The 53,863-nt window shown below is 37.8% G+C and overlaps 1 protein-coding gene and 1 long non-coding RNA gene across 2 annotated transcripts; one reads left to right on the plus strand and one right to left on the minus strand.

Moving 5' to 3' along the window:
• The first annotated feature begins 17,159 nt into the window (after positions 1–17,159).
• On the plus strand, positions 17,160–24,240 carry LOC121733598. Its single transcript, XR_006036584.1, has 3 exons — positions 17,160–17,276; positions 19,939–19,949; positions 24,230–24,240. It is a non-coding gene; the product is annotated as an uncharacterized LOC121733598 (long non-coding RNA).
• A 2,402-nt stretch (positions 24,241–26,642) lies between these two features.
• On the minus strand, positions 26,643–41,463 carry LOC121733631 (gustatory and odorant receptor 22). The gene is made up of 8 exons (XM_042123946.1): positions 41,317–41,463; positions 39,252–39,350; positions 38,608–38,780; positions 34,762–34,961; positions 32,190–32,335; positions 30,918–31,114; positions 29,148–29,309; positions 26,643–26,809 (listed from the first exon to the last, which is right to left on the minus strand). The coding sequence occupies exons 1-8, from the start codon at positions 41,348–41,350 to the stop codon at positions 26,651–26,653; spliced, it is 1,170 nt and encodes a 389-aa protein (XP_041979880.1). The 5' UTR covers positions 41,351–41,463; the 3' UTR covers positions 26,643–26,650.
• Positions 41,464–53,863: the final 12,400 nt, after the last annotated feature.

Here is a 53,863-nt window from a genome sequence, read left to right on the forward strand (position 1 = left end):
GTGGTTATTGAGATACAGCCTGGAGAGAGACAGACAGACGGACAGACATCGAAGTTTCATGAATAGGGTCCCGTTTTCACCCTTTGGGTATGGAACCCTAAAAATATATTATCAGGAGTTATTGATTGCGACAACCTGCTTCGTTATAAAAAAAATATGTCCGGATATCACTATCCTCGTTATCCAATTACCAAAATAATCTACACTCCTAAAAGTAAAACAAACATCCTAAAATACACTCCCTTGTCTAATATCTGTAATGATTACAACCTAGCTTGCATATCTGTAAACCTAGATATTTTCAATGATTCCTGTAAGAGTATAAAAATCAAATTAACAAAATAATTATATTAATATTAAAACTTGAGTTTCGGAAATTAAAACTACATTGTAGTTATTATTAGTTATAATTACAATGTAGAAATATTTAATTCATTTATTTGGTATTATATGTAGGTAAGGAATAATATCTACCTACTGTTCTTAATGAATGCTGTACAAGTGTACACGCCTTTAATTGGCTTACACATAAGTGCATGTTCTAGTTTAAGTATTTTTTTAAATGTTTTTCGGTGTTTTGCTGTTGGCGAGTCTAATAAAGAAATAAAAAAAATTGTATTAATATATAAATAACACTTTTACAATACTATAGGGATTAGAAAAGCTGTTTTACTTATTCGATCAATAAAAAGAAATAGCTTATTGGTATAGCGACAATCGCAATGTTGCGACTTGTGAGACCACGCCGTTACTACTATACTATTTTTATGTTTTTTTTACTACGATGCCAATCTAATTACTAAATATTCTATATAGTATATTGCAAATAAAGAAATTCTGTTATTTACTTTTATAATGTCTGACAGAAAGACGATTTTAAACGTAGCCAATTCAATACTCCCATAGAATGATACCACTTTAGAAGCCTGTTCCCTGTCCAAGATTTCATTGAGATCGGTCTAGTACAGAGCCTACCAACATTTTTCAGCCACGCGGGACCCCTAGGAAGTCAAGCACAGTTTTTACAGACGCCTTATTAAAATAAACAGTAAAAAGGATTATATGTATGGTCCAGAGATGACATATCGCGGACCCCCATTCATATTATGTAATACTCGCGGACCACAGGTTGGGAAACATTAGTCTAGTAGTTTCAAAATCGATTTAATGTTAGCAATAATTGATAAATTCATAATGCGATTTATTATCCAGAAAATAGTATTGGTAGAATAAATTGAGCTACATAATAATAATTAATATTACAGTAAACAAATTTAAGCAGTAAGTATAATATTTTGGTTAAGTACCTGAACTTGGTATTTAACATTTATGTTTATTTATACGAGTAAGTCAATAGTATTTCGCAACTAATGTACCATTTGCTGATTTTGTACAAAGTTTCTGCTAGAATGTCATGAAATTTCCACATTTTCCTGTCCTTCAAGGTACGGGCTTGGAATCTTTGGCACTATAAATAGCATCAACTATCTTTTGGAATGTATATGTTTACTTTGACTATAGTAAATGGCCATCTTACTAGTATATTTTCAGATTTAACGGCCACATAGGAAAATATATTTTACATAGCATAATTGATGCTGTCAATACTACAAATTATATTTGTGTGTTGGCATCGACTACATCAAATGAAGTAATTAGATCTATCTTTAAATGTTAAAATATAAAAGTATTTAATAAAATGAACTATAGGTATATGAAAAGTATTAAATAAAATGAAAATAGTTTTTTAACTCAAAGTTAACAAAGCTTCTTGAGCATTTTGATATACTTAGGTATATGCACTAATTATGACATTACTAGATGACCCGCTACCTTATCACGTAAAAATAGCGATCAACAATGCACAAGCAATAATCGCGCGAGCGATTGCTGGGTGTCATGAATGTCACAAACAATGGTGTCATGTAAAAATAGCGATCGATTGCAATCGTATTGTTTTCTCTGATACGTGATACGAAATTGCGATTTTGGAGCAATTATCGCGCAATAATTGCTATCGCATTGCTCTCGCAAGATGCGTGATACGGGGGCCGGTCAACTTAGTATGTCTTTTCTTGTACTTATAATTTTATAAACCTTCCCTGGACCTCCATGAGAATTTCAGGATTAAACAAAAAAATTGCCAAATGGGTTCAGCTGATTTTGAGTTAGCGAGAGTAATGGAATTCTCACAAAATTTTATTTTTTTGTAGTTACTTTGTAACTATTTCACGACTTTGTAACTATCAATAAACATGTTGCTATTCACAATAATTATTATAATTGTATTGTAAACTTGATGAGAATAGATCCCATTTGTAGGACAAGATGTTTGTTATCGAACAGATAAATCTGGCTTAATCTATGGTTTAACTTAAACTATTCAGCAACAACTAATCAAATACCCAAATTGTATTGCCTATCTGTAATTTAATCAATACGTGTTATGGCCGCCCAACAAAACCCTTTTGGACAAATTTAGCCCATTAAATATTCAATTTCTCAAGAAATAGTTCCCTCTATTGTTATTTAATATTATTTGAAGGACTCGCCATTATCGTTAGGAGTAAGTACAGGGATTTATGACGGAATAGTATAATTTGCTCTATAAATAAGTACATTTATAGAAGTATTGACGGTCTGGTTGTGGCCTTAACTTTTGTTTTAGCTATATATTTAATTACTGGCGTTTTTAATGGACCAAAATATACATGTTCATGCTCTGATACATATTTTAATCAAATATGGGTTTTGTTAAGATATTGTTCCACTTCATATTATTTTATCAAAAAAAATCTTTATTGATTTCTCCCACAATACAAAACAATTATTTTGATGTACCAAGTTACAAAATATTATAGCAGGAGATTGGTGCCCTTACTATGTTGCCCTGTGTTAAGAGGTCACCAGGCCTCTAACTGAATGTATTATTACCTCAGCAGGTAATAATACATTCAGTTAAAATCGTGATTAACATCATTAAGTCACAGGTTGTGAGAGCATTATTTATAAGACGTGTGTGAGTGTGTGTGGTGTGTGTGTTTGTGTGTGCAATATAATATATTCAGTGTGTGAATTAAGTTATTTATAATATCAATCTAACTTGTGTGATTTTTTTTTATGATATAAGGGGGCAAACGAGCAAACGGGTCTGATGGAAATTAACTTCCGTCGCCCATGGACACTCGCAGCATAAGAAGAGCTGCAGGTGCGTTGCCGGACTTTTAAGAGGGAATAGGGTAATAGTGGAGGGTAGGAAAGGGAAGGGAAGGGAATAATGGAGGGTATGGAAGGGAATAGGGTAGGGGATTGGGCCTCCGGTAAACTCACTCACTCGGCGAAACACAGCGCAAGCGCTGTTTCATGCCGGTTTTCTGTGAGAACGTGGTATTTCTCCGGTCAAGCCGGCCCATTTGTGCCGAAGCATGGCTCTCCCACGTATTAGTAGAATTTTTCATCCCTCAAAAACTACTGAATAGTTTGAACTTTTGTGATAGTTTGTGATCTTTTTTTTCTTGCACCGGGTAGATGTAACTTTTGGAAAAATAACATTTTCCAAAAGTACTGTATTTTAGAGTATTTACTAGATTTTTTCTCGTATCAAAGATGTAGAAAAAAGTAAGCACAATATGAAATTATTTAATATATACAGATGCAGTTAAATATTTATAAACCCATATAAATTAGGTTACTTTGTGTTTGAGTGAAGTATTTCAAATATCATGTAAACTCTCCACGGACGTCGCGTGTAAACATAAATTCGGAACGTAAATATGTCAACTATTCCGAATTCAAAAATAAAATTTCAAATATAGAATGGAAATTTACAACACTACGAATTTTAAATGCATTTTATGGTGATGTTTCCATTTCATACATCGCTCAGTTAACAAAGCTCCTAGAATTCCAGACAGAAAACAAAACTATTTAGAAGTAGGACAACTTGGATAAACAGCGTCGACGAGTTCTAACCTATTGTACGAATTTCAACCGCATTCAACTACCTCTGAATTGTGTTCTTATATTTTTGACTTCCAAATTTTTGTGTATTTATATTTTTAGTAAAGTCAAGATCCACTCTATGCATATTGTATACAGACGTTAAAGCTTTAAAATTTGCCCTTATCTGATAATATTATATTGTGACGAAAGTGTATCTATAGATAAGTATAATATTATTTCATCAATTTTATTGTACTGTAAGGGTCTATACAGACGGACCGCATTTCAACTTCAATCCAACCTCAAATTGCGGTTCAAGTGCAGTTTGAATGCAGTTGACACGACTGCAATACGACTGCAATAGAACTGCAAACCAAACGCGCAGTCGGATTGCAGTTCAGTTGCAGTCGGCTTGCGGCGTGCAGTCGTGTGAACTGTTTGGTTTGCAGTTTTTTCAATTCAATTAAATTTATTTATTCCCAAGAAATTGGTACAAAGGTCTTACAATTTATATTTGATCACAATTTCTGCCTTATGGGCGTGGAAATATTGTCATGTGGTTATCAGTTATGTCACACTAAATTTCTTCTATTGCAGTCGTGTCAACTGCATTCAAACTGCACTTGAACTGCAATTTGCGGTTGGATTGCAGTTGAAATGCGGTCCGTCTGTATAGACCCCATCTAAGATTGATCTATTTGTTTCTAAGACGCCACTACATTACATGTAGTTCTTTTCTTGGCCAAGCTGCAGCTGATCTTAGCATTGATGCTTCCACAGTTTCAAATTAGCGTTATTTATTATTGACATCATTTTACAATATTATATTATTTTCACCTCATCCATGTGTTATTAATTAAAATATTATTATCTTGTGGTTAACGGTTAACCCTAGGGAAGATTAAATTACTGGTCTGATCTAGTTGCGGGTTTGATTGATGGGCAGTCGGCTCAATATTTGCTTGGGGCTTCAGTTACCCCATCGCTAACGACAGAAGCTGTTTGAACGGGTTCAACTCAAACGATGTGTGATTCTGTGAGGACGAAAGTCTGTATACAAATATAAATTTAAATAATACTAGATGAAATCCGCAACTTCCTTTCACTAAAATTTGTTCATCGTGCGGTAACCGTACATTTTTCGGGATAAAAAGTATGTCCTTACCCGGGACGCAAAGTACCTCCATACCAAAAAAAATATCGGTTTAACGGTTTGGGCGTGAGGACGTAACAGACACACAGAGCAACAGACATACACACTTTCGCATTTTTAATAATATAAGCATGGGAACCCGACAGGCGTTATTTGAGCGCTATTTCAGTATCATACCCATGTACGCATTATAAATGTGAAAAAATTCACGGGAGTAGGAAATATGCTGAATTTAAAAGGAAAACTATCACGGCTAAGAAGAGTTCATAAGCTATTGAGTAATAGTCGATCAACTAAAAAAAAAAGTATTCGGCGAAGTAAAAAGGAACTTTTCGTTCAAATTCCTTTGAAAGTAACTGAGTCGATGTTGTTAGTAGTGTAAAAGACGTTATAAATGTACATTCATTGAACATACAAAAATTAAAAAAAAAAGTACTAGCTACTACGGAATCCTATATTGCGCGTGGCCCGACACGCACTTGGCCGGTTTTAAATCCCTGGTCGGTTCCAGTGGATTGTAAGTTAGTAACTGACCGTAGTCCCCGTCCCGCTATCCCCGCGTACCCATTGTTATCTCAAATGTTTTACATTTCCGATTACTATTTAGGAAATGTGTCTATTTCCTAGGAAATGTGTCTATTTCCTAGGAAATGTCTCTAATATAATTAATTTTACACATTTCCGTGCGATTTTAGGAATTACATAAATTTCCTAGGAATTGTATACAATGACGGATTACATACATTTCCGGTAACATATATAAATTATAACAAAAAATCCTTGCGGATAGTCGCCCCTATCATATTTGCACTACCTAATTCCGCATATATTTTGATTGTGATAACTTATGCTAAAACTTCTGGACCGATACAATATGTTTATCACAGAAATTTCGAGGAAAGAGATAATATCATGCAAGTTCATCTAGTCAGCCTCAACGATATCAAAATACTTAGATACGACGTATGCCGTCAAAACTGTGGCAATGTTTTTGCATGCAAAATGTGTATTGAGAAAATATTGTCGTCCTTTTTTGTCTTACAGTAGTTGCTTAAACTACTTTCTCTTTCGCTCATTTTACGCTTTAATCGAATCGAGAAAATATTGTCGTCCTTTTTTGTTTTACAGTAATAGCATATTCTACTTTCTCTTTCGCTCATTTTACGTTTCGCTTTGATTTTTCTCTTAAAATGGAAGACAATAATTTAAATATTAATAAAATCTTAGTAATTACGTGTGAAATATTACACCTTTGGCTTTATTTGTATTCCTCGTGTTGTTACTGCACTGTCGGAAGGCAAAACGGTAATCAATGAATTAAACACGTCCGGCGTCCTAAGGCACACTGCTCTCAGATGAGTGAGCTCACTCATTTCGAGGGTGACACATTTTCGCGCTGACGATTGTATGGAATGCCTTTTCTAACGTTCTAATTCTATGGTCAGCCTGTATAACATAACAAAATGAAAAAGGAAAGATGTGCAGTATAGTCCGTCACATGTTACTACCAAGTACCAAGTATTTTTAACGTCATTAGCAATTTGAGAGAATCAGAGAACTATCCAGTGTAATTTCAACTCTACTCTTCAGGTGATATGGCTTAAAATTATTGTATCGATATGTTTGGTGGCAAGGTGCAACAGAGTTTACCTCATGCACTAATTGTGTTTCGACGACAGGCCTCGGGCTGTTGGCGTTTGGGCAATTACACCAACACCAACTGACACTTAATTACTATACGACTAATCCGAAACTATGTTGGTACAGGTAAATTAATTCAAGTTGGCGTTATAGGTACATGGTGTCGTGTGATGTCTGTAACAACTAACAGCCATGTTACACGACGCGGTGCAGTGCCGCATCGGAGGTCATCTCGCCGGACTACCGGATTCGCAGCGACAGACTCGAGCTCCACCAATACATACACCCCTCCCCGCCTCGTCTCGATTCCGGTGCGCGTGCGGTGTAGCGCCGGAGCGCATCGGACGGCGCCGTGTGCCATACCCACGGAGCTAATTGTATTAGTTCCGTGGTCATACCATACATTTTTATAATATAGGAAACTGGAGCGGCACCGATCAGGCGCCGCACCGCCGCCGCACCGGATCGTGTGGCATGGACATTGGACATGGTACTTAAGTACCACATATCATGTTTTTTTTCTTATGAAATAAGGGGGCAAACGAACAAATGGGTCACCTGATGGACAGCAACTTCCCTCGCCCATGGACACTCGCAACATCAGAAGAGCTGCAGGTGCGTTGCCGGCCTTTTAAGAGGGAATAGGGTAATAGGGGAGGGTAGGAAAGGGAATAGGGGAGGGTAGGGAAGGAAATAGGAGAGGGTAGGGAAGGGAAAAGGGTAGGGGATTGGGCCTCACTCACTCGGCGAAACACAGCGCAAGCGCTGTTTCACGCCGGTTTTCTGTGAGTCCATGGTATTTCTCCGGTCAAGCCGGCCCATTCGTGCCGAAGCATGGCTCTCCCACGTCAACGTCACATGATATGAGCAAAGATACGTTGCTCTATTACGTCGTCGCAACGGGATGCGTTGATGCGACGGAGGCACCGTGCAGGAGGGAGTGGCATGTTATGTCAAGTCAATTTCAAGTTTCGACGTTGTGTTGCCAGTCAGCAATATTTTTGTTGTGTATGAAAACGTACAGAAACTATAAAGTTGATCGCACGCACGTGTCGAACGCGCCGCATTTTAGAATTCGTTGTATGAAATTATATTATGGAACCTCACACATTCGTCCGCACCGTACTGTGCCGCATTTCGTGTAGGTATGTGTTGCGTTTGACGCGTACCGCGGTGCTGACAAAATATGTGCGATCAGCTTTAGTGGACATTTTAAGTAAATAATATTTTTTCCTATAGAGAACACACTAGGTTGCTGTAGTGCCGTTATACAAATAATTTTTATACTTTATAGTTTCTAGCCACAATGGCTATCTACGCCTGGCCCATCAGCGTTGACGAATAACCATGTTTGCGCAGCTATGTACAATGTTGCTCGTATGATGTTAGCTGCGTCAGTCATAGCCATGAATAAACCATCAAGAGGAGGTTATCATAGTAAGCTCCTCTTCATGTTTATAACATTGGTCAAGATAGACAAATACAGGCTTATTGTCCATCTTGGCCAATGTAGAAAGGTAGCAAAAATTGTGCAAACACAAAGAAAATATATCACACATGTTTTTCTTCGCCGCGTATAATATGACAATGGCTAACGTAAATTCCGATTCTATCAAAGCAAACATTGTTGGGGATAAATAAAATAGCTCTTAAGCCGAGGCAACAAGGTCTAGTGAAGAGTAAATATAATTTTGTGTAATTGTAACCATAGCAACAGGTGGCTCCCCCTTCATTCCGTCCGCTTCAGCCCACTTCAGCCTGAATTATTGCCTAGATTATTTTGTGTGAGAGTAAAGTTGATCGTATGATTTCATTTTATACTCTCGTAAACCGAACGATGGAATGCGCTGATATGTGGGGAGAAATTTTATTTATAAAACGCTTTATAGACTTTATATACGTGCTGTTGTGAATTTTCCGGTAATCTAGATGAAATTTTACAGCGTATTACCCTCAGAACAGGAAAATAAGGTACGAATAATAAAAACAAAGGAAAGGTAACTGTGTCAAAAAAATTGTTCCGATTCTACAATTAATATCAAAATGTGACCCGAATACATGCATACTTTATGCAAAAAAGGCCCAAATACATGCAAACATTTTGTGTAATTATAGAAGTGACAATTATTGTCAACGGCCTTAATTTGTCAATTTGAATGTTGTGTTTCGCAGAACAGTTATATTGCCTTATTTTAGTGTGCGAAAAGGAACCAAATTCAAAACGATTGAAGTATGGGAGTTACGTTTCCTTAGTTTTTATTATTCGTAGGTATTACTTGCTACAATGAATATAAATATTATAGACGTAAATAGCAGCACAAAAGTTTTTGGGGCATGACTCTGCGTTGCATTGTTACCTACTAGAAATCACGTTTATGTGTGAGTGAGCCGGATTTGGATTGCATGAAGATGATTTACTTTTTTTAACTAGATTTCTCGGCGAACTTCATTTCTTTAACTATTTCCTCGTAATATTATAAACCTTCCCTGGACTTTTCCACGTACAATTGAAGATCGAGATTAGCCAAATCGGTTCAGCCGTTTTCGAGTCTTATCTTGACTAATAAAATTTTAAATTAATTTTTATTTATATAGACATTGTGGAAATAAGAAGAACTTAAGAATAATTTATGGATTAGAAGTGTTGTAAGTGCGTTACTGTTCCTGTGTTTCTACGAGTATTGTTCCCATTCATTCGTTTATAATGTGTTAATAATGACAACTTTGAAGAAGTTTCAAGGCTTGTATTAAAAAGTTGCAGTAGATGCATCCCAGATGAAAGTGCTTTCATAAATCACGCCTTCCAACTTTTCCCGTTATCACCTAGACGTACGGTCAGCGACGTATATGGCGTATCGTAAATCAACCTTATTGCTATGTTAATAAGGCTTAAATCGGTAGCTCGCAATTTTACTTTCCAACACCTTATTTAGACGTAAAATCTTGGACCTTATCAATCTCTGTCACTTCCAACACGAGTCGAGAGCTTTTTTTTAACAAAAACCGTCATTTTTATTAATTGAACCATATTTGTCGAAACTTTTACAAAGCTTTTATTTCCTTTGTGTTTGCATAACTTGAAGCAATTAGGTGTGAATTGTGAATAGCATAAAATTATGTCGATATAATGGCACTCTACTACCGAATAAATAATACTCCCCACCGGTTTCGGTGACGGTGACCGGTTTACATCTCCTCCATTTTAGTCCAGGAGAAATCGGCGCATGAGTACCGAAAACTATTCCACCTCGAATTTTTTATGCGATCCTCTTCAAATTGCCCTCCTGATGATATATTTTTTTAAACTAGAGATCGCCCAATGGTCGAAATTCGACCTTACTTGCAACGACATAAGGACTGCTACCTATATTTTGTAAAAAATATTGACTTCATCATAGTTTTTTTCAATTCTTGTCTCTGGGACTCAGCTGATCTCAGACTGGCCGTTTAAGCATTGTCGAATAGTATCTAAAATTAAATAAAAAAAAAAATAATCCATTTTCAATTTGTCAACTTATTGTCAACAGACTTCAACCATAAATAAAAGAGTATCTATAATTCGTATGTACAGGCTTGTCACTCAAAAATCTGTCATTTTTCCTAGTAGCAGTGTCGTAGTGTGTGTAACGTTTTATTTGTTAAAAAAGGTTAAAACATAGACATAATATATACCTAAATATATATGATAAAAGCAAGGACGTTGAAATAATAGCCGGACGGATCGCCATTAAGAAAAAAGTGAAGCACTCTTAATAAGCCGAAGCGATCATACGTACACATCTTACACACACACTCGCACTGTAATAAGCCGATCGTACCGCCATTACGCAATTAGACTGCATCGCGGTGTAACGTTTTTGTAATTCATAAATAAAAATAAATATGCCATCTTGTGTTGTAAAATGGTGCAAGAACAATACAACCTTACATAAAAAACATCAAGGAATAACCTTTCATAGGTAAGATAACATATTGTTACGTGCTAGGGTTCGAGGATTTGGAGAGAAAGAGGCCGTCTACCTGCGGCTTTTTATATGGCGAGACGAATTCCAGAAAGTTCCCGATTCACATAAACAAGTAAACAAGTGGAACATTCTAGGAGGCTCGAGCATGTACCACCTAGCGTCCGTATACCATGTACCATAACACTACTCGCCTCTTAGAGATGCTCGTCCCGAGCATCATTGTTACTGCCATGGTAACGCGCCAGACGGTCTATGTGCACCACTTTGAATGTCCCTCTTAGTGGCTTTTGAATCCTATAAGTCACATCATTCAATCGGGTAACCACTTTGTATGGGCCGTCCCACTTGGCATTTAAGAGTTTCCGGAAAAGAATATAAAAAGTTCAGATTTTTTTTAATAACAAATTTTTAAGTAAATAAACAATGAAATTGTTGATAAAAAAATGTTTGATTTTGTAACCATATTGAGGACAATCAATCATGATTTCTAAGAGGATTTTTTTTTCTAAAATAATAATTTAAACAATAGAAATATTTAAAAAACGATTATAAACAATAAAAAATTTTTATTAAGAAATTTTTTTGTTTCTAAAAGTCATAATATTTTTAAGAGAATATAGGTAAGAATATAGGTAAGAAATTTTAAAAGCATCGAAATAGGTTTATAAATTTTTTATTAGCGAATGGCGGAAAAAAATTTTTTTTTTAGTTAATACATGTCCTTCATTGATATGAAATCAATTACGTGACAATAAATGAAACAACTTTTTTTTGACAATATTACGTGGATTTCTAGTTTTTTGTTCAAGTTAAAAAATGATTATAAACAAAGTATGACATTATTTTAAACTTTTATGGAGTGATCTTGTTAAGTATGTTTATATCAAGGGCTCCACGAAGTGAAAAATTTTACGAAAATTATTTAAACGTTTTCTTTAAAGTACAATGAGGACGGAAGTTCGAAAAAATTTCGTTAGTTAACATTTGTCTAATTTGTTGAAAAATTAACTTTAAGTTAAATTCCCAACGGAAGCAAATTCTTTGAAGTGTTCGGAATACACCATAAGTTTTTGAAAATTTGAAATTAATATTTAATACCTTTAAAAAAATAATCAGTGTGACGTGCTCGGTTTTGAAGCCACGCGCGCTACCTAAAAATGCCGTGCGGAGGCTTACTTTCAGCGTTAAATTAAAATGACAAATAATAGAGATAGAATTCCGGGAGTTGGGATTTTTTATGGAAATTTTCTCTTCTTTAAGAATCTTTTTTTAAAATTTCTTAAATGTTAATAGTTTCGGAGCTTTTAACAAAAAACATAATACCTTTTTTTTTGCAACCTAATTTGCTTATAACTTTTGCAATTTTTGTGTGCTAATACACGCTTCCGATACATTTTTCTAGACGTCTTCCCGAATCTAATGAGCTATCGCACGTATTTTTATGACCCTTATCTCTATATTTCGCCATTCTCAACTTATCACTTAGACTATGAGACGGGGCGGGGAGGAGTGTTATAAATTTCACTTGTGTCAATAAAAATATTAACTACCAGTTGTATCACTTTGTTTCATTTCAAAACCATTTACCTCATCAACCGTGTTGCTGCATAATAAAATAATTCACACTTAAAGCTCGACAAGGCTTTAAATGAACGTGGCGAAAAAAGGAACTAACGCTGCCATTATACAAAAACGACATTTTTGACAGTTCTCCTTTACCAGCAGCGCCCCCGCCCACATTCATTTAAAGCCTTGTCAGTTGTCGCACTTTATTATGTTGTTACAGAATTAGAGGTAGTATTATTAACATGTCGAGTATTTATAGCTTTTGACAGAAGACATTTTGACCCGTGAAACAAATTCGTCAAATTAATTCTGGAACGGAATATAGTCGGGGAAATTTTTTACATATATGGCAACACTCAATTCTCTCACACATAGTGAAAATGGCGCCATTGTTATGCTTCACTTTTTTCTTGATGACGATCCGTCCGGCTATTATTTCAACGTCCTTGGATAAAAGCATAATTTTAAAATAATATTAGCTCGATGCACTCCTTCACAATATAAACTATAACTGTGCGAAATTCCATGCACCTACGTTTCCCCATTTTTCGTAAAAAGGGTTACAAAGTTTTTCTCTCACGTATTAATATTTTTTTTAATACTTTTATTTTTCATGTTTCGAAAACTCGAAAGTACCCGAATTTGAGTTTTTTTTAACCTTTAAAAATTCATATCTTTATAAATATTAACTTTACCGTGAAAAGTCATAGGACCTTTTTTATTGATATTTCAATAAAGAATATTAAAAAAAATGTCCGGTTGATAAATAACAATTCCTTGCAATTGTTTAAACAATTTTGGTTTAAACAATATGGCACCGGGTTGCGCCATGGCAACATGCACTTATATCATCAAGAGGACAATTTGAAGAGAATCGCATAAAAAAATTGAGGTGGAATAGTTTTCGGTACTCATGCGCCGATTCCTCCTGGACTATTTTGGAAACCGTTTGAAAATGTAGCCTATGTGTTAATCCAGGATGTCAGCTAACTCCTTGTTAAGTTTAGTCGAAATCGCTCCAGCCGTTTAAGCGTGAAGAAGTAACAAACATACAAACTCACAAAGTTTCGCCTTTATAATATTAGTAGGATTAAAATGATACTGTTTTTCAAGACTTCTAAAGCGCTCTTACTATATATAAATTGTAAGCAATATTGAATAGAATTTCGTCATCAACTTTCATATTGGCGCATTCAATAATTTCATGCGTCAAGGAACGCAACGCCAATATTGTCATTTTTGAAGTTTTGGATACGGTCAGAGTGCATGCGTCGCGGGCATGCCTCACATTCGCTGTTAACTGCGCTATAACGTATGCCCTTGACGAACAGAAAAAGGCACAGTCTGGACAAAGCTTATGTGACATACAGGTTAAGCATATTTCGTATTCATAGCTTCATCTGTGAAATCAAACAGCATGTTCCACCGAGAACCAATCTCCATGGGAAATATTGTCTTAAAATTTCTAAGTAAGTAAATTGTAAATTGCATATTTTGTGAGTTGTGGTAAAACATCATCATCATCATTATCATTATCATCCATACTGGTATATCTGTAAGTCGTGACACAGGGTGTAATTCATCATCATCATCATCAATCGTCGTTACCATTATCTCATCTCACCTTCATCACTGGTGTATCTACAGGGTGTAAGAAACAAAGTGAAAATGTATGAGTCCCCTGTATAAAGTTCACTGTAAAGGTAGCATCGCTGAAAAAGCGTTAAAAGTAATTATTAGGGAATTCATGAAGCTGGGGCGCTTGTCCATACAAGTCACAAAAAATACTCCTTCAGCGCTATTTTTATAGTGGACATAAAGGGATGCATACCTTAAGGTTATAATATACTTTTTTTGTTACACCCTTATAATGTTTTAATCAAATATGTATAATATTGCGATGACCTCGATCAGACTTTAGTTACTTTAAAGGGAATATTATCTTAAAATATTTTTGCATTTTTAATTTTATAACTGAGTGACACTATATTAAAATGGCACGGACGCTGAGCCATATCCACGGAAATTGATTTCACGAGGATAGAGAAAAGAAATTAATTTCAGTAAAAATAGATTTAATCCAGATTAGACGGGACTGCGACTGTCCACGGATATTCTTCTATAATGATTCTTACTAATATTATAAATGCCAAAGTGTATCTGCCTGTCTGTTACCTCTTCACTCTTAAAGGTCTTAAAATTGTTCATGACCACAATATTATAATTATCTCACATCATAATATAATTCACTAGATGACGCGGACGCTCGCAACTCTGTTGCGTCAAAATTCCTTTATTGGGTGGAAGCGTACATTTTCTAAAGTCCCGGACTCAAAGTATCTTCAGACCTAATTTCATCAAAATCGGTTAAGTATATTTAAGCATAAAGAAGTAACAGACAGATAGACAGACAGGCAGACAGACACACTTTCGAATTTACAATATTAGTATCGATGGATATCAAATATGACTAAAAATAGTTATTATACTCAGCAATTATTCAAAATCTTAGAATATAAGCCAAGCTGTTACTTGAATACCTAAAGCATGTGTACATTAAATTTCCTACTTCAGTTTCTAGACTGTCTTGAACAGATCCAAGCGCGTTACATCCTATACAAAGCAGAATAAATGAGGTCTCAACATACGTGCATGCTGCTGATAGCACAAACGTACTTCATCCAGTAGCGACGTTAGGGGGGAGGCGACGCTGGGCGACCGCCCAGGGCACCGGATAAAAAGTGGCACCGAACGCATACAAAAGGGGCGCCGCCTTTTTTAGCACTACCAGAACCCTGGGAGCCAAAGAAATCTCGCCCAGGGCGTTGGTAGTGCTAAAACCGGCCCTGACTTCATCGTTTACTGAGAGGTTTCACAGTAATGTCCTGTTTATGCTGAATATAATACCAGAAAATATTGCTTCAAATTGGTTCAATTGGCACCGCAATTATTAACTTTACAGTTATTTTTCTTGCTTTAAAAAACTATACATTCTCATTCTTTTCACTTTTGTTTAAAGCAACATATTTTAAGTTGTGGTTATTTACAGCCACACTCTAAGTTTAATTATTATTACGAGTAAGTACTTACATTTTTAATGACAGAATATCATAATTAAGCTTATGTCAAAATCTTTAGCAAATTAAAGTTAATTTTTATTAAATCTCTATAAGTTCGACAGTAAATTACTCATGTTTTCAGTATTAAGAATATTCTATTATATTTTTTTTATCATTAACTCTCCGCGTTTCAAATCATTCGTAGCTATTCTAACCGTGGATACTTAATTTTTTTATGAGTCTATGCTATCCCGGATACTTAAATTAACAATAATAAATTGAGTACAATTAAAAGGCAGATGTACCATTAATTTAAGCTGTTAAATCTAGTCCGGACCAGTTTATAGACGATTTTATTACAGCGCTGTAAAGGCTCTTTCATTATTCCCAATTAATATTCAGATCCCGGTTTTGTCGAAAAAGTTGCCGGCGCTGAAAAATTGCTCGGAGTAAATTGATTGGGAAGCGTTTTGCTTTTAACCAAATGGTTTTATGAATAAGGCATTAAGTGCTAACTCCTACATTCAATATCGAAAAGAGGTAAATATTATTTATGTATATATTGTATGTATGTTGACATTGTATAATTTTAAGTTACAGCATTGTAAATTTTATTTTAAAAGATTAATTTTTTATCTCACTTTTTTATGGTAAAAAAAAGTGGGACCCGTGCGAGTTTCTTACGCCGGTTCTTTTCGCCGGGATAGTTTCCGAACCGGTGGTAGGCACCATAGCTAATATTAACTTTCTGAAAGTATTTTCCTAAAATCTACTCAGAAATAAAACAATTTTTTTTATTGAAAATTAAAGAAGTGAACGAAGTCAAAAAAATATTTTCGATTCTGTGATTGAAAACAAATTACAAATTGTAACATAAGTTCTAAGTGACTAGATAAGAGCCGAGATTGTGAGGGCTCGCGTCGTTTTTCTGCGTGGTAGTCTACGTGGTAATAATCTTTAAAAGGCAGTTTTATTTTTTATTTTTAATAGTAACCAAACCTTGACTGACCGATGAAAACCCATCTTCATATAAATAAAAAATACTATGTTAAAGCACAAATAAATAGTCGTGATAGTTTTTCCGTAAAGTGTACCACAAAAGTGCTCAGGTTGATAGTGCGTTAGGGTGTATGTCTCCCTTATAAAGAGTTGATAATGAATATGGCATCGAATCTAATGCAAAAATAAATCCAAATCAAAAATTGGAAATTCGAATACCTACACATGTTGCGTAGGCAACTAAACAGTTTTCGTAGCTTCCAGTATAATTTTCGTAGACATCTACACAGTTTTCGTAGCTACCTGTACAGTTTTCGTAGACACCTACAGTCCTAAACAGCTTTCGAAGACATCTACACAGTCTTTTAGAGTTTCCGTAGGAATCTACACTGTTGTCGTAGCTACTGTACAATTTTCATATATACCTACCTATGAATAATAAAAACTAAGAAAAAGTACTCGTAACTCCGTCAAAAAACATGTTCTACAATACTTGTCAAAAATGTGTACCTAGGTAGTAGGTACACATTTGCAATATTTAGGTTGCCTTGAGCCTGCTTTCGAGCCATAGAGTTAATATTACCTATCGGTAATAGCGAAACATAGGCCTGAGCAGGCGAGATGTCATTATCAGTAACACTGCGTGGTAGAAAGAGAAGCGTGATTTGAGGTGGTATACCTCTTTTTTCATCTGTTTTTGTTGTTTGACAATCTGTCTGATCCGGTCGGCACGTTGTCAATTTGGGCTCTCAGAAAAATTGTGATTTTATGTGTTAAAGTGAATAATTTTCAGTAAGTTGCTTTCGCAACAATATGGCAACTTGTTCGGTCACCGATTGTGGTACAACACATCGAAAAAACCCGGACAAATATTCATTTCACAGGTGAATCATTCTACATCGACAGGACCTAATTTTAAGTTTATGTTTGCCAATTCCCTACGAGTTATTGGTATTGATTTTGATAATTCACTTCTATATATGTTTATTTATATGGAAAACATAACTTGACTAGCCATGGTGCACAATTTAAGGATATTTTGTGTAAACAATTTTCATATATTTTACACTAGGGCTGCATCAGGTTACCGATAAGTAGTATCGATATGAATATATTTTTTTAGATATACTAATTATCTAGGAATGTTGACATGATAATTGATAACGTAACTGATCCGTACTTTATTTATTAGTTTATATTAATATACTTTCATACATTATTTATCGTTTTTAGGGTTCCGCACCCAAAGGGTAAAAACGGGACCCTATTACTAGACTTCGTTGCCTGTCCGTCTGTCCGTACGTCTATCCATCTGTCCGTCTGTCCATCTGTCCGTCTGTCCGTCTGTCCGTCCGTCCCGTGAAAGATGGACTGATAGACAAACAGAGTTACTTTCGCATTTATAATATTAGCATAAATAAATAAAAGGAAAGAAAAAAAGCATGAATAAATAAATGAGTTATTTATAAATAAGTATATCTTTTGTTTTTTAGCTACAAAAAAGTTTAATAATAAAAGTAATATTTTTCTCCAAAATTACATTATTATTATTATTCTGTAGTTCTATACAGTAAATCACTAACACGCACACGTAAACATAATTGTATACACAGATGTAAATCAATTTTGGTTACGTTTGCCAGCTCGGGATTGTTTTTCTATTCCGATAGGTAATATTAACTTTATGTTTCGAGCGGTATCATGCTGACGTTACTTGACAGTTCGAAAGGAACCAAATTTAAAACGGTTATAACTAGCTGTAACTAGTATGGGGGTTACGTGTCCTTAGTTTTTATTAAACACAGTTTTCGTAGCTACCTATAAAGTTTTCGTAGCTCCCTACACATTTTTCGTAGACAGCTACGTAATTTTCGTAGCTACCTGTACAGTTTTCGTAGACGCCTACACAATTTTCTTAGCTACTTGTTCAATTTTAGTAGACACCTACACAATTTTCGTAGCCATCCGAATCCGTAACCGAATCTGAATCCGTATACGAAATTCGAAAATCATAATGCAATCACAATTATTATCCGAATATCCAACAGATCTGAATTCTGCCCCATCAAAATTTTCGAGAAACATCTTGTAGTTAATTAAAGGTGATCGTACAATATACTATACATTATTTTTCATACCCAACAGGAAAAATACCTTTACATTTTAAGAGCATCAATAAATAAAAGATTGTCGCGATGATTTATGCAAGATTAATGGCGGTATAGGTAGGCGGAGTGGAGGTATTGGCAGTGTATCAAATAAATTTCTACAAGTGACCCGTGGACGAATCAATTTATTATACTCTGTAGCAGGGCACTGCACGGTGTCCGATACGATAATGAAATTAATAATTATATTTAAGTCCCACAGACAAAACGACTTTCATGAATTCTTATGAAAAGCGTACAAAACCATTTTTTTACTAAGACAAAAAAATAGTACTGCTTGTAGTTACTGTCATAATTTATTACTTTGCATTTTTAAATAAATACGAGTATTACTTATAATAGTTATTTATCCTGGAGATTGTAAAATTTATGAGTGTTTAATAGAATAGAATAGAATAGAATATACTTTATTGCGTTCAAGATATTGTACAAACATAAAATACATTCATCAAAGATACAAGAACGCAAAGGCGGCTTTATTGCTATTGAGCAATTTCTTCCAAGCGACCTTTGGTATCTATAGGAGTACAATAACAATTAACTTAGGGTATACTGTGCTCTAATAAAAACTATAAGCATTGAAACTTAACAACTAACTGATACTGTGATTATATTGAGTATTGAGTATACCAGACAAAAAAAATACCACGTACATAGAAGTATAAAACTGTATTAGTATTTAATCATTTGAAAGTCCGACGATGACGATATTTTCGACGAATAAAAAGTAAAAAGTCGTATAATATTATGATACTATCGTCACATATAAAGCGTTTTTCCCACCGTGATTCTGTGTACACTCCTGAGCGAAAATTAATTGCTTTCTATTTCCTTGTGACAAGTCGCTGAAACCAATGCTATCATATCTTCTGGACATAAATAATATTTATTCTTACCTGTGACCTAATATTATCTCTTTCAGATTAAAAGACAAATTCCGAAAGTTCGCGAATAAATGTTTTTTGTTTATGTATACCATACAAGAACTTGTAACTAGCAAGTGAGTACCCATTATAATAACATTGTGATTTTAAATTATTGTAAATTAATTAATACACTCTAATGGCTCTACCGTTTTATGGTAATCATTTTAATAATCAAGGCCTGCCTCACTCTATTTTGAGTATATATGTATATATTTATTTATTTATTATGAAAACCAACAGCTTACATACTTTAAAAAAATGACATAGAGCGTTTAACAAACAATAAAGCCAATAACAGGTTTCCCATATATAACTATTATGTAGTACAAACTAAAACCTTAAAATAATAAAGGCACATTAATATTCAGATTAAAAGTTAAAAGTCTAGAAAGAAGAGATTGGTCGAGAAATTTAACCAGTATAGGGCTCTTGGATATCTCTAGTGGCGCGGCGAGTGGCAGATTCAGGCAGCACGTATATAATAAGTAACAGTAATAGTCACTTGAAACAAGCATAAAGATATTGTTACGGTACATGGTATACGGACACGTGGTGCGCAAGTACATACTCGAACCTTCTAAAAAGGTCCAATGTTTGCTTACGTGTTTACCCTTTATTTGTTAGCGTGTTTGAATTTAGACCTTATGACTGAGTCCATAAGGTCTAAATTAAATTCAACTTACTGCACTTATCGCAAGGACGGCAGTTTTATTGTGGTACATGCCCGAGCCGCCTAGAAATTTCCCACGGTTGTTTACTTGTTTACGTGAATCGGGAAATTTCTGGAATTCGTCTCGCCATATAAAAAGAGCCGCAGGCAGGCACGGCAAGTCAGTTCAATCAGAGCGATCTTCAAGGCGACATCAAGTGATCAATAGTGAGTGAACCAGTGAAACCTGCGACTTGGCTACGACCTAGGACAGTGATAGTGCTTAGTGATTGGACCTAGTGATTAGTGTTTGGACTTAGTGCTAAGTGTTGTGATCTAGTGTTTAGTGCAGTGTTAATAAAGTCTTCAAGAGAGTCACCAGGTCTTTCTCTCCAAATCCTCGAACTCTAGCACGTAACAACTGGTGTCAGAAGTGCGATTTGGAGATGCCATTGACTCCGAGAGAGGACTTCAAGGGGAGTGTCAGGACAAGGGCGCAGCGAGCTGCTGCCATTGACTCCGAGAGAGGAGTTGCGGAGGCCACACCCACTGGGGACCAGGCTCCGCCCACCTTGGCTGAAGCCACGCCCCCTGGCCCCGCCCACCGGGACACGCCCACTGGCCACGCTCCTCAGGCTCCGCCCACTTTGTGTGAAGCCACGCCCACTGGCTCCGCCCACCGGGACACGCCTACTGGCCACGCACCTCAGACTCCGCCCACTTTGGGCGTGGCCCCGCCTACTGGCCCCTCCCACCAGGCCACGCCCATTCAGGCCACGCCCACTCAGGCCACGCCCACTCAAGCCCTACCTACTGGCTCCAGCCACCATGCGTCGCCTGTAGCTTCTACAGCCCCTCAAATGGCTCTTCATTTAGAAAGTTTAATTGAATTAATGGAGCTGCAAAGAGCTGAAATGAAGGCAATGATGGAGGCCCAAGACCGCAAGCTCGGCGCTTTACAAGATTCTCAAAGAGCTGAAATTCACGCTTTGCAAGAGTCACAAGACCGCAAGCTCGGCGCTTTGCAAGAGTCCCAAGAGCAACAAAAGGACCTCCAAGAGAAAGCGCTTTTAGCTATAAAGGATGTCAGTGACACGGTGACTAAGCTTCGTAAAGATGTCGACGTAATCGACGAACGAGTTACCGGGTTAGGGGTTGATGTGGAAAATGTGAAAACTGGCCTCACTGAACTACAAAAAAAAGTAGTGCGCCTGGAAACCACAGGAGTCGCGACGTGTAATGGAACTTCCGGAGTGGCACACGGGCCACGAGTAAAAGTACCGCCATACGACGGCACTACTTCTTGGAACGCTTACCGTCAGCAATTCCAGACTGTTGCTTCTGCCAACGGATGGTCTGACGAACAATGCCTGACCGCTCTCACTGTCGCACTCAGAGGGCAAGCCTTGTCGGTCCTGGAAGCACATACAGGAAATGGGTTCAAAGACCTGATGGAGGCCCTTGAATCCAGATACGGGGAGCGACACCTGGAGCACGTGTTTCGTGCCCAACTGCGTGACAGAGTCCAACGCTCAGGAGAAGGATTACAACAATGGGCGTTGGAAATTGAAAAACTCGTCAAGAAGGCACACCCAGGAGCTGACGCCAAGATGGTCGACTCCAATATTGTGCAAGCATTTGTCGACGGAATCAGGGATCTGGAGGTCAGAGCTGCAGTGAGGCTTCGTCACCACACCTCGCTTAAGGAAGCATTGGCGCATGCTTTGGAAGTCGAGGCTGTTCGCCGTGACATACGACAGACCCATAAGATCCACGAGGTCTCTGAGGAAGTCAAGGAGGTCAAGGCTCCCACGAAGAAAAGTTTTGGAGCCATGTGCTACAAGTGCGGCGAGAGGGGCCATCTCCAGCTCAACTGCCCGCAGAAGGAGACCCAGATGGCAAGAATGAAAAGGCTCGAGGAACAAATGGAGGAGCTGAAGAAGCAAGCAAGGGCTTCGTCCCCTGCCCGGGAGCAGGGAAACGAATAAAAGCCAGGACTAAGGGGCGAGTGCTGGCTGACACGGAGGAAGCCCCAATAACGGTTGTCTCCCAAGCAAGCAGCGGGAATAGTCTGGTGATTCAGGGGACTATTAACGGTACGGATTGCAAAATGACTCTAGACACAGGAGCCTCTAGAACAATAGTGAACCCAAATTTGATAAAAGCCGCAAGGAGGCACAAGAGGAGAATTAACTGTCGGCTTCTTACCGCCTCCGGTCAGCCAATACCCGTCCTGGGAGAAATGTCAGTTACGATTAATGTAGGGGGAACCTCATACCCTCATGACGTTATCGTGGCTGAGATTATGGATGATTGCATCTTGGGTTTGGATTTCATGAAGAAGCATAACTGCAGAATTAATGTCGCTGACGGAGTTTTCAAGTGTGGTGAAGAAGAAATTTTCATCCTTGGAGGCGCCTGCGGGAAAGTTGAATGTGTAAAGAAAGTCATAATACCTGGACGTGCGGAAGCTCGGGTGCTGGTGAAACTACCGCCAGCTGGAAAGAAGAAGTTGAATAGATGCGTGTTGATCGAAGACACACCTACCAAGACATCAGCGCAAAAACTGATGACGGCGAGAACCCTTGTTAGTGGAAGCAGTAACGCTGTGGTCAGGGTTCTGAATCTTGCTGATCGCGAGATCTGCTTGAACAAAGGTGACGTCATTGGAAAGTGCGAGGAAGTTGTCTGGATGAGAAAGTGTAGTTCGATCACAGGCTCAGACTCAGCAAACACCAGCAACTATGGAATAGTGACTGAGCTACTCGATGACTGCAAGAGTAATCTGACTTATTCGCAGGGCATGAAAGCTAAGAAGTTTTTACAACGCCACGCGAATATCTTCTCCAGTCAGGAAGGCGACCTTGGAAGAACGTCGATGGTTCAGCACAGGATAGATACCGGAAGCGAGAACCCAATTCGTCAACGAGCAAGACGGATACCCATTGCAAAGGAAAAAGAAGTTGAAGGCCTTTTGGAGGACATGAGAAGGCATAAGATCATTGAACCGTCTGCAAGTCCGTGGTGCTCACCGGTTGTATTAGTGAAGAAGAAAGATGGCAGTACAAGATTTTGTGTGGACTACAGACGTCTCAATGATGTCACCAAGAAGGACAGTTATCCATTACCTCGAATTGACGACACTCTGGATACCTTGAGTGGCATGAAATGGTTCTCGACCCTGGACCTGAAATCTGGATACTGGCAGGTGGAAATTCATCCAAAAGACAAAGAGAAGACAGCTTTCTCCACCGGTAAAGGTTTATGGCAGTTTAACGTCATGCCCTTTGGATTGTGCAACGCACCTGCCACATTTGAGCGACTCATGGAGTGTGTACTGGCAGGCTTAGTTGGAGAGGCTTGCTTAGTCTACTTGGACGACGTCATCATTGTTGGCCGCGACTTCGAAGACCATTTGCGAAACTTAGAACGAGTTTTCGCCAAAATAGAGGGAGCCAAATTAAAGTTGAATCCGAAAAAGTGTCGTTTATTCAGGAGTAAGGTGAACTATCTCGGCCATGTTATCTCCAGTGATGGAATTCAGACGGACCCGGAGAAACTAGAAGCAGTCCAAAATTGGCCAACCCCTAAGAACAAAACCGAAGTGCGGGCATTTCTCGGCCTATGCTCCTACTACAGGCGTTTTGTTAAGGGATTCTCAGAGATAGCCAAGCCATTACATCGGCTGACAGAAGATAAACGACAGTTTATTTGGGACGAGACTTCCGAAGATTCTTTTCAGAAACTAAAGAAACATCTGTGTGAAACACCAATCCTGGGGTATCCACAACCTGAAGGTCAGTTTATAGTCGACACGGACGCAAGCAACACGGCCATTGGGGGGGTGTTATCTCAAAAACAGGGTGAAAGAGAAGTTGTAATTGCATATTTCAGCAAATCTTTATCTAAGCCAGAGAGAAACTACTGTGTGACAAGAAGAGAACTCTTGGCTGTCGTAAAGACGCTACAACATTTCAGCAAGTATCTCATCGGCAGACAGTTTCTACTGCGAACTGATCACGCAGCCTTGAAGTGGCTACTACAATTCAAGAACCCAGAAGGCCAAGTAGCTCGATGGATAGAACAACTCCAGGAGTATGACTTCAAGACGGAACACCGCAGCGGAAAGTCGCATGGGAATGCCGACGCACTCTCACGAAGGCCGTGTTCAGAAGACTGCAAACATTGTGTTAAGCAGGAATCTAATGAAGTAACATTGAAGTTAACGAAAACAAGTCCTTTGGGTCCATGGGAGAATGATGGTATGAGAGAGGCTCAAGAAAGAGATGACGACCTTCGACACATCATCACATGGAAGAAACGGGATGACGTAAAGCCAATCTGGAGTGAGGTTGCACCCACTGGCGCTGTCACTAAGGCGTACTGGGCGCAATGGGACAGTCTGATTCTTCAAAACGGAATACTTTACCGGAAATGGGAGAAGACCAACGGCAGAGAGTTCCATCTTCAGATAGTTGTCCCAAGAACGAGAGTACCGGATGTTCTCCGTGAAATGCATGATGGCGTATCAGGAGGTCATCTAGGAGTAAAGAGGACGTTAACGAAAGTGCGAGAACGATTCTACTGGTTGCATTGTCGAGACGATGTACAGGATTGGTGCCGCAAATGCACTACTTGCGCTGCAGTGAAGGGACCACAGACAAGGAGCCGTGGGAGCCTGCGCTTGTATAACGTTGGCGCACCGTGGGAACGAATAGCAGTTGACGTAGCTGGGCCATTTCCTGTAACGGAATCAGGAAACAAGTATTTTATGGTTGTCATGGATTACTTCACCAAATGGCCCGAAGTGTTCGCCATACCAAACCAGGAAGCTACAACAGTTGCTTCTAAGCTAGTCGAAGAAGTAATATCTCGCTTTGGTGTGCCTCTAGAAATCCATTCCGATCAGGGCAGGAATTTCGAATCGCAGGTCTTCCAGGAAGTGTGCAGAATTTTGGGAATGCATAAAACGAGGACCACCGCGTACCATCCACAGTCTGATGGAATGGTTGAGAGATTTAACCAAACCCTTGAGAGGCATTTGGCGAAATTGGTAGATGACAAACAAAAGGACTGGGACAAGTATATACCGCTCTTCCTTCTGTCGTACCGTACCGCCGAGCATGAGAGCATAAAAGCTACCCCGGCGTATGTCAATTACGGTAGAGAACTACGAGTACCAGTAGACCTTTTGACAGGAGGATCACCGGAAGAACCAAAGACCGTACCAGATTATGTCTGCGATTTAAGGGAAAAGATGCGTTATATACACGCCATGGTTCGGGAAAATGGGTTACAGTCAAGTGAGAACATGAAGATCAGATACGACCGGAAATCGAATACAAGCGGCTTCGAAGAAGGGTCACTGGTGTGGCTGCATAACCCAACTCGCCGAAAAGGCAAATCTCCAAAGTTGCAGACCAAGTGGGACGGCCCATACAAAGTGGTTACCCGATTGAATGACGTGACTTACAGGATTCAAAAGCAACCAAGAGGGACATTCAAAGTGGTACACATAGACCGTCTGGCGCGTTACCATGGCAGTAACAATGATGCTCGGGACGAGCATCTCTAAGAGGGGAGTAGTGTTACGGTACATGGTATACGGACACGTGGTGCGCAAGTACATACTCGAACCTTCTAAAAAGGTCCAATGTTTGCTTACGTGTTTACCCTTTATTTGTTAGCGTGTTTGAATTTAGACCTTATGACTGAGTCCATAAGGTCTAAATTAAATTCAACTTACTGCACTTATCGCAAGGACGGCAGTTTTATTGTGGTACATGCCCGAGCCGCCTAGAAATTTCCCACGGTTGTTTACTTGTTTACGTGAATCGGGAAATTTCTGGAATTCGTCTCGCCATATAAAAAGAGCCGCAGGCAGGCACGGCAAGTCAGTTCAATCAGAGCGATCTTCAAGGCGACATCAAGTGATCAATAGTGAGTGAACCAGTGAAACCTGCGACTTGGCTACGACCTAGGACAGTGATAGTGCTTAGTGATTGGACCTAGTGATTAGTGTTTGGACTTAGTGCTAAGTGTTGTGATCTAGTGTTTAGTGCAGTGTTAATAAAGTCTTCAAGAGAGTCACCAGGTCTTTCTCTCCAAATCCTCGAACTCTAGCACGTAACAATATTATTGACCTGTAGTGCTAGCACGGCGACCAGCGGAAATGCGAAAGTATGGACAAACTGTGGAAATAAACCTAAGGTGCCGTTCCGATCTTTTTTCGTTCCGAAAAATTCAATTAAAAAGCCACTTTATGACAGACTATAGTTCTAAAAATTCAAATAATATCCTACATTATGATATATACTATAGTGTGTCATAAAGTGGCATTTTAATTGAATTTTTCGGAACGAAAAAAGATCGGAACGGCACCTTAGGTTTATTTCCACAGTTTGTCCATACTTTCGCATTTCCGCTGGTCGCCGTGCTAACACTACTGATGGCTAGTTTAAAAAGTATGTAACTAAATGAAAAATGGCTCATTGAGAAAAAATATTTATTCTGGTATTACTTACCATTACTATAGTAATAAAAATGAAATCAAATCAATGAAATTCTACTACAGTAGTAAGCTTATTCATCATCATCATCGTCGAAATCGTCAGCCATGGGTGTGGTAGCGTTGAAGAATGCTCTGGTGATGGCTTTCACCATCTTCTGAGCGCCCTTCCGGAGTAGGGTGAGCTTGAACTGCATCAGGACTATCAGGTACGTTGACATGTACGATATATTCTGGAAGTATAGAAAATATATGAATCTGCAGGGTTAGTGCGAGTTTTATTCGATCATACGCATCGAGCGCGTAACCGCGAATTTATATGGGATCAAAGCAGTATCCACGTTAGCCAATAGATGGCGCTGCTTTGATCCCATATAAATTCGCGTTTACGTGCTCGATGCGTATGATAGAATAAAACTCGCACTAACCCGTCTGTAAAAATCTGATAATGACATAATATGTACTACTTATACTTGGGAGAGCCATGCTTCGGCACGAATGGGCCGGCTCGACCGGAGAAATACCACGTTCTCACAGAAAACCGGCGTGAAACAGCGCTTGCGCTATGCTTCGCCGAGTGAGTGCGTTTACCAGAGGCCCGATCCCGTACCCTATTTCCTTCCCTACCCTCCGGCCTCCCTATTACCCTATTCCCTCTTAAAAGGCCGGCAACGCACCCGTAGCTCTTCTGATGCTGCGAGTGTCCATGGGCGACGGAAGTTGCTTTCCATCAGGTGACCCGTATGCTCGTTTGCCCCCTTATTTCATAAAAAAATAAAAAGAAAATTGATTCCTAGGCAGTTCAAAGACCGACGTCATTTGGTGGGATCATGTCAATTCAATGTTAAGTACCTGGATGACCGAGCTTTGCTGTATACCAAACACTCATTCGTGTTCCTTAACAACGCCATCTGCTGGAATAGCTTTAGCTGTTGTTGTGTCGTTAAAGCAATTAGTTGCTCACAAAATAGTATTATCATTCGCCAATAGATGTCAGCAAGAGTCATATTTTTCACTTTATCGATTATCGATAAAACACGAATAAATTACATTTTCTAAAAATGATTCCTAACAAGATCGATTTATCGCCCCCGAAACCCCCTATATACTAAATTTCATGAAAATCGTTGGAGCCGATTCCGAGATTCCAATTATATATATACTAGCTGTCCCGGTGAACTTCGTGTCACTTTAAAACCTTCCCTAGACTTCTACGAATATTTTAAGACTAAAATCAGCCCAATCCGTCCAGCCGTTTTCGAGTTTTAGCGCGACTAACACATTTGAAAATCCATTTTTATATATATAGATATATATCTTGTGTCGTCTAATAATTATTATTTACTCAGATATTGTCGACAATGTGAGGTTTAAAAGATGTAAAAAAGTTGTAGAAAAATGCTTAAAAACAAAATATTTTCAAAAAAAACTCTTTTCTTTACTTATTTCGGATTCTGGACAAAATGAAAATTTAATTAATGAATATTAAAGGAATAAAAACATAACGTACTAAATTAAATATTTCATTTTGAATATTCTGAATATTTATGAGGTTGTAATATGTGCGAGGCGTCGATGCTCCATTTTATTAGATTTCCACTGAACTCCACGACTCCATCACCTTTTATGAATAAAACTTATAAGAGAACTCCAGGCGACAGCAATAAAAGACGAGTTTATCATACAGTAAAATGTATGTCTTTTTTAAAGTAATTCCCGTAAAAAGAAATATAATTTGGAGAATACAACTCCATTTAGCAGGTTTAATGCTTTCATGATACTTTGTTTAAATCTATTGAATTATTTTTTTCACTTATTGTAAGCTCTTATATTACATATTTTTAAAATAAACAAGTTTTTGTCAAATAAAATAATATGATTTAAAAGTGGATGTAAATGCCTGCTGTTCATACATTTCAACTGTCCCGCTCTAATTTCATGAAAAATATCGCCATCTCACTCACACATGAAAAACTGATAAGCGTGGCCTACTAGATGTCATGACGTCATGCGCGACCAACTCGATTTTAGGGAAATTCTAGACTAAACAAGAGAACGCGTGGAACACGAATTATAGAACACGCATCAAGACGCTTCAAATGACAATTATAATTCGACATCAATATTCGAACTAGACGACGCGTATTTTTTCACTAATTGTAAAATCGAAGAATAAACGTTTTATTGCTGTAATCTGTAGCATTTTTATTTCAAGAAAACACATAACACCTACCTTTAAGTGAGGGGCGACTTCTTACGAAACGTATGCGTTGCCTTGCCGCAACGCGTACAAATATATGATGCTTAAAATATAGATAGAAGACACCCGCAACTCCGTTGCACCAAATTCGTTTATTGCACAAACGAACTGCACATTTTTTCAGCATAAAAAATAATATCATGTGTTCCTTCCCGGGACTCAAAGTATCTGTACGCGAAATTTCAATAGAATCGGTTTAGCATTTTTTGCATGAAAGAGTGGGTGTGTGTGTGTATTGGGCGTGAAGAGATAAAAGACAGACAAAAAGACACACTTTCGCATTTATAATATTAGTGTGGATAATATCTTACAGCAGTGAACAACTCCCGGTTGATGTTGGTGAACCCATCCAGGTTCATGATGGGGGGGTTCTTGGCGATGGCCACAAGGAACATCTCGACCTCACGCTGCGTGCTGCGGTCGATGGCGCCCAGGTTCACGTTCAGAAGACGGACTTGGAACTCCAGACCCACCTGAAAAGCGTTGATAATGAGGAGCAAATGGCGCCATGTAGCCGTAGGGTCTATCTTGTCAATTATTGATCTATTTAAACGTACGTAATTAAAAAACATCATTTGATAGGCGATTTTATGTCAAAGAATACCACAGTGCTCTTCAATAATTTGATATTTAACTATGTAACTTGCCTATGAAGCTAAGAATATAACTTTCATCGAATAATAATTATGGTAATCAGTGACGAACCCTTTGATTAAATTAAAAGCTAAACGTTTTCCGTTTAAAGTCATAGTATCTGAAGAGAATTTTCCTGCAGTATAAAGTAGGTAGTGTCGTTTTTCAAGTTTCATGAAGACTACTCAATAGGCTCCGCCTACTGGATTCAAGCCAATAGACTTTTTATGTTGATAAAATTAGTATAGAAATTACCAACTCGCGAGCACTAGAAAATATTGAGAAGGTTTTTGCCAGTAAGACAATTAACAGGCTCTTAAGACTATTCTACCTTCCTCGTGTCATTTACCTGACAGCAGGACAGCTCTCAAGAAACAATTCTACCTTCCTCGTAGCGTTTTCCTGACAGTAAGACAGCTCCCAAGAAACTATTCTACCTTCTTCGTGGCATTTTCCTGACAGCAAGACAATTCTCAAGCAACAATTCTACCTTCCTCGTGGCATTTGCCTGACAGCGAGACAGCTTTCAAAACAACTCTACTTTCCTCGTGGTAAGCCTCGTTACAGATGATAAAGAGCAGCGTAAGGCAGTAGCCAACGATGACCAACAGCCCCATCACCTAGTAGCCAAGGCCGTGCTCCAGGATCTCCGACAGCGAGCCGTAGAGCTACCAAGAAATAATTCTACCTTCCTCGTAGCATTTGCCTGACAGCAAGACAGCTCCTAAGAAACAATTGTACCTTCTTCGTGGCATTTGCCTGACAGCAAGACAGCTCCTAAGAAACAATTGTACCTTCTTCGTGGCATTTGCCTGACAGCAAGACAGCTCCTAAGAAACAATTCTACCTTCCTCGTGACATTTGCCTGACAGAAAGACAGTTCTCAAAACAACTCTACCTTCCTCGTGACGTTTTAATGACAGCAAGACAGCTCCTAAGAAAAACTCTACCTTTCTCGTGGCGTTTGTCTGACAGCAAGACAGCTCCTATGTAACAACTCTACCTTCTTCGTGGCGTTTGCCTGACAGCAAGACAGCTCCTATGTAACAACTCTACCTTCTTCGTGGCGTTTGCCTGACAGCAAGACAGCTCCTATGTAATAATATCTATATGGACATAATATAATAATAATATCTATGGACGCTTCACACCACGTCAGTCTGGCCCCGTGCTAAGTACCTAAAGGACTTGTGTTACGGGTACCGGACAACGGAAATATATTTAATACTTTTATACTATACATATATTTAAGATTTTTATTATATCACACATATTTAATATACATCCAGACCCGGGAACATTGAAAACTTTTTGTTCCGTCGGCGGGATTCGAACCCGCGACCCCCGGCTTGAGCTACCGACGCGCTCACCACTGAGCCACAGAGTAACAACTCTACCTTCCTCGTGGCATTTGTCTGACAGCAAGACAGCTCTCGAAACAACTCTACCTTCCTCGTGGCATGGTAAGCCTCGTTACAAATGATGAAGAGCAGCGTCATGCAGTAGCCGACGATGACGAATAGCCCCATCTCCTTGTAGCTGAGGCCGTGCTCGAGGATCTCCGACAGCGAGCCGTACAGCGAGATGGTGGTGGTGAAGAATATCACCATGCAGTAGATGCCGTACATGTTGGAATACGCTCGACCTGAAATAGATAAATGAACTGGTTTAGATTTGAAAGTCTTTGTTGGTTTTGTGGGCGGTTTTACTGGGAAAGTGTACAATTGTACATTATTGCAACTGATAGGTAAAGTTTTGTTTAACAAGACTATCACTTGAGCTGGTAATTCTATTTGAAGTTTTCAAATTATGGGCTGAAGAGGATCGCAAAATGAGTATCATCAAAACTACGCAACTTTTATAAAGTTGTCTTGTGTTATAATTTTTGTGTCTGATTGCTAAATATTATAGCTAGCACTACGGCGAAATAACCCTAGAAAGTCTAGAACTAGTATCTATTTAGGCTATTTGAAATGTTATTATTATATAAAAAATACGTGGGAGAGCCATGCCTCGGCACGAATCAGCCGGCTCGACTGGAGAAATACCACGTTCTCACAGAAAACCGGCGTAAAACAGCGCTTGCGCTGTGTTTCGCCGAGTGAGTGAGTTTACCGGAGGCCAAATTTCCTTCCCTACCCTCCCCTATTCCCTTCCTTACCCTCCCCTATTACCCTATTCCCTCTTAAAAGGCCGGCAACGCACCTGCAGCTCTTCTGATGCTGCGAGTGTCCATGGGCGACGGAAGTTGCTTTCCATCAGGTGACCCGTTTGCTCGTTTATTTCATTAAAAAAAAAATTAAAAATATCTAAGAAGTTTATTCCTAGCACGGATTACTAAAAACCTATAGTTACGTTATATTAAAATAGTTGGTAATAAGTTTAAATAGTTAGTTTAGTTATTCATATCATAGATTACGTAATAGCTACGTCATTCATAGGCAGATGGCGGACCTACGTCAATTAGGGGCTGTGTCACTACTTCCTGATAAGTTCCGGATAGGCTATCCACAACTTAACTTGACAGATACTCAATACCTACTCTATCTGTCAAGTAAAGGTATGGATCGCCTATCCGGCACTTATCAAAAAGTGGTGAAACAGGCCCTAAGGGTTTCAATGTAAGTTGTCATTCTGTCGGCTGGGCTTGACATAAAACGACCAAATTACGTTTGTTCACCATCTGCCAATGCATCAATTTCTCTGCTGTGTAAACATACCGAGCTGTTGCATCATGTGTGACAAATCAACCCACAGATGGCGGTACTGGGCCAGCTTGAGTGCTGGTCGGTCTGACTCCAACGCCTTGTGCAAGTTTGTAGCCAGGCCCCGTGATGCTGTGCCAAATGCGTTGCAGTTTATGTACCTGAAATAATAAGGCCAAGTTTTAGAGGATCAGTTTTTGGCGGCGAGTTACCAAATGGAAATATGCTTGGGACTAAGCCCTTTTGAGGCTTCAAAGGTAAGTATTTTGCCCGAGCAACGTTGTATGAATATGCCGAAGCCCACTGTCCTCTTTTTGGACGTTGTATATCGGGTGGATCTCAAAGATTCGATAGCACGATATAGGTGAGTTTGTTCCTCTACAAGTTACCTATTAGTAACATGGTTTAGGAGTTAGAACGGTCAATTTAAAGCTGAACACTAATAGATAAGGTTTTTCAGCAGGTCACTACTATAAAATGTAACCTTTATCCCAAAATGAACAAAACAACGAAATCTGATCCGGTCATTTACGGGCGTACTTCTTCAGAAATGGGGACCACTCCTTCCATTATTGGATTTTACCCGTCCAAGGTTAACCCATGTCCAGGTTCGAATTACCCTAGGACAATGGACATATTTCATGGCCTTGGCCTTTTTACAAAATAAGTAATAATGTTTGTCTTCAAGGAATTGGGGGTTGCGATTTTTAATTTCATAAAAGAAGTCTCTAATAAAAATATAACAGCAAAAATGTTTCAAAATGTTTCTGTAATACGCTACAGATTGGTCGTACTTTATAATAAAAAACTTCAAAAGAGGAAAATACTTTGGTACTTTCATTCTAATATTTATGATACTTCTCAGAATCATTTGTACAAATTATAACAAAGAGTGAGGTATAAAAGTTGTCGGATTACTTTTTACTGTAATAATCTTACCAGAATTCGTCCAGTAATATACTTTTCGTTACTTAGGGAGAGAGGAAAATAATGATTATTGAAAAAAATGTTGAAAGAGTCAGTTCACACTGAATTTAAACGATTTAAGGATCGACTAAGCGATATATTAGAGCAATACTTAAACACGTCTCTATACACTATAGCAATGAGGGTTTTTGATATTCCGTTTGCCACCAGGTGCCGCTATGTAGCGTAAGGGTCTACCGTTTCAACGCCGCTGTCATATGTCACGATATAGCTGTCATGTGTCATGGTATAGGTGTCATAATATGTCTATTTTGACACGAAATATCCTACGGCTACTCGTAGCTCCATCTAATGGCAAATAAAATATAGAAAACCCTCATTATTTATTGCCGCATCGTACCTCGTTCATCTTCATTTTCAATTGATACAAACTACATATATTTGAACACTTGTGAGACGGTGGGGCAAAATTCAAATAACACAAAACTTTTGACGTTGTGGCGGTACCCACAATTCGCCGAACATTCCTGCATCGCGCTATCGAAGTTTCGTAGAACGGCAAGATATATACAACGTCTGAAATGACGTCAATGGGCTTCGACCTGACCGAGTATGCTATCTCGCTCGGTCGGAAGATCTTCCTTTTCGGCCGCCACGAACAACGTTAAATTGGTGACCACCGACAAGAACACGCATCCTTCTGGACATCAATCATCATCAACACTCCCAGCCCCTCCGCACCACGTCAGCAGAGACATCAAGCATAACCGGGTCGCCTCGACCATAAGCCGCGTTGGAGGTCCGCGCCGGTCGAACCCGCGTCTGGCTTGAACGGGGCAGCCATAGGCTACAACGACCGGTCAGCAAGCAGAGCACGGGGTCCCTCTCCTGGTCATTGCACGCGTAGCTTCGGCCCACACCTGACAACACAAGCGCATCGAAGAATACCACAGGTCTTCGGGGGGGAGTGATGTGGCGGTACCCACAATTCGCCGAACATTCCTGCATCGCGCTATCGAAGTTTCGTAGAACGGCAAGATATATACAACGTCTGAAATGACGTCAGTGGGCTTCGGCCTGACCGAGCATGCTATCTCGCTCGGTCGGAAGATCTTCCTTTTCGGCCGCCACTAACAACGTTAAAACGTCTTGACAACAACAACAGCTATTATAAAACTAAGCCCGGGCGCGCACTAGCGGCCAGGTCACGTTTTTTTTTTTTTTTTTTTTTTTTCGAAAGGGTCTAAGCTACTGGTCTGGTTAAGACCATGGTAGTTTAATCGTGGCTATAACTAGTCTGTTGCTAGTTGGTTTGGAAATAAACAATGAGGGGGGCCTGGCCCCCTCCCCTAAAGAAAGGCCAGGTCACGGCGGCCATCGAATGTATGGTGTGGCCGCTGACCGCCGTGCGGCCAGGTGCGCGCGGTCTATGGCGGTTTCACAATAAGGTATCTATCTCGATGGCCACCGTGACCTGGCCGCTGCGGCCTGGCCGCTAGTTCGCGCCCGGGCTAACGGCCATAATGATCTGATGAATTTAATGTACGGTAATCTAATCATTTATTTTTAAGTTTAAAAATTACTTATGTTTAAGTCCAAATCTTAAAATTAAGACGTAATCATTAGATCTCTCTCATTACGGCAACTAAAAACAACGTACCACAAAGAACAGAATCCATCGAGCATTGCAATGATGTGATAGTACGCGAAGGAGTGCCACAGCTCGAAGTCATTCTGCAGGTAGTGTTGTGATAGGATCACGGCGAAACTGAGGCCCCAGGAGAAGATACAGAGGCCCCAAGTCAGAAGGTACAGGTTCGGGAATACTATGGGACTGCCCGTAATCTTGAGGTACTTTAACTGAAAGGAAATAAGAAAGCTACAGGTGAGCGCATTATGAGCAAACCTGCGACGATAATAATTACAGGGTGTTACTATTATTAGTTTTTTAGAGTTTCGTACCCAAAGGGTGAAAACGGGACCCTATTCATGAGACTTCGATGTCTGTCTGTCCGTCTGTCTGTCTCCAGGCTTTATCTCAAGAACCACTATAGCTAGATTTCTGAAATTTTTACAGATTGTGTATATCTGTTGCCGCTATAACAATAAATACTAAAAACCAAATAAAATTAATATTTAAAAGGGGCTTACATACAACAAACGTGATTTTTTTGCCCTTTTTTGCTTGATATCAATAATGGCAACAGGTAGGCACTTCATGTTTTCACTAAAGCTTAAATTATATGTCTAAATCAATATTTAAGAATAATATTAAAATAAAATAAAAAATTAAGGGGGGCTCCCATGCAAAAACACAATTTTTCGCCTATTTTTCCTATATCCGTATCTAACGGTACGGAACCATTCGTGCGCGAGTCCGACTCGCACTTGGCCGATTAGTAGCATTTTAACAGGTTTTTCTCAATATTAACATAATATAACTTGTACACATAGCACATGTATGTAGAAGGTACACTACATCTACATACACTTATTCTATACAAAAAAAATGAACAAGAATAAAAATATAATATCTGCTTCGAAATTGAGTTCCGAAATTTCACCCGAACATACATACTTACATACATACAGAGCAAGTTAAATAAAAGCTTTTAAAAATGAAATATACCGTATAATATTCAGCAGTTAACCGTAAGAGCATTTCGTGAGACTCAAATTTATAGCTTTATTACATACTATAAATTGCCCAATGTGCCCAATGTAAGTGAGTTAGACCCAATGTCACCGAGTAGGGCCCACATATAACTAAATAAGGCCCGTATGATATGAAGTTCGGCGGCGACAGGCCCGAATCGCACAGTTTATGGTACTTTTATGGAGGACCCGAAATGTTGGATTACATAAAATTACATAATTGAGCACTGTTGTTTGTTTATTCATATAACAATTATTATTTTTAACAAAAAATTAAAACCGACTTCCAAGGTAAAAACAATAATAACATCCTTATAATATGAACTAAAAAGTATTAAATATTTTTTCCTATCTAATAGTGCCTTTTTCCGAATTCGGCTAAACCTCAACTATTTCAGTACTCAATCTTCATAATTTTGAAGTCGGTACCAGATAGCTGAATCTTTAGCTCTCTCTCAGAATATTTGAAACTTTAGGAACTGGCACCGACTTCAAAATTATGAAGATTGAGTACTGAAATAGTTGAGGTTTAGCCGAAATCGGAAAAAGGCACTATTAGATAGGAAAAATTATTTAATACTTTTTAGTTAATATTATAAGGATGTTATTATTGTTTTTACCTTGGAAGTCGGTTTTAATTTTTTGTCAAAAATAAAAATTTCACTCTTTTTAGTTACCTACAAACCATCGCATAAGAAAATACTTCAACCCCTTAATATTATTATCTTAATCCTGGTAAATGTTTTCAAACCTACCCCAATTTATTTGACAAACTACTACAAAAGAAAGTCGAGGGGTTCCTATATCTGGGTGTTGTGGTCTAAGTTCCAACCTAACCTAACGTACTTTTGGACTTTCTAGATTGTGTTTGTTTTTGTTTTGGCGGGGGGCTGCGCCCCCCGAGCCCCCCTTCGGTATCCATAGCTGAGTAGTTAAGTAAAACCCACTCATCACAGCCTTGAGATGCCTTAAAATACTTCGTAAACATCAGAAAACAGATTATCTGAAGATTACGAAAATCTCAATGCGAATTTCTCTAAACGGAGAGTTTACTGGCGGTGGAAACGGTAAGTAGGAGTTTTTCTCACCCAAAACAATCCTCCTTAACCCATGTCACTAACATTTAATTGACGTAGGTTCCTAAACCTTAGTCAATTTTTTTAAAGTATTTTCGCCATACTTACAAGGGTCACATTTCAGCCTGTCATTCGACAGGAGTTGATTTTTGAGAAAAGTTTATCTGAGCTTTTTTGCTTCCCTTGGCGCCCCCTATCGATTGGTATAATAAAAAGGGGTGGTCATAGGGGGTTGTCTTTTTGTCGTCAAAATTTTTTAAGTATTTTCGCCATACTAACGAGGTTCGGATATCGGCCTGTATCTAGCCGGGGGCTGATTTTTGAGAAAAGTCCCTTGGCGCCCCCTATCGATTGATGTATTCAAAAGGGGTGGTTATAAGGGTTGAATTTTTTCGTCCAAATTTTTTTAAGTATTTACGGAGAAAATACTTAAAAAAATTTGGACGAAAAAATTTTAACCTAACGAGGGTCACATTTCGGCCTGTCTTTCGACAGGGGTTGATTTTTGAGAAAAGTTTATCTGAGCTTTTTTGCTCCCCTTCGCGCCTCTATCGATTGGTATATTCAAAAAGGGTGGTTATAAGAGGTTAAAATTTTTACGAAAAATTTAGTATTTTTTCCATAGTGCCCCGTTTCCTTCAGTCCAACCCAAATGTGTGCCTTACGCTCTGGAGTAAAGGTTAAATTTGTTACTTATGTTCAATTTTGTGGTACTTGAAATATTATATATTATGAAACAACATTAAGTATATTTTTTTGTATTAAAATCGCTTTGAAATGTACCAAATAAATAAGGACATAACGTGATGACTGATGATATTTTATGGTGTTGTGTGTATATTGTATCCATATACAACCATGTGAGTTGTGACATTGGTGACCCTGACATGGTAGTGATGATGATGATGATGATGAATGTAATTTGCATAGTAGCATATGCTTTCAGTTCTTAAAACAACGCCTAAACCCCCAAACTTGTATCTATAAGGAATCAGTTCTCTTAGTATATTCGGAACCATAGTATACCTTGGTGCAAAATCTTGCGTTTTGGTAGCATATGCTTAGGATGCTTCTCATAAAACCAAAATCACCATATGTTTCCATATAAATTTTGAGGAGTTCCCTCGATTACTCATGGAACCCACCATCAGATCACCACTTTTGTGAAAATGGGACCAAATTGGAGTGAAACCTAATATAACAAAACAAAAATTTTGAAAATCGGTTTACAAACGGCGGAGTAGTGGTCGAACATACAAAAAAAAAAAAAAAAAATATATTCACAGCCGAATATATAACCTCCTCGTTTTTTGGAAGTCGGTTAATAAAAGCGAGAAGCCATTGTTGTTTTATGATAAGACAAACGGAGGCTTGGGAGACGTAGGAGATGACAGATTTATTAACAATAGTTTTGGTACATTTTGGTGTAATACAAAATGTAATATTATGTCCTTGCCCGATACCCAAAGTATCTCCATACCGAATTATATTCAAATCTGTTTATTGGTATATGCGTTAAGGTGACAGAGATACATTTTAAAATATTTTATATTAGTATGGATTAAAATCATACCTTTGAAAGTGTTTGTAAGCAACGATATCAATACAATATGTAAGTTTCACTAGCTCTTTTATTTTTGAACGATCACCTAGATTTTCATTTCCGAATTTCCAATTTACCAATTTTTAATAGCTGGACTTTATCCAATAGATGACTGGATCAAGATTTGGACACAGAATTCCCCATTCAATAAATACAATGAGCGGACGTCAACCTGATAGTGCGTCCACATGTTCTTGAATATGGCGACCTGTGGGCCATGGCGCCATGACGCGATGGGCAGCAGAAAGTGCGGTATGAGGATGCTGAGGAATATGATGTTGTAGATCACCTCGTCGAAACGCTTGTTGGAATTCTTCTGGAAGTTGTTGAGACGCTCACGGCCCACTGGAAACAGCAATAACGCGATAAAAACACCGCATTTTTTATAAAAAAACAAATTCATGGACATTAGAAGAGTTGCAAGTGCGTTGCCGGTCTTTTAAGAGGGTCTTCTTGAAAGTTTGCAAATCTTAATGGCTCGAAAATATTGTTGGCGACAGTTCATTCAAAAGTTGTACCAACTGTACGTGGCAAAAAGTTATGTTGGCACTACATATAGACGAACGCGTTGGCCGACGCGTTGGCCGGCGCGCTGGCCCAATGTGTAGAACGGGCGTTCGCGCGTTGGCGGTAGGTAATTCGCCCGTTCTACACATTGGGCCAGCGCGCAGGCCAACGCGTCGGCCAACGCGTTCGCCTACTATGTACTCAACCTCTGCATCGATTATAAATTAGGTACAGCAAACAGACAAATTATTGAAATACAAATTGAAACATTAACGACATATAATATTATATCATGTTTTTTAATATTACCTTTGACGACAATGATACACTCCAGACTCCATACTAGATACGCCCACAAAGTGGCCTTGGATATCCAGTTGTAAGTCGTGCGTTTCGTTGTTAGGGCACCTATAAATAAGAATATAATTATTTAATAATCCAAAAATAATTAAAAAAACCTAATCCCAGGTCGAAATTTATATGACTGCATTAACACCTCAATATTTAAAATCGGATTTGTAGTTTAGGCGCTCAAACGTAAACGTATAAACAGAATGCCAAAATCAACATCCTCCTCCATCCTTCGTCTTCGCGGTGGGAAAAAAGAAGCATAACAAAAGATAATATTAAATATTTTGAGACTTCTGTATTTAAGTAAACTTAAATAAATAAAGATTCGTTTATAAATAACATCCTGAAAATACATCCAAACCTACTACACATACATACAAATCTACTCTGTATAACACAAGGTAATAAAAGCTATTATCTTCTTAAACTTATTAACCCGTGCATATTTTCACGTAAGCACTTAAATGGAATTTAATTTGCTATAACTTTAATGAGGTAATATTTTCAGAGCTTCGAATCTCGGAGTTATTCGTACATAACAGCTTTTAAATTACTGCTGCAGGGTTATAAAAAGTGCATTAAAGATATTAATAAAAGTACGTATAAGAATTATTATTATAGAAGTGTATACTTAGCGATTTTTCATTTTGTAGCCCTTTACTAATAAAATCGACACTGGCTATACAGACAAAGTACTTGACAAAACATCGTATAACTTTATGTGGCACCTCACTATTACGAGATGGCCCATAATAATTTAAAAATACAAGCAAAATTACAAATAAGAGGAGAATATAATATACGTCAAAGATTCCAACATGATCAAATTCGACGAATGCACTAGACAGATTGGCAATCATGCTTTAAATCTTTGATGGCCCAACGTGAAGAGGGGTCTCTAAAGTCTAAAGTTATACCATGTATTCAACTTTTCTAATGTATTAGTTAAATAAGTAAATTAAGTAACTTGTCGTTTGATAGACGACGAAAAAAGTAGTGTAACTATAACGGGTAACAAATTAGGTATGAACAAATTTAAATATAACAGCGACAAATAATAATCACCCTGTATTTTGCCGAGTTCGTTAAGAGCCGTTGCTTGTCATATTAGAACGTAAGCTTTAATTAAAATTTAATAATAACGACACCCTGTAAGCGTAATTTGACACAGGATTAGAATTATAGCGGGCGAGCCCAAATATTATTAAATTAATGCCTAATAATTTGTGCAGTCCTGTTTTATAATAATTATTATACTTAATTATAATTACTGGTTTTGATGTTATTAATATAATGGTAGAATTTAGAACGTCGGTGTATTAATACTGATAATAACTTCAAAAAAAAAAACTACAGAAGATTTAGAAGTTTTTTTTTTCATAAAGATACTCGTATCGATTTGAATAATAATAATTTGGCAACGATCCATATTATGAATTCTGTTGTCTGTGCTTTTACGTTCATATGTTGAAAAGTTCTTTAGATTTACATCCTTTAAAAAAATATAGAATATATAACACAAATAACACACAACACTGAAATATGGCGTCGGCGCCCGTGTCACATCGCAAATATCGGTAGCAAAAACATTAGTCTCAAAATGAAAATAAAATCTTAAAAAAAATCGCAAATGTACAAGCCCAAAGGGCAAAACTACCTTGCTATGCAAATTGCAATAGTTGTTTTTGCGATACGACGTCGCAACGCGGCTTGGCCCTAAAAGCGATTATTTTGAAAAACCAAACTGCATTAATTTTAGCATGTAAAGGGTCCTTAGATACTAATAATAATAACTCCCACACCGGTTCTGGTGACGGTAGCCGGTTTAATTGAAACCAGGCCAGCTACGCAGGAGTAATTTTATAGTACCTAGGTGTGTGCGCAGTACACAAGAGCACTCCCTATTCCTTTCCTCTCATAACCCAGTGGGACGGACGACCGATACGATTGGCGAGAGATCAGTCGCAGAACCGACTTTTTACATGCCCAGAACGCCATACTTAGGTATTCCTTTTCTACTTACTCGTGGGCACTCTCATGATGGGCATAACCCCCATGATCTGGAACAGCACCAGCAGACTCTTGGTGGTGATGTAGAAGCTGTCGTGCTTGTCCAGCAGCTCGCCATCCTTCTCCGTTATTTGAGGGCCGTATACGTCCTTCGCGTCGTATGCTGAAATATCCATACTAATATTAGAAATGCGACAATGTGTCTGTCTGTTCCCACTTCACGCTTATGTGTCTAAATACACCATGCCCAAGTTCCGCAATATATTTTAAATTACCGATGACACCCCATGCCGAAATTCCGTCGCGTTATATTGTATGCGTTTGAGACTGCTGACGTCGTTATGTCTATTGTGGTTTTGCCCTACTAACCGATCGCAGCTAACATTGAATTGACATAAAATATATGTCTCTAATGTCTAATGTGAGCTATTCCTATCTCTAGTTAGAGATAGGAATATCTCTAGTTAGAGATAGGAATAGCTCACATTAGACATTAGAGACATATATTTTATGTCAATTCAATGTTAGCTGCGATCGGTTGTATGTCAAACTAGAGATAGATTGAATATTGGGAACGGCCGTCAATCTCAGAATCGATTTTGTTACTTTGAGTCCCGGGAGAGGATTATTATAGGGTATTTTTTGTTGATGAAAAATGTACGGCTCCCGCGCTTTAAACCACTTTCAGCGCAATGGAGTTGTTGGCGTCATCAGTACCTAATAAATAAAATAAAGTGGCGATAAATCAATTAAAATAATATTTTGAATCTACATTCTCAAACAGGAGAAGGCTTCGCTCTGTATTAATTTTTTTGTAATTTTAAGGACTACTTTGCAGTTATTAGACGGTTTTTTTTGTTGCGTGAATTAAAATAAAATAAGTTTAATTTTTGTCTGTCTGATTAATAGTGTTATTAATATGAATTTGTTAAATGTTGTTAAAATAATATGAATTTTGGCGCAACACGACGGAGTTGCTAGACTCATCTCGTTTTCAATACGTTCAGAATGGTACTTGGTGCCTAACACCGGTTCGGGAATAAAACCGGCTAGCGTGTACGTTATAAAATTGCAATACTCGCAAAAATTAATCATAACACTTCTATGGTGTCTTCGTAAGAAAAAACTTAAGAAAAAATGAATTTTGTGTCTATAATAAATCAACTAAGATACTCGTTGTTTATAAAAATACCTTTAAACTCATCAGTGTTTTTAAACATAATTCTCTTACGAGTTTCATGATGATTTCCTCTGATAATGTTATTACTAACGTTTCTATTATAGAACGGTTTCGTGGGCATTTTTCATGGACGGAGTGAATACCTCGTGGAATGGATCGTTAGTATCGAATGGCGATGCCATGGCGCCGTAGAGGGCTACATACTCGGCATAGACTTTGTAATAGATAGACATGGCGTCTAGCTATGGAATTAACATCGTATGTAGGCCTTAACAAGTGCAAGTATTTAATGTCGTACTGTACAATGTACCATCAAAGGAATTGAGGCCAATGCAGTTGTCGGACCAACGTTCATTTGGTCGGATCATGTTAATTCAAAGTTAGCTGTGAGCAATCGGATGGATTTGACATAAATAATATCCCCTAGAATCCCCTAAATAAACACAAAACATAATATTGTTCTGTATCTTTGTCCAAGTCTGTCATGGGGGTTTTTTAACGTACCCGACCAGTACAAAACATCGTCTTAATGCAACTTCTGCATGCACAATATAGATCTTTTATTAATTACGAGCTTTTGCCCGCGGCTTCGCTCGCGTTAGCAAGTATTATTTATTATATACAAACTTTCATCCCCTATTTTTACCCCTTGGGGGTACAATTTATCAAAACCCTTTCTTAGCAGACGCCTACGTCATAACATCTACCTACATGCCAAATTTTAGCCCGATCCGTCCAGTGGTTTTGGCTTTTTAACGGGCTTTGGCCCACCACACATTCCCACCACTGTATCTCCTGTGTCGCCAGGATTGACAGCGGTATCCAACCACGAAAACCCTTTGATATGATCTCAGGGAGCCCGAGGGACATGCTAAAGCTGTCTTGGGACCCGCAACGAAATTAATCAGAAGAAAATAGGAGGAGTAGGAAGAATTCCAGATTCCCTCCCCATATAAAGCGGGAGACAGCACAAGGTTGCAGTGGTTTTGGCTGTGCGTTGATAGATCACCATGTCAGTCAGTCACCTTTGTGTTTTATATATATATATATAAGTTTAGTCAAGGCCTTTGATTATATAAACAAACGGGAAAATCATAATAAAATATGTCTGAGATAGTTATAATAGCCATCATAGATATTAATTTAGAAGACGACTCGTAGTAATGAGGCGTCACGGGCTTACTCCGGCTTTTACCGTCACAATGCTCAGAGTTATTACTTTGGTAATTATAGTAGTTTAACCTATTATGTAAGAGATTTTTTTTTCGAAAAAATAAATGGTTATTTCAGTAATTTATCCATTAATGAGTGAAATACTTTTTTTGAGTCGTTATTCCAATCGGTATTCTAGAAGTCTGAGAAATAAGGGTCTGACCATTGAGATATTATAGACTAATACTTTATCTATGGTCTGTACACTGTAATTCTAACATAATTTTTAAGTCTTTTGTATACGACTTAAAAAAGTGTGTTTAGTGAGAGATTTAATTCATCTGCTGTTTTCGGCATAACGCAGCTCAAGATTTAATTATAATTTAAAATTGAGATTCATTCAGTATTATTCGGTATCTCCTAAAAAGTTACTTAGTATAATCATTACTTTATTCTGTAACTTTCGATATCTATATTTCACATGTACCTACAGTAAGCAAAGTCAAAGTATTAGTCATGCAAATAAAATACGAAATGCACTTTTATTTCAGGTTAAAATATGCTAACGAAAACATTTCGTACTAATACTCTGGAAAAATACATTTTTTAGCATCAGTCGACACTGGGAGCCATTAATACATATTTTATACTAATGGTTAGTTTCAAAAACACTTAACTGCTCGTTAAGTGGGAGTTAAATGCCGGTTAAGTGTGACTTAACCTTTGCAGTTAGTTAAATATGCATACGGGTTGAGTGGCTCTTAACGTTTAGAGGTGACAACTTCGTTACGTTATTTTTACAACTCGGTGGTAGCTTAGGTAAATGATAGTTGAGGATTATTAAGAGTCCGGGTGCCATCGCAATTCTTATACAATAATTAACTGCAAAATATTTACATACCGAAAATATGAACGATTACAATATTTACATACTTAATTGTATTCGTTCATATTTTTTGGTATGTATTATTTTGCAGTGAATTTTAGTACAGGAACCTAGGTATAATACTATCTTAAGCTGAATAATAACTCAAATATGGTAAATACTCTTGTATGAGAAATGATCTTGCTATTACGTTTGTATGAGAATTTCGAAGGCACCCGGACTCTTAAGGGATATCCATAAGTCACGTAAGGCTCAATGAGGGGACACAAAAATGTACGTCAAAGGGAAGACTCAGTAAAGTTGTTAATTTAAATCAAGCAAAGAATTTTAAATTAAATTTTTGAGATTTGATTTCAAATTCTTTGTATGTGTCTATCTGACAAACTATTCACGCTTAAACTGCTAACAATTTGGATAAAACTCCTGAAGCCCGATGATGATATTTACACAACAAAACCGCATGATCAAATTCCAAATATCAATCAGTCGCCAATCGCCATGGGATCAATGTTATTTTAATTATAAAAATAGCGGTCGCATATATTAATTAAACTACGCAAATAAAGCTGAACAGTGACAATATAATCGGTACTTTTGAGAATCACTGACAGCTGTCAAATTCTAATTGACAACAATAAAATAATTACATGATACTTTAAAAACTTTAATTTATATGAAACACTGGTTTTCGGCACTGTTTTTGTTTTTTTTTTCAATTAATTTAAGCTGAACTACGTCAAATATTAAATCACAATAATTATTAACAGTCCGACTTACTTCTTTTACACAAAATCTTAAATCACTAATGTATTCACGAGAGATACTTCGTAAACGTTTTTTTCTCATTGATGTTATAGAGTCACCATAGAGCAAAGAAGTCTGATTTTTTATTGTTTAAAGGATCATTCGACATTAATGGGCCTGTTTCACCGCTTCCTGATAAGGTGCCCGGTAGGGTTATTTGACAGATTTTCCATACTCCATCTGTCAAATTAAGTGGTGGATAGCCTTATCAGGAAGCGGTGAAACAGGCCCTAAGTCTCGTCCGGACCATCGTATCGCAAATGGAAGAATTTGCAGTTTTCGAAAATTACCAGATGTTGAGATATTTTATAAAATAGCCAACATCCCAAGACAATGTTCATGTAAGTATCGGTCTACCAGAATCTGATGACAAAAAGTGAGAAAATAAATTGACTGTAGCAATACCGGGGTAATTGGAATAAAACATTTTGATCCTTTTGAGGGTTCTGTAGGCAAATGGCAAAAAACGGAAACCTTATAGATTCGTCATGTCTGTCTGTCTGTGCGCCCGTATGTCACAGCCACTTTTCTCCTTTTTTTTCTAACCTGAATAGTTTGCGAGAGAGTTCCAAAGTGGTAAAATGTGTGCCCCCCCCCTCTAACTTCTAAAGTCTTCATGATAAGTCTAAAAAAAATATAAAATGATGTACATTACTACAAAAACTACCAACGAAAATTGGTTCCAACGAGATCTAGCAAATAGTTTTTTTTATACAGTCATGAATGGTAAACCTTAATTTAAGTTTCATTAAATCAACTGAAATATGAAAATAAATCAAAAACCCTCTTAATTTCATTAAAATAAACCTCATTGCTGCTGCGGAACCCTTCATGGGCGAGTCCAATACGCACTTGGTCGGTTTTTTCTTCCTTATAGCGGCTGATTCCGTGTGTGAAACATGCAAATATAAAAAATGATCCAACGATCAAGGATATTTTCTGAAAATCTACCATCCTTTGTCATCAGATCCTGGTAGACCTATAATATATTATATATTATGTAGGTATGTTATTTGTTATCACAGTATTCAGATATAAGAAACATATCTGAAAGTGACAATAATAAAGGAGTTTTTGCTGTCCAAACTGGTCCAAGTTGGGTGACTGTCAAACACAAATTCTCTCCATTACTCAGTCGATCTCTAGTTATTTGTTCGTCACAATACCAACCCTTCCTATAGAAATATCATTTCTTGTTACGATTGTAAGGATTGGGGTTCTTCAAATAGGTGCACAGTGCACACGAATAATTATAATATACATTTTTAGGTGTACCTATCTAAGGAGTTATAAACTTTATCAAAGTACATGACTGTAAATTTACTTATTATTCTGGTATTAGTAATTATATTAAACTACTATAATGATCTTCTAGTACATGAGCCCTAGAACAATTTTTTTCGGTTTTAGGGTTCAGTAGTCAAGCAAGTTTTGTTGATTACAGAACCCTATAACGGAACCCTAACGAGTTGATGTTATGTATATTGATAGATTAATAGTCATATTATAATTTAAGAGTAACATTGTCCTACAAAATATAAAACAGTTCATATTTTAAGACCATCAATTCAAAGTATAAAATCCTTTCTATCTCTGTTAGCTACCACTTTCGAGATTTGAGATTTTTCGCAAACAAAAATGTTGTTCGTCTTATCAAAATGAAGCTACTCTCAAAAAATTTGCTTGATAGTAATAAAAAAATTTGTTTTAGGGCTCCCGTAATATTCATAGAAGTTTGTTAAAATACAATTTTTTTTTTTATAAAATAAGGGGGGCAAACGAGCAAACGGGTCACCTGATGGAAAGCAACTTCCGTCGCCCATGGACACTCGCAGCATCAGAAGAGCTGCAGGTGCGTTGCCGGCCTTTAAGAGGGAATAGGGTAATAGGGGAGGGTAGGGAAGGGAATAGGGTAGGGGATTGGGCCTCCGGTAAACTCACTCACTCGGCGAAACACAGCGCAAGCGCTGTTTCACGCCGGTTTTCTGTGAGAACGTGGTATTTCTCCGGTCGAGCCGGCCCATTCGTGCCGAAGCATGGCTCTCCCACGTATAGAAATTTGTCATCTGTTCACCCAAGAAGGGGTGAAGTCTTAGTTTTAGCGAGACTAACATTTAATTATATAAATATTATGTGTTTAATTATTTAATAAAGAGCTTCATAATAATGATTATAGTACTTCAACATACTATTGAATAATAAAGTCCTATTAATTATCGAACTCTTTTATAGCAGTGCACAGTGGCAGACCGTGAGTTCCGTAAAATGGCATATTATTATCTAATTAATAACTAAATCGATAATAATATGAACACAATATGAAGTCTAAAGTTTATTCCATTTCATAGTACCATCGAAGAAATTGAATCCTAGGCAGTTGACGGACCTACATCATGTGGTCGGCTTATGTCAATTCAATGTTGGCTGTGATCGGTCGGATGGGTTTGACGTAACGCGACCAAATTACTTAGGTCCTCTCACATAGTCTGTCTTACAATGAAATCATTAAAATCATATCATTTTAATAATCTGCTAGCTGTTTGACCCAGTTATATATATATATATATATATGTATATGTATATATATATATATATATATATATATATATATATATATATATATATATATATATATATATATATATATATATATATATATATATATATATATATATATATATATGTCGTAGGATGATTTGATAAATCCGTGTTTTCGCGAAATCCCTAGAATTTTCGCGAAAATTCGATTTATCAAATCATCCTACGACATCGTAGGATGTCGTAGGAGGAGGTAGGATTTGATAAATCCGTGTTTTCGCGAAAATTCTAGGGATTTCGCGAAAACACGGATTTATCAAATCATCCTACGACATATATACAAGAATTGCTCGTTTAAAGATATAAGATAATAATATGTCCTAGGAGTTACATTGGTAGGTTACTGATATCATTGTTATTAAATTATATAGTACATATACTGTAATGCTAGCTACATATAATTAATTGTTGTGAGCGAAATCTGCCTACAAACTGTTGTACAGTTTGGCAGATAAAAAAATGTATGATAGCTGTATCTGTTTATTGAATTTACCTTTTTTTTTAATTTTTTTACTCTGCCTAGGAATCAACTTTCTGATTAGGTACCTAAGAATAGGAAAGTCCACATGGATCATGTTGTATAGCAGCTTCGCTGTACACAATTTTATCAAAATACATAAATCGCACATAAAGTCAAATATTTCTACATCTCCGAATGCTGGCAGCGCCTAATCGGCTTATATTTTCTTGTGTCAAGAGGCGAGGTTCGCGCTTCGAGTGAAAAATCTCGTGATTCCAAGAGCTAAGACTTTTAAGAAGAGAAATACTCGGATTTGTTAACACTCCACGATCTTGTTACAAATTAAGATATTTTCGCGATACTTTGTAAGAGAGAATAAGACTTTGTAAGAGAGATGAATTCGAGAACCCTTGTGAAGCAATCCATACTGATATTGTAAATGCTAAAATATATCTCTCTGTTATCCGCTCTGTAAACGGCTGAAGCGATTTTGCTAGATATAGAGATACTATGAGCCCCGGGAAAGGGCATAAAAATATTATACTTCATATCCAGAAAAATGTGCGGTTCCCAAGTGATAAAATTATTTTGGCGCAACAGAGTTGCAGGCGTAATTTAGTATAATATCTGATAATTAATTATATACCTATAGGTTTACCAGAATCTGATGGAAAAAAGGGAAAAAAGAAATTGACGCTACCAATACTGGGAAAATTGGAGCAGAACGTTTGAAATATTTGCTTATATCATGAGACGTTGACGTGGGAGAGCCATGCTTCGGCACGAATGGGCCGGCTCGACCAGAGTAATACCACGTTCTCACAGAGAACCGGCGTGAAACAGCGCTTGCGCTGTGTTTCGCTGTGTTTTGTGAGTGAGTTTACCGGAGGCCCAATCCCCTACCCTATTTGCTTCCCTACCCTCCCCTATTACCCTATTCCCTCTTAAAAGGCCGGCAACGTCAAAAGTGTCCATGGGCGACGGAAGTTGCTTTCCATCAGGTGACCCGTTTGCTCGTTTGCCCCCTTATTTCATTAAAAGAAAAACTTTTTTTTCCTTATAGCAGTTGATTCTGTGTGTGATACATGCACATATAAAAAAATATCCAATGATTAAGGATATTTTTTGAAAATATCCTATCCGCCATGAGATTCTGGTGGAGCTATAATTAGAGTTATAGTTTATTAAAGCTTGTATATGTATAGGTTATAAATACGTATAGTAAGCTCTACGTCCGAAGCTTTTTGAGACGTTTCAATTACTTACCTCCGTTTACCTCGTACAGGTTGGGAGCTTGTATCAAAGACACTTTATGTATAGGAAAAACTGTTTGTTGGGAAGGAAAATGAAACGGTATTCTTAGTGACTTCTAGTTTCTCTAGTTACTTCAACTAATTACTGAAATACTTGAGTTGGTAAGTTAATAATCCGTGACTTAAACATTATAACTACATAATTACATTTTTAATCTTTAATTTTATCAATTAAAATTATTTTTATATTTATATTAATAAAACATTAGATTTAAACGTCTTGTCTTGAAATAATGATAGTAGACTATTGAATGGCGGTTAGATACAAACTTCGAATCGTGTTACAGCGAAACAATGTATCGCGGAATTGAGTTGGTGAAAGTTGAAATAGAATGTTCCTGAAACAAGGTTCAGGAATTACGTGAAAGTGTGTGTTTCAGGAATGTTTGAACTTCCTTATTTCCCAAAATGTACCATATATATATATGACTAGATGATGCCAGCAACTCCGTTGCGCCAAAATTTCGTTTATCGCACGGGAACCGAAAAATTTTCCGGGGTAAAAACTATCCTAGGTCCTTTCCCGGGACTCAAAGTATATCCATGCCAAATTTCAACAAAATCGGTTCAGCAGTTTGGTTGTGAAGAGGTGACAGACAGACAGACAGACACATTTATAATATTACTATGTAGTATACTAGTAAGTATGGATGTATCAATTTAGTACTTAGCTGATTTCTTAAAATCAAGTGAATATTATAATTTTGTATCAAGTATTTTCTATATTACTGAGCTTTTTAAAAATTACGCTTGTTACATGAATAATTAATTATTAGGTACTTAAAAATTCCGGTAATTAATCCAATTACCGTCCCGTTTAGTAATTAGGGTCTAATCCTAGTAGCTCGATCGTTCGGATTTATTAGATCTCGTTCGCGTATGAAAACACCAAGCGTCTACGCGAATGATTCGTTTGCTCATTCGAGATTCGGGTTTCGGCAATTAAAAAACAAATTATTTCTAAAACCGTCACATCGCGTCGTTCCGCACAAAGGCCAAATAACGCAAAAGACCGCTACGTAAAATACCAATTTTTTTACGTCCGTGCCGCCATGTTAAAGACCGCTACGTAAGGCAGTTTGCCCTCATTCGCCGTTACCGTCATCGACAAAAATTTGAATGACACTTTATGACCTCCTAAGCTATAGGTTTCACTAGATGTTTATTGCGCGGGAACCGTACATTTTCCGGGATAAAAAGTATCATATGTCCTTTCCTGGGACTCAAAGTATCTCCATGCCAAATTTCAGCAAAATCGGTTCAGCGGTTTGAGCGTGAAGAGGTAACAGACAGACAGACACACTTTCGCATTTATAATATTAGTACGGATTTTGCCCTACAAAGCAGCGGCTGGTCGCTAGTCCAATGTGGATCGAAAATGAAACCCACAGCGTAGGTAATAAAGTGGCATTTTATTTGAATTTTTGTCGGTGATGTCCTGGTGACGGTGGCGGTGGACAGTCGCCCTAAAGGAGTAAGCACACTGAGACGGGCCGTGCCGGGGCTCAGCGTGCCGGGGCTCATCGTAAAAATCCGCCTCCGTACAATTTGTATGGAAGCGGATGGGCATATCGCACACTGTGTCGGGGCGGTGCTCACTCCTTTAATCTTGAAACATCTCGAGTTTTCAAAGGGCAGACCTAAATAAACTTCTTAGGTAAGGATTTGAATAAGAATTGTATTATTTTGGGGCGTCGGTGAAAAACGCGTGTGAATAATTCATGTCCCTCGACAACAGCAGGCTTATTGAGTGTTTATCGATACAATAATCCCTCGCAGCTGCCCAGCAAAGGGTTATCTGGAACTGGTGACAGTCTGGGTTAAAGAAATTTATGGATAATCATAAATAATATATTAAAGCCTGGTCACAATTCACAAGTCACAACTCACTGAATCATCATCATCATAATATTAATACGCGTACGAAAAACTTTGTAACCCTTTTTACGAAAAATGGGGAAACATAGGTGCATGAAATTTTGCACAGTTATAGTTTATATGGTGAAGGAGTGCATCAAACTAATATTATTTTGAAATTATGCTTTTATGATACATTTTTTTAACAAATAAAACATTACACACACTACAACACACATGAGAAATGACAGATTTTTGAGTGAGAAGCCTATACATACGAATTATACTCTTTTATATTAATTTATGGTTGAAGTCTGTTGACAACTAGTTGACAAATTGAAAATGGATTATAGCTTTTTTTTTATTGAATCTAAGATACTATTAGACAATGCTTACACAGCCAGTCTGAGATCAGCTAAGTCCCAGAGACAAGAGTTGAAAAAAAATTGATAAAGTCAATATTTTTTACAAAATATAGGTAGTAGTCCTAATATTGTTGAAACTAATGTCCTAATGTTGTTGAAACAAAGGGTCGACCATTGGGCGATCTCTAGTAACGTTATAGTTCAGTCAATAAAGTAGTTGTAGAATGCGTGAGCGGGACTTTTAGTATGTTTTCTCCCTATGTACCCTGAATAAATTTCTGAAGAAATCGCTTAGGTTCCCGCTCACGCACTCTATAGGTACCTACCCTCTTTTGAGTCATTCCTTAACCGGACTATCATGGTTCCATCACTATATTTTTTAATCGCACACAAGAACATCGTTTTGCGCGCTATCGCATAGTTATTGAAAGTATCATAATATAAATAGTTCCCGAACCGGTGGTAGGCATCGACATGTAGACGCGACGTTCTAGGATGTATACGTGTTCCTTGTAGTGAATTAGCAGCGCTGAAAGACCAATTTTTTTTTTCACTTTTGTATGGGGAAACTCGTTACGCTAGGGCGCTTGCCCGTACAAAAGTGAAAAAAAAATGGTCTTTCAGCGCTGCTACCTTCACAGTGAACTTATTACAGGAACACGTACACATCCTAAGGTATTATCACTCAGTTTTATTACACCCTGTATAATACTACTTGAAGTATTACGGTAGGTAGTAGCTAGACCTTTGTATTAGCTCCGTGGTACCTACTCATAAAAGTGAAAGAATATTCTTCTATCTTCGGATTCACACCTTAAAAAAAATTTAAGGTGAGAATCCGTAGGGAAGCTAACTAGGAACTCTTAGGTTATGAGAATTGCAAAATGTAAGAACATTTCCGCTCTTTGTCTTTAACCCAATTCTTCTATTAATGAAAAAACAATCGTCGCCATCGTTAATGAAATCATTCGTAGCTGAGGTGCCGGCTTTGGCGTCTATAATTTCATTATGCCGCTTGCTCTAACATAATTGAATTCACAGCCGCAGTTAGAGAGACCGCACATTAGAGACACGACAGTTTTTAGACATACTATCGCATAATAAAAAAAAGTACTAGACGCGTCACGCGCACCTTTGAAACAAAACGTCTCATAGACAGAGTTGTCTAATGCGTGCAAGAACTGCACGGCGACAAGTCTGACTAACGACTGTTGGCTTCCCTTTGAAGTGTATGCGAGCGCGCACATCAACGACAAAACTGTCTAGCGGTGTACCTAGTCTGATCCGAGCGTTCTCTACTGATGAATAAACAATTGTATGCGTTGCGACTTGCGTCGTCGTAGACAAAACAGTTTTGACTTGGTATGCGCCGAGTGGTAGATACAACTGTTTCTCTTTAATCGTAAAGCTGACTCGTCTATGTGAAACAAGATTGTCTAAAAACTGTCGGGTCTCAAATGTGCGGTCGCCCTTAGTGAATCGCATTTGGTATAATATAATGAACTATAAGTAATATTTTTTGTAGTTTGCGTATTACCTTACAGACAAAATGCAAATTGAAGATAACTTTGGGTAACTAATCTTCTTCGGAAGATATTACAGATCTGAAGAGAAAAAGAAATTAGAAAAGAACAAAACAACATGTAGCAAGAAGAAGAAATAACCATAGACATAATATATACTGGAAATAACCGTAGGACTCTTCATCAGTACGCCCATCTACAGAGTGTAACAAAACTAACCGATAACTAAAGAGCAATGTTTTTTTGTGATTTGACCCCAGCGCCATGAAATTTTCCATAAAAGAGTTTTAAAAAGTTACTCTTTGTACGTATACAGGGGACCCATATCTTATATCTTTAAACGAGCAATTCTTGTATATATGTATATAATTGGAATCTCGGAATCGGCTCCAACGATTTTCATGGAATTTAGTATAATATTA

The sequence above is a fragment of the Aricia agestis genome, chromosome 14, assembly GCF_905147365.1.
Source record: "Aricia agestis chromosome 14, ilAriAges1.1, whole genome shotgun sequence".
Lineage (NCBI taxonomy): Eukaryota > Metazoa > Arthropoda > Insecta > Lepidoptera > Lycaenidae > Aricia > Aricia agestis.

Bases quoted from the DNA above. Each gene is read 5' to 3' on its own strand.
- LOC121733631 (XM_042123946.1), bottom strand. From the start codon at position 41,350: ATGGGGGTTATGCCCATCATGAGAGTGCCCACGA. The intron at 32,336-34,761 runs GTACGTTGTTTT...TTATTATTTCAG, and splicing joins GATGGATTCTGTTCTTTGTG to GTACATAAACTGCAACGCAT. The intron at 31,115-32,189 runs GTATGTTTACAC...TATCTATTTCAG, and splicing joins ACACATGATGCAACAGCTCG to GTCGAGCGTATTCCAACATG.